General features: G+C 46.0%; 1 protein-coding gene across 1 annotated transcript; it reads right to left on the bottom strand.

The window, feature by feature from the left end:
• Positions 1–25,189: 25,189 nt before the first annotated feature.
• LOC103182880 (Krueppel-like factor 7) lies at positions 25,190–52,892 on the bottom strand. Its single transcript, XM_007900052.2, has 4 exons — positions 52,765–52,892; positions 32,231–32,771; positions 27,499–27,622; positions 25,190–25,966 (listed from the first exon to the last, which is right to left on the bottom strand). The coding sequence occupies exons 1-4, from the start codon at positions 52,864–52,866 to the stop codon at positions 25,915–25,917; spliced, it is 819 nt and encodes a 272-aa protein (XP_007898243.1). The 5' UTR covers positions 52,867–52,892; the 3' UTR covers positions 25,190–25,914.
• Positions 52,893–72,089: the final 19,197 nt, after the last annotated feature.

The raw sequence follows: 72,089 nt of genomic DNA, 5'->3' as shown, positions 1-72,089 counted from the left end.
ACCCTATATTGATCACTGCTGAATTCAGTCAGTCTCCCCACTGCTTTCATTAAACTGATCTATTTCTCTAACACTGATTGACCTTATCTGTTCATGCCTTGAAGCCTCACATCTCTCCTGCTGACTTCCATAAGGCAGCTTTAGTTCCTGGCAGATATAAATGGTTGAATTAACCATTGGTTGATATAAATGGCTGCAAGACAAGTGGCTCCTGTATCTCCCCGGTGGAGTGGAGCGAACTTTCCTGATCAGGGGGCAACTCACCCACAAATACACAATCTCTCCATAGTAAAGCCTGTAAAGCGCTTTGGGACATCCTCCCAATGTGAATGACGCTATACCAAATGCAAGGATTATTATTATTTATTATTTTTATCACGAGCTCCGAGATATTACCTAGCATGAAGGGCGCTATACAAACTAAAGTTGTTGTTGTTGCTGTAGGATCTGGACAAGTGAGAACTCATGGAGTCAATATGTTGATGGATCTCGCTTAGCAGTTCCTTAATTTCCAAACGCAGATTGAACTTTGTGTCATTCAATTAAGCAAATGACTACAAAAACGTCAACCAGATCTTGTGACGAGTGACAGCACAGCAAGACACCCACATCCAGGACATTAAAACCTTAGCAACTTTGTAACTTGGTCTGGCTTTGTTCCTCTTGTGTTCTTGTTTCACCCGCAAAATATACAGTTAGTTACCTTTACAGTATATTCTGTGAAGCACTATGAGATGTCTCGAAGACATGATATATCAAACGCGAGGAATATTGTTATGATTCGTTCTTTGCTTTATAACTCTCTCTCTTTGTCTGTCTGGTTCTCACTTGTCTCAGAACAGCTTTAGCTCTTTATTTATTTCACTTTGCGTGTCAGTTCTCTCCCTCTTTCATTCTGGTTTTAGTCATGTTTTCATTTCTCTCTCTCTCTTCTCTCTTTCTCACCTCTTCCTTTTGCTCAGTACTCTTTCTCTTTCCCTGACTCAGCCAATGAGATAACTCTGTAAAATGGCCCGCAGCCCGCCTAGTGGGAAGGTTGAGTCAGCCTTGAGTGATGCTCTGTTTGACGAGCCATGTTACTAGCCCTATCAACATGCTCTAAGTGCCAGCTCTTTACAAACCTCTACACGTGAAATGATGCCAAATTAGGCCTTATTCTAACTATAAAACAAGTCAGTTTTATATTTCATCCGAAAATCTATGCACAGAGTCACTGGATTGCCAGCAATTCAGATGGCTCGGTTGAGAGACGCTGATTGCAGAATACTTGCTCTGTTGGTAACGTTCTTGCCCCTAAATCAGAAGGTTTTGGGTTCAAGCCTCCCATCAGGACTTTGAGCTCATGTCAATGCAGTGCTGGGAAGAGAGTCGCATTGTTGAAGATGCCGTCCTTTGGATGAGACATTAAACTGAGTCCTGTCTACCTATTTGGGTGGACGTTAAAGACCCCATTTCACCATTTCAAAAGACAAGGGAGTTTCTTCTGGTGTCCTGGTCAATAATCCCCTACATAAAATTGGTCATTCACTTCGAGGTTGTTTATGGGACATTGTTGTGTGCAAATTGGCTGCCGCATTCGCCATCAAAACACACAATTACTACATGTGTACTTAGACAGAAATCTGTGTGAAGCACATTTTGGCGAAATAGGTGTTATATCAAATGCAAATTCTGGAATTATTATTTTATTCTGAATAAGTAGAAGAATTAGTGAATAAATGGAAGAGCTTAATTAGCTTTGCAATATACCGTAGTTATTTCTAGTTCATTCGGGGGTTGGGGGTCAGGGGTGTGGGAGTAAATTTCAATTATGTATCATTTCCTTCAATCAGCTGTAATATCCAGTGTGGTTAGTCTACTGATGTCTTGGGAATGGATATTTGCTGATAAATCATAGAACTCTTTGGCGATGGCATTAAAGTGATTGCTAATGGATCCCAACAGTTCAGTAATTCAAGCACTTTCATGTGTGGCTGACAGATTTCTGACTGAGCGTTGGTCTACCAGAGAGGGAGGTGCTGGAAGCCCTTTCTCCTTCTCCCTGTTCAACTTCAGTTCCCAGTACCTGCAGGCACTGTCAGGGCAAGAGAACATAAATAATAATAATAATAACCCTTGCATTTGAAATAGCGTCTTATCACGTCTTCGAAATGTCTCAAAGCGCTTCACAGGATATACTGTAAGTCGGTTGACTGTGTATTTTGTGGACGAAATATCATCTGTGGCACTCATCTTGTTTCCCCTCAAGACAACAAAGTCTAAAGGGAAGGTGGCGAGAGATGCAGCGAATCCTGGTTACAGGTGACGCAAATAACAGCGTTTACAATTGGAATTAACAGGAGAAGCAGATAAAAATCAATGTTTAACATCATCTTTGGCACAGCGTCTTTCAGGAGGATATTTCAAAGTGCTCCATAGGATTTATTCTGAAGTAAGTGACTCCAAATTTTGACAGTGGCCAATTGGCGCACAGCAATGTCCCACAAACAGCCATGAAGTGAGTGATCAATTTTTATCTGGGGCATCATTGGCCAAGAAGCCAGGAGAAACTCCCTTGTTCCTCCTTCAAGGCCGGTCTCAAGACCTTTCTCTTTGACTGTGCCTTCAGCTCCCCTCTCGACTCTCTACCCCCTCCTCGCTCCCTCCCTTCCCTCCCCTCACCCTGACCATTTCCCCCTTGCTCGGGTCCTGACGCAACTGTACAGCGCCTTGGGACGTCCTCCCGATGTGAAAGGCGCTCTATAAATGGAATCTTGTTGTTGTTCTCTTTTTGAATAGTGCCTCGATATCCTTAACACCCATCTGCGCAAGTAGAAAGATGACACCTCAGACATTGCTGTGCTTCCCCCGCGCCCCCCTCCCCCCAGCTCTGACATGGATAATGCTCGCAGGAACGTTGGTTAAAAGGCGAGCTAGTGTTTGAGTGAAAGCCACAAAATTGAAGATGGTAGAAAGTCACATGAGCCCAGAGCTTGTCTCTCAGCCTTGTCACGTACAACCTAAGAGAACTGCCATTATTTGCAAAATACAGAATTTGCCCTGTGTGCCAAAATGTAGATTTGCTGCCAAATGTGACATCCAGAATTATCTGCTTGTTTTACATGAAAGGTAAAGTGACATCCTGAGACAGGAAGTTTAGCTGTCCTATGACCATATTATCCTAGAGGATTGTCACCTATCGAGCCCTGCGTTAGGCTGACAATCCAGTGCAGTGCTGGGGGAACGCTGCAATGTCGGAGGTGCCATATTTCAGATGAAACTTGTAAATCCCTGTCCATTCTGCCCCTTCAGGTGGACATTAGAGATCCCACAGCAATGCATGCTAGCACTGTATCCTGTGACGAGCTTTGAGATGTCTCAGCAACATGAGAAAGCGACATCAGGTGCAAGGATTATTATATTATTATTACAGAGATCTCTGTGAATCGCTTTGCGATGGTTCGACGTGATATGCACTGTATCGAATGCAATTAATTTTTTTCCAGAGCTCTTTACTGGAAATGGAAGGGTTTGGTTTCAGTGGCTTACAATCCTCCTGTGTAATAAAGCTTGTAATCCGCTAGGGAATGATGCTCACTTGGTTTCGAGAGATCATATCACCCTGAGATCATGAGACTAGAGTTACAATCTCTCGAGCATCTCCAGCAGCACCTCACTTGGGGACAGGTCAGTGCTGGTGCATCTCACGGAGAGTTGAGGCCACTTTATCACAAAGCTTTTTGGTTTATTTCACCAAACCCGGACTCGCTAGTGAAGGTACCGCACAGAACAGGGCAAATAAGACCATGTCTATCGAAGGCTCCTAATAAACTTACCGAGCAGAATATTCTGTCTAATATGGCAGAGTGTCTGTAAAGTGAGACGACTGTTGACATTGGTTTTGTTTCACAGAGTGTAAGGCTGTCTCAGAGAAAGCAAGGAACAGCACAAGGTGTGTGACTTCCATAAAACACATGAGGCCTGGTCTGGTGGAAATGGAAAATGCTGACGTCTCTCAATACAGGGTGGGTCTACAGTCTACAGACTTGCACTCTAAGAGGATTCTTGTTCACTTCTTTGGGTCAGGCGGATGTCTGCCATATGCGGAAACCCATTACCATGCTTAAGAGTTATCCAAACCGGACAGAGAGTTCCATGTATCCCATGGAAATATCCATGCTTACCCAAAGTGCGTTCCAACACAAATTGCTCTGCAATACAAAGCTGATACAAATAATAAGCCTCGTGTTTGACTCTTTCGACTCTTATCTCCCGCCCCGCTTGGGCTCACATTCGTTAAACCAATTACCCACGTGAAGAGTGAATGCAAGTTGTTCAATAATAAAAAACAATAATAAATTGGTCATTTTCAATCTACGACTGTTTGTGGGACATTGCTGTGCGCAATTGGCTGCCGCGTTCGCCCACAAATATACAGTCAATTCACTTTACAGTGTGTTCTGTAAAGCGCTTTGGGACGTCCTCCCGACGTGAAAAGCGCTATATCAAATGCAAGGATTATTATTATTATTATTATTATTGTTGCCTTCTGTGTAGCACCTAGAACGTTGAAATGTCCCAGAGAGCTACACAGGGAATTGCTGTCAAGTGTACTTACTTTGTGTGTGTAGGCAGACCAACAGCTATTTTGCACACAGCCAAGTCCCACAAACAGCATGAATGGTTTACTCTCAATCTCTGAAAGGCTACAAGGGGATACACAGAGAATTATTATTCCCGTTGGCTGGAAAATCAGTAACGGGGGGAGGCATAAGATTGTGCAGTTCAGTGTTGGGGATGAGCTACATTGTTGAAGGTTCCGTCCATCAGATGGGACGTTAAACCAACAACCAAGAACCCACTGCAACAACAATCACAATTACATTTATATAGCCCCATTCACGTCAGGAGACCATCCCAATCGGCTGGACAATCGAGGGTTTGCATCCAAGCTGGGGATTGGGTTTGAGAGTGGTCGTAGCCAAGTGGGGGATGGTGAATGGGGGGTGGTGGGGTGGGGGGATGAGAAGATAACTGAAGGCATGGTCAAAGAGGAAGGTCTTGAGACGGAGGCGAGGGAATGAGTGAGATGAAGAGAATCCGGAATGGAAAGTGGGGGCAGAAAATGCCAAAGGTTTGAACGCCGATGGTGGGGCACTATTCAAAAAAGAGAAGGGAGTTGACTTGGCTAACAGTTCTCCGAATAAAATTGTTCATTCATCTCATGGCTGTCTGTGGGACACTGTGTGCAATTTGCTGCAGTGTTTGTCTACAAAATATACAGTCATTACACTTCACAGTAAAACTCTGTGAAGTGCTTTGAAACCTCTTAACGATATGATAAGACTATATCAAATGCAAGGATTATTATTAGTATTGATCAAAAAATAATAATCTTTGGATGTGATAAAGTGCCTTATCACAGAATATATTGTATTGACTGTGTATTTTGTTATATATAATACTAATATTAATATATATATTATATATAATGCTATAGGATTTGGGGAAAAGTGCAAGGGAAAGGATTAGAATAGATAGTTCTTGTGAGCTATAAGGCAAGTACCAGAATAGACACAATGGGCTAAATCTTGTTTCCCTGTGCACTAAACATGCTATGATTCTGTGCCAGGGGAGAATTAATATACCAAATGTAACACATTTTTTAGGGTGTTTTTTTCTCATTTGCTGTCGATCCTCTGCCTGAGGCTGCACAGGTCTAATATAATCGCCCTTCCTCTGGTTCAAATGAACCTTCGAAGTAGCGGAGAGGCTAACCAGACTTTTCCGATCAATTATTAGCTCCTCTGGCTCTAGTTGCCAGGGCGACTGCAAGTGGAACGTGCCCCTGTGTTCTTGTGGGAAATTGCAACCCAATTTTCACATTAGCAGGTGTTTTCACACTGAGCGCTAGGCAGCCAGCTTCACAATCAGTCTATCCACCTATCTGTGTGTGTGTGTGTGTGTGTGTGCGCGTGCGTGTGTGAGTACATGCGTGTGCAAGCGTTCCGAGACGCTGTCCGGCCTGAAGTGCGCTATATAAATGCAAGTTGTTATTGTTGTTAATAATAATAATAATAATCCTTGCATTTGATATAGCGCCTTTCACGTCGGGAGGACATCCCAAAGCGCTTCACAGAACACACTGTAAAGTGAATTGACTGTATATTTGTGGGCGAACGCGGCAGCCAATTGCGCACAGCAGTGTCCCACAAACAGTCGTAGATTGAAAATGACCAATTTATTATTGTTTTTGGTTTTGGAGGGACTATTATTAGACGTGTGGAGTAAGGAAACTTGCCCAAGGTTTCGCCCTGACCTGCCGGGAATTGAACTCAGGTCTCTCACTTGCAAAGCGAGTGCTCTAACCACTGAGCTACAGGACTCCAGTGTTTAATACAGAGATCTTATCAAAATCCATTGCACACAAATTACCGCTCTTCTCCCCTCCCACCCCCCCACCCCCCAATACAGAGAAACAAATCCAGCCTGGGATATATCTCCAGACTACATTGTCTACTCACTTGGAGCTGAAACCCAACGTTCATAAACAAGAAGTTCTGCAAAAACAGACCTGCGGAAATCAATTTCCAAATTCAAACTAAATTTAAGAATTTTGCAATATTCTTAGAACACACATATGCTCACACGCTCACACACATGCTCACGCACGCCGACACACGCTCACGCACATGCTCGCGCACACCGACACACGCTCACGCACATGCTCACACACATGCTCACACGCTCACGCACATGCTCACGCACGCCGACACACGTTCACGCACATGCTCGCGCACACCGACACACGCTCAAGCACATGCTCGCGCACACCGACACATGCTCACACACATGCTCACTCACACCGACACACGCTCACACACATGCTCACGCACACCGACACACGCTCACGCACGTGCTCGCGCACACCGACACACGCTCAAGCACATGCTCGTGCACACCGACACACGCTCAAGCACATGCTCGCGCACACCGACACACGCTCACACACACCGACACACGCACACCGACACGTTCACTCACATGCTCATGCACACCGACACACGCTCACACACATGCTCGCGCACACCGACACACGCTCACACACATGCTCGCGCACACCGACACACGCTCACGCACACCGACACACGCTCACTCACATGCTCACGCACACCGACACATGCTCACGCACACTGACACACGCTCACACACACGCTCACGCACACCGACACATGCTCACGCACATGCTCACGCACACCGACACACGCTCACACACATGCTCACGCACGCTGACACACGCTCACGCACACACTCACATACATGCTCACGCTCACCGACACATGCTCACGCACATGCTCATGCACACCAACACACGCTCACACACATGCTCACGCACGCCGACACACGCTCACGCACACCGACACACGCTTACACACATGCACATGCACAGATGCTCTCTCACACACCTTCATGCACTCCCACAGATACTCCCATACACACAGTGCTCTGAGATGCTATGCCTCATGAAGGGTGTGATATAAATCCAAGTTGTTGTCCTGAAGCCAAAACCAGGTAAGATTTCAGGCCTGGTTCCTGCTCTGAGTCTCGAGGTGTTCTAGATGCTAAAGAGAATCTCATTGGAAAATTGTTGACTAAAAGACATGATTACAATAACAATAATCCCTACATTTGATTATAGAGTCTTTCGTGTCAGGACAGCTCAAAATGCTTCATAGGATTTACTGTCAAGTGTAGTAACTGTGTGTATTGTAGGTGAACACAGCACCCAATTTGCACACAGCGACGTCCCACAAATAACCATTAAGTGAATGAACAATTTTACCTGTCAGTTGGGGGAGAGGGGCAGTTGTTGGCCAGGACACTGGGAGAAACTCCCTTCTCTTTTTGAACAGTTAGTATGCATAACCTACAACCTCCCAGTATTTATCCAGCTCCGACTCTGTCTGATGTTACTGAGTGACCGGATCAGCCATTAAGCATTTCATTCGTTTGTTAAAAGCAGCATAAAAAAAACATGAACCCCCTTCCTCCCTCCCACACACACACACACACTTTGGTCGCCTACAGCTGTCTCGCCAAAGCCTGCCTTATTCCCAGTGCGGGGCTCTGCTCTTTGTTAAATGTAATCTCTTTCAACGCTTGCTCACCATGATTCATTTTCAAATCTAGGTTAGTGGAATTTTTAAAAGAATTGCATTGCTTCCGACTCTGTGACCTTGTAGCACTGAGCGTGTAGCTTCTCAATGAAGCAATGGCTGTGGAGCCTTATAGCTTGTGTCTGTCGCTCTGTTTCCAACAAGTGACATGAATGAAATATACTGATGAAATCCGCAATCTTTGGTCACAGAAACTTGCAGTGTTATCATTAAATATAAGCAATCCTTACATTTGATATAGCCCCTTCTCAAGATAAAACGGCTCAAAGTTATTGCTCTAAAGTCCAGAGATAGCGTATTTTGAAGGCAAATGCATCAGTCAATTTTATATATAACAATCTCTCACAAACAGCTTGGACATCAATTATGAATTTATCTAAAGGATTGTTGTCCAGGATACTGGGAGAAACTCCCTTCCCTTTTCAAGAAGTGTCACGGGATTTCTAACGTCCACCTGAACAGATAGGTGGGCCCACTGTTTAACATCCTTCATCCAAAGGATGGCACTATGATAATCTTGGCACACCCTCAACACTGCACTGGAGTGTCAGCCTGGACTATGATGTCTAAATCCCCAACGCAGGATTTCAACCACACGACCTTTTGATCCAGAGGCAAGACTCTTACCAACTGGGCCAAGCTGTTACAGCCCAGAAACAGACTGTCTGCCCTTGAGATGTAAACCAGTGTTTTTCTCCACATGAATCACTTAATCTAATCCCACTCTCCTGCTTGCTCCCCATATCCTTTAATGTATCGTCTCTTCAAGCATTTATCTAATAGTTAAATTCGAAAAGAAAAGGAAATTTCTCCCAATGTCCTGGCCAAAAATGCTCCAGATGAAATTGGTTGGCCATACACAATCATTACCTTATAAATCTTTATTATTAATAATCTGTACATCACACACAAGGTTGTTGGTGGGACATTAATATAAGAAAATGGGTATTGTGTTTGTCTACGAATACACAACCACAAATTAATTGATGGCCAATTTTCTGTTGGCTGGGACACCAGGAGAAACAACAACAACAAGATTACATTTGTATAGTGCCTTTCACGTCAGGAGGACGTCCCAAGGCGCTGGACAGAGTACAGTATTTCAGACCCGAGCTGGGGTTCGGGGAGTAAGGGAGGGGAGTGGAAAGGGGATGGCCGACGGCATGGTCAAAGAGGAGGGTCTTGAGGCAGGACTTGAAGGAGGCTAAGGAGGGTGCGAGGCGGTGTGACTTGGGGATGGAATTCCAGAGGTTGGGGGCAGAGTGGCTGAATGCTCTCCCACCAATGGTGGGGCGGGTGGGTCGGGGGACGTGGGAACGGGCCAGAGCCGGCTGAGCGGAGGGAGTGGGCGGGTTGGTAGGGGGTTAGGAGGTCGCAGAGGTAGGGTGGGGCGAGGCCATGGAGGACTTTGCATGTGAGGACCAGGATCTTGAACTGGATCCTCTGAAGGATAGGGAGCCAGTGGAGTCGGGCGAGAGTGGGAGAGATGGGGTCACGGAGTTTGGTCTGGGAGAGGACACAGAAACTCCCTTCTCTTTTTGAATTGTACAATCGGATCTTTAAGATCCAACTGATGTGACTACGGTTAATGTCTCATCCAAAGGATGATACCTCTGACATCACAGTGTTAGCCTAGATCCGTACCATGAGCTTAAAGTCCCAACATGGGGATTCAACCCCAAACCGTCTGATTCCGAGGCAGTGAGGGGAAGTGAGGAGAAGAAGCAGAATCTCCCCAATGCTTATCATAAGTGGCAACCTAAATCCCAGTTGGCACAGGCAAAGCTGCCCCTGAATTGGTAATTGCACACAGACAAGCTTATGTGTTGGACATGAAAAATGACTGAAGAGAGAGGGGTTCAAGAGGCTCCGTGGAGCCAGAGTAGACAGTAGAGGGAGCTCTAGAATGTCGCTGTCTGTGCTGTGCTTGATGTGGACACTGGGTCCTTTGGAAAGCTCCAAATACCTTTAGGATGTACTAGGGCAGTGGAACAAGAGGACACAGGTTCAGAGTTGCAGAGGGGCATTTCACAGCAGACACCAGGAAGTTTCTCTTTTACCCAGTAAGTAATTAACAACTGTAACAGGTTGCCAGGAAGGGTGGTTGCCAGGAGAATGGACTCACTTAACAGGCAGCTTGGAGGTGTGATGGGAGGATGGTAAGGTGGGGTCTTCTGGAGAGGTGAAATCAGATGGGCCAAAGGGCCTTCTTCATCCAAACCAAATCTTATGATGTTGTGAATGGAGTTGTGATCTTCATGAGCGCTGTATAAAAGGCACCCTGATGGGGTTGGCCTCGATCAAGCCTTAACCTGCGCTGAAGCAAACGCAACGTGACGATTATCTGAGCGAGGGCACACCTGGCCCTTTGTTGCCTGCTCCCAGAAGGAGCAGACAGACCGCAGACAACGAATAATTCTGACAAGACGCAGGTTGCCCAGTGATTGATGGAGCTTTTCCACGCTGAGCTCTCCACTTCCCGAACGAGATCTTCACTTGGTTGTAAAACTGCCCAGTGCTGACTCAGAGCTGCCCAGACTGGCAATGATTCATTCAGGTTACATATTCATGCCTTTCTTCAGGGGAAGCATTGGTTAACACTTTGCTGCCGAATGAGATCAGGATGTGATTGTTCAGCAGAGTAGACCTTCTTCCCCCCATCCCCCAACACACATATATGTGTGTGTATATTTCTGTGCTTGCACATATACATACATGTAATATACACACAGAGATATACACAAACATACATATATACACACACATATACATGTACACCACGCATACAATGCACACATATATAAACACACATACACACACACAAACGAAAACACACACACAAGCACATATCTCTTACTGATGTCCTCTTACAGACTTCCTTTAATATCCACCACAGCCTCCAGTCGACTCCGCTACTTCCCCAGAGGCTGAGAAAGGAACCATAGTAACCAGAGTTTAAACTCTGTTTGCTGAGAAAGAGGGAGCCTGAGCCTGAACACCACAACTGTTTAAAGAGGAAGTTTTATCACCAGAAAGAGAAACCTTTGATATTTCTGTCACTTTTCCCACTTTGCACTATCCCCTGTGAAGGCCGCTATATAAATTCAAGTTGTTATTGTTGTTGTTGAAACAGCTCAAAGCTAATTCCTGTCGAGTGCAGCAACTGTCTTGTGGGCTGCCATTATCCCTCGCAAAGTCTCACAAACAGCCACGAGGTGAACAATCAGTTTAACTGGGGGATTGTTGAGCAGGAGAAACTCCTTTCGAATAATACCACTTGAATAGGCAGATGGAGCAACAGATTAACATCTCATTGGGAAGATTGGCACCTCCGACAAAGCAACACTCCCCCAGCTCCGCACTGGAGTGTCAGCCTGGACTATAATCCTTGCATTTGATATAGCGCTTTATCACGAGTTAAAGTCATGATGTGTGTGTGGGGGGGGGGGGGGGGGGTGAGTAGGGTGGGGGGTGGTAGGAGGACTCTGAGACATGAGTGGTACAAACTGAGCAAAACTGACATTCGGGTTTGGGGGAAGGGGAGAGAATGACATCAAACATTTACAAAGAATTATCATGAACATTAGCATTCCTTTGTCTCTCTCTGTAGCTGGTTTTCTTCTGAAGGAGCTGAGCTAATGAAATGAGGTGCCTTCTGCGTTTCCTACTGATGTTCACTGAGTTCCATCACACTGTCAGCTCTCACCACTCAACACCAGGGCTCAAAGGCAATCTCCAACAGGAATAGACACCGAACACAAAGAGAAAGTCTCCAAATATGTTCTTTGTAGTTATTTGATCTTTCGTTTTTTTAAAAAAAACTAGTTGTGATGGCAACGCTCAACTATCACCGTTTTTCCATATAGCTGTGTTAGTATTTTAAAGACAAAATCTGGTGTGTGTGTGTGAGAGAGAGAGAGAGTGAGTGTACGTGTGTGTGGGAGTATGTGTGTATGAGGGAGGGAGGATAATATATAATCCTTATAATAAACCTTATATCTTTTAATATAAGAAATCTACCCGGCTTTCACACATGGTGACTAACCTCATTCTGCCAGTAAAGTGACCTTGCTCACTCAAGAGAGGGTAATAGTCATATATTTTTTATTACGTTTGTCAGGGTTTAAATGCCCTGATTCTTCCCCCCGCCTCAACCCCCCTGGCATGCCTGGATGCAAGAGACACTGGGTTTAACTTGTTCAAAGCACTAATCCATTCCTGCAATGAGGCCACATGATCACAGATGTGCCCTGCCCAGAGAGAGCGATATCTCAGCGTGAAAACCTTCCCCAAGTGGCGTTCCCAAAGGCTTCATGCACTTTTGCCCAGTCGCTTCCTTCAAAACCCTCATCTTCAACTCCACAGCCCTCCATTAAAACTCTTAAGTGCTGCCTTCACAAGGGAGGAATGCATTGGAATATGCACTTGGAGAATACAAATGGCAGAAGGGTGTACAGGAGGTCTGGGAATACACATGGTTATACTGAACCACCAGGAGCTACTGGTTAGATAGAGGGTGATTCCTCTCTGCTAGCGGAATCCAAAATGAGGGGATGTGGAGATGGTGGATGTGTGCTGTCGCACTTAAAAGCAACCCACATACACAAACACACAGATACATAAATACACAGGAACACAGATACATAAATACATACGTACACACCCACACCCACATACACACGTACATACATGCATACATACATAAATATGCACACATCTAGACACACATGCACACGCATACAAACACACGCACATACTTTCATGAATACATATGCACACCCAAAAATATACATACACATTGAAGATCCTACGTCACTATTCAACAACAACAACTTGCACTTATACATGCAGGGAAGTGTCTCAGAGCGCTTAACAGTGGCGGAGCTGACTCCAAGCTGGGGGGAGTGGGAAGGTGGCTATCAGCACGGTCGAAGAAGAAAGTATTCAGGTGGGACTTGAAAGAGGGGAGTGAAGGGGCAAGGCGGAGGGAATGAGGGAGAGTGTTCCAGAGTTTTGGGGGGTAGTGGCTGAAAGCACGACCTCCGATGGTGGGGCTGGGGGTGCGAGGGACGAGCAGGAGGCCGGTGCCAGTCAAGCGGAGGGGTCGGGTGGTGGACTGGGGAATGAGGAGATCAGAGGGGAAGGGAGGTGCCCTAGGGAGTGAATGAATTTTAACACGAGTGTGAGGATCTGAAGTCGATCCGTTCGGCGATGGGGAGGCAGTAGAGCCTGGCCAGAACTGGTATTCAAAAAGTGAAGGGAGTTTTTCTTGCTGTCATGTCTAATATGGTATATTTCCACATGTACGCGGACGACACCTAATTCTATTTTTCCACCTCTCTTTGCGACCCCCAGTCCCCTGATGTTCTGACAGCCTGCCTGTCAGATCTCAGGGGCTGGATGGGCGCAAATTTCCTTCAGCTGAACGTTGACAAGACGGAAGCCATACTCTTTGGATCTCGTCAACATCTAAAATCTCACGGCTCTCACCTCCTCCACCTACCCGACCACCCCTAAAGCTCTCCGAACCCATACGAAACTTAGGCGTCAGGTTCGACCCCCAATTATCCTTCCTCCCCCACATCTGGTCCCTCACCAGCACCGCCTTCTTCCACCTCCGACGCATCACCGTCTCCGCCAATACCTCTCTCCGAAAGCCGCTGAAACCCTAGTCCATGCATCCGTTACTGTGAAGCGCTCTGAGACGCCGACTGGCGTGGAGGGCGCTATATAAATCTAAGTTGATGTTATTGTTAATAAGCCCCAGATAAAATTGTTCATTCACTTCATGACTGTTTGTGGGATATTGCTGTGCACAAATGGGATATTGCTTTGCCTACAAATACACAGTCATTACATGGGCATTTATACGGAAATCTGTGTGAAGCACATTTTGGCAGTAAATTTTTACAGTAAAATTCTGTGAAGCACTTTGAGCCATCCTCTCAATGTGAAAGGTGCTACATCAAATGCAAGAATTATTTTATTCTTTTATTATTGTTATTATTATTGTGATTTTGTTATTAAACGTGCTGCTTGCAGAACTGTGTATTTGTGTATGTGAGTGCAAATCCTTGATCGTCCAGGGACTTGCGACTTCCTTCTGATATGAAATACGCTACATAAATGCAATGTGTTGTTGCTGCTGTTAATTTTTGGTGTTAATATTATTGTATTCATCATATATATACGCACATACATAAATGTACGTACATACACACATACTCGTATAAAAATATATGCACATAAACACATGCATAAATACACACTTCCGCAAGCAGCACTTTTGATAACAAAAGCACAAGGTATATTTTGGGTTAACTGGCAATGTCCCTGCCTGATCCCTTTCCCTGAACATAACTTCCTGCTATTCTGTGATGAAGGTCAGGAAAAGAGTGGAGGGAAATCTCATCCTTGGGGTCATTCTCATATGGATGGAAAAGGTTGATTAGATGAGCCACATCACATTTCCTTCCCTCTGACCCTCACAGTCTGTTGCCTGCACTGCTTGGCAACCAGAAGGAAAAGGTTTCATTGGCTGGCAATGTGCAGATCACATCTGGAGGATAAAACCCCAGTCAGCATCTCCATTTTTTAAAAAAATATATTTTAATATCTGCCTAGCCGCTATGTCCAGAGGTCAATTGGAGTGGTTTGTTACTTCCTGACACATAGTAATCCTTTTCAACTTATCAGCGCTTTTTGCTACCATTATACATCATATTATATTATATATTATATTTTACGTCAGCCTGGCTCAGTTGATAGCACTCTCACCTCTGAGTCAGCAAAGCTGGTGGATTCAAGCCCTGCTTTGGGAATTGAAACCCATGTAGTCTAGGCTGATGCTCTAATGCAGTGCTAGGCGGATGAGACGTTAACCGAGGTCCCGTCTACCTGTTCAGGTGGATGTTAAAGATTCCATGACACTACTCAAAAAGAATGGAGTTTCTCCTGATGCCATCAAAAGAGTTGCAAAGAAGTAAAACCTTGGTTTTGAGTGAGATAGGGTCTTAGAGGAGAGCTACAGTTTGAAATAGGAACCTGGACCTCAGTTCTTTGGCCTGTGGTGAAGTAGGATTGCAGAATGTGTGGTGCATTTTGAGACAATAGAACATAAGGTAGTTGGCTTGAATAAATATATAATCCTTTAATTTGATGTAGCACCTGTAACGCCTCAATATTTTGTAAAGTGTAGTGACTGTATTTTGCGCATGACCATCAAACATGAATTGACCAATTTTATCTGGGGGATTGTCAGCCAGGAGCCTGGGAAAAACTCCCTTGTCTTCAAATCGTGCTGTGGGATCTCTAATGTCCACCTGAACAAGGAGACATGGACCTCATTTTCATCTCTAATCTGAAGGACAGCACCTCTAACATTGATTCGTTCCCCCAGCACTTTATGAAGTGTCATCTTAGACTTTGAGCTTAGAGTCCTGATGTGGTTCTTGAACTCCCAATTTTCTGACACAAAGGCGAGAGTCAGAGCGAGGCTAAGATAGTTTACCAGGTTAGTCACGAGCGGACGCAGTGATGTTATTCACATGCCTTACCAAATCTACCACCAGTGTCTTGAAACCTTTGATCTCAACATTGCAAAGAACACAACACTGGGAGCCGTGGTGCATTTGGTTCATGTCACACTGTCCCCCAGTGTTTCAGCAGAGACTTGCCATGTGTACTGCTCCAAGAGCTGTGGCTTCCTCAAAGCCGACCGCATGATCCAACAGCACCTCTTCTGTACACATACATTGGACAATTAGAGCTCATGGGGATGGAGAAAGCCTGGCAAAGAGATCAGGGAAGTTATAGCATTTTGCCCATTGAGCTTCGCACCCCTTCCCACACGCACATACGTGCTATATTCTTACTCTTCAAATCCTGATGTCAATTCAGCCATGGCTACCACCTTCTAATAGGGATATGCAGGCCAAAAGAGCACAAGATTTAGTTCAGATGCAGAGGGCCTTTTAGACCATCTGATCTCACTCTTCCAGAACACCCACCCTATCATCCTCACATCACAGCATTGAGCTGCTGTTTTAAAAACACCCAGCATCCTGGCCTCAACCAATCTCCCTAGCAACCTCTTCCACTCATTAATTACTCTATGGGTAAATATATACTTCTTAGTGTCTGTCCTGAAATTGCCCTCTTATTCTACTGTATTGGTGCATCCTAAAGGATTTATCTGGGTTTTCCTTATCAATCGTATTTAAAATGATATCTGGAGCAGGACACAGTGCAAATCTCTGCTGAAACATTGCCATGCGCTACCCTGGGGGAAAAGTCCTACGTGTAGTAATTGCGTTTCATTTTGAATGGGATTGATAAATGCGTCTCACCAGGGCAGTGAAGCTCCCCAGCATATTGTTAAGAGTGCAGTCTGTTCCCATCCCTGAGCTGCCCTTCTCTTTGCAATGTTCCTGAGCACTGAAAGGTTCAGAGGAAACTCCATTTCCCATTGCCTTGTCTGCTTGCCTGTGGAGCTTCTGGCAGGATGCAAGTCTGGGAGGAAGTGTAAGGGGGAGGGGAGAAAACCCAATTACACACAATGCTAAACGCTGATCTTAAGCCTCAATAGGTCTTGACTAAGTGACCTTCTGGGATGCAGAGCATCTGCTGAGCCATAAATAGATTGGGATGTAACACCAGCCTCCCATTGTACAGGGGGTCAGTGGAGACAATATACCCAGTAGACTGGAATCAAACACCATTAAAAATATATAAAACTTACACCACGCTTAGAAGCGACTGAAAGTAATAAAACATTTAGAGGGTAAAAAACATTTGTTCAGCAATTAATAAAATCTCTTGGACCTCATTAGCTCTTCTCCCAGTTGGCTCTCGCCTGGTAAAATAAATTTACATATTCATAACTCCTTACAATTTCTCCTCGGCATTGTGAAGGGAAATACAGCATGTGTATTTAAGAATATTTTAGTACTGCTATAGAATTTTTCAGATTTTAATCATTTTATTTGCACTACTAGACTTTCAAATGAATAAACTCTCGAATGAAACCGGACTGTTGCCATTCACAGACATGCACCAGTGTGTAGTCAGTCACTAGGCCAGTGTGTAGTCAGTCACTAGGCCAGTGTGTAGTCAGTCACTGGGCCAGAATCGCACAGCACGGGGCTGGGGTTTGTAGATCTCTCCCAAAGCTTTCCTTTACTGCAGATCACCTATGCTGAGTGCTGCCTGTAAAAGTCTCGTAGTTGTTAAAATAGATGATAAAATACCTGAGAAATACATTTGCAAGATGATATAAAGAGCTGACATTTATGTCTTTCATAACAATAGTTATCACAAGAACACACTAAGACATAGCTTACATTTCACCTCCATAGAGTCAATGTGAGAGAGTGATTTAGATTTCCTGATTTAGTGACTTGTTGTCCACTCTCAGCTCATGTTATACCCCGCTGGACTTGAACAGAAAGCAGTGTATTTCATTGTGAAGAAATAGCCTTAGAGAATCGAGGCTTTTCTGGGCAGATGCTTCAGCGCAGATGTTCTTCGGGCTAGTGCAGGTGCAGGAGCCCTAGGCTCTAAACACAGAAGAAATCAGCACCAATTGTAAATTCTCCCACTGGGTTGTGGAGCAGTTGTTTCAGCAGCAAAGAGAAACCTCTTTGAATTAGCCAGGCAGGCTGTTGTGTACTGGACAGTTACCTACAGGTGCCTTACTACAGCCCTAATAGAGCTGTCTGCTCTGAGATTGAGATACCAGGGAGCTAGTGGAACTAGAGAAAATAATTTACAGCGAAAGCACTCCCCACACTAGCCAAACTATTTATTCCCTTTAATAAAAACACATTTTTTTTGTAAAAGATGTAACGAAACTGATGTTGTCCATGAGATTCTTCTTTACAAATACACTCAACATAGAAATTCCTTCCCTCTCATCATTACTGTACATAGCCTCATTTTTCAATGCTATAAACAACCCTCTACTGTGCTAATACAGTGCTTGCTCTTCATAGCTGATTTCAAACTTGTTTAATATATCAATGTATAGTATAATACATACAACATTAATAAACGTACTGTACCTTTGCTATATCAAATGCAAAAATTATTATAAATAGAAATTTTATTATTATAAATAGAAACTTTCACAAAGGAAGCTCATGGGGTCTATGTCAGTGGTAACATCATAAAGGAACCATTTCCTCACATCCATTTCTCTCCTCTTTCCCCCGTCCTCTTTGCTCTTGAAATGTCCAATTCCTTTTTAAAAGGCCTATTTGTGAGCTTCAATGAGTACCATAAAATACAATACACATTTACATAGCACCTTTCAAGTTGGGAGGATGTCCCAAGGTGCAGAGCCAAGGGGAGTTGCAATGATACCATTCACTTAAAAGCAGAAATCATTGCAGCTTTCAACCTCCTTTTAAATTTCTGGTAATAATCAAGAGTTCCAGGACTTCATCCTCATCCTTCAGCCTCTAATTTTTGAACACTTTATTTCTTCATTGTGTTTATGCAAGCAACACTTCAGAAATGATTGTCTCATGAGTCGCATCTAAAGATTATTAGATAAATATCTAATAATAATTATATTTGATATAGTGTCTTTCCCATCTGGGAACGTGTCAAACGTGCTTTGTAGGATTTATTGTAAAATGTAGTGACTGTATTTTGAAGGTGAAAGTGGCAGTCAATTTGCCCACAGAAACACCTCACAAACAGCCATGAAATGGGTGACCAACTTCACCTGGAGGATTGTCTGCCAGGACCGTAAATAACTACCTTTGTTGGATCTTTAATGTCCATTTGAACAGGTCTTGGTTTGAACATTTCATCTGAAGGATGGTACCTCTGATAATGCAGCGCTACCCCCAGCACTACACGGGAGTGTATGAGCTCAAAGCCACGACGTGTGGTTTGAACCCACAACCCTCTGACTCGGAGGCGAGACAGCTACCAACTGAGCTATGCTCACAGGACTGATGGACTGAACGAAATAAAGAACACCAGCCCTTTTGACAAGAAATTGTAGCTTTTTTTTTAATTACGTGTTCATCAATTGCACACATCAAAATAAAAAATAAGGACACAAGCCACTTATTCCTGGCCGAGCATGTCTAACCATATCTCTACACATATTACATTCTTAAATAAAATTGCTCCACATAAGTTTTGCATAGATATCTTACAATACCAATTTAAAAAAGAATTAGGAAACAGACCAGTAACAAAAATAAATTTTCCTTTGTTAATAATTTTGTAACATTAACGTACTACCATCATATAATACAAAGAATATTTTTTTCCTTAAGACTCTTTGTACAGTAAAACTGACAAACAGCAGAACAGAAAGAAAAAAACAAAAAATGGGGGGGGGGGGGGGGGAAAGAAACACAAAAAAAAATAAAACGAGACGTAAAGTTAGGGCAGCCATGTGGAATTTTAGGAAGGCCTCAAAGTTGGCGTCTTCTCTATTTCCAGTGTCCAGTCATTTGCACTTTGGGTCTGGAGGACTGTTTGCGAGCCAAATATGGTGTCCCTAAAGATTTTACTCCTTCCCCCCCATCACCCTCCCTCTGTTCCCCCCTCCCTCCCTCCCACCCCCAACCCAACAACAAATACATCATTGTGTCTGAGAATACCACTTGGGGTACAATACACCACTTTCACACTTGCCCCTTTGTGATTTACAACCTCGCGGTGGTCCACAGGTACATAAAATGATGTCCCTCCCTCCCCCCTCAATAAGAGTGAAAAAAAGACCCAGAACACAGGAGGCTCGGGCGGTTGTTTGGTCAACAGTTTGAATTTCAGTAATGCAATTGAGCAAGTCCAGTGGTGATTTTTATACAAATATAAGCTTGTGGTTTATGATCCCCAGCTCCTACAGAGTGCGGGGAGGAGGAGGCGACAAGTGGAAGGGAAACAGAGGAGAGCAACAATGGGAGCCAAGGGTAGAACAGTGTTGGGAACCACCTCCATCTCCTACATTGCAAGGTACTGCTGCTCAGTTACTCAACTGCCAGGAGTCATTGGACATGGAGCAGACGTGAGCGGGTGTCTCTCAGTCAATTACAGAGCAACAATTGGGGAGGGAGGCTTTACGCACATCGTGAACTGCAAGTGAAGCGGCATCTCTATTCCCCAAAAGTGGCGATCACTCTCTGTCGTTCTGACTGTCTCTCGGCTGGCAGCATATTCCTGTTGCCAAAAAGAACCTTCACATCATGAAGTGCTCGGGGTAGCTCTGACGTTGGAGCAAGGACTTGGTGCATTACCAGGTTATCTAAGCAACAGATTACAGGATAACTTGCAGCCTTGGTTAGCATCACCACACGTGATGATAAAATATACTAGGGTTAAAACCTTTCCAGGCAGGGTGGATTGTTGTGCAGCATGTATAACGTGTCTTGTACCTACGACAGACAAGTGGTGCTTCACCACTCATCCGTTGCAGGTTGGGGGCGTTGTAAGTCATCCCTCAGCGAGGAGGTCAGCCCTACACCAAGTGGGTCCCTGGCTATGATTGTGATGGTGCTAATAGCCGAGGAAGACACAGCAAAATACAGAAACATCTTTCACCAGATACCATGCATGCAGGACTCATTGTCTACAGATCCCTTTGCTTGTCCTTCCCAGTTCTAAACTGAATTGCACCCTTGCACAGAAAGCATGGCAGCGCAACTCAGCTATTTGAGCATACGAGTGAAAGCCACCAGCTCTGCTCCACACTGGAGAAGTCTCACCACCAGCAACCAAGCTGAGAATTCCCCACCCCTCCTTCCCACTGCACTATACAATCCAGCCAAGAAATAAACAAGACAGAGAAAGGCAGCAAGCACAAGTCAAACAAAAAGGAATGAGAGGAGGGTGCTGCACTCTTCCTAAAACTCTTCTCTCCCCAACATAGACGCTCCAAATACACCCATAAACATTTATACACACACACGCGCACATACCCAAAATACAAATACAAGCACACAAGTATACACACGCATGCACACGCACACATCCATTCTGACATAGACTGCCACCAGTCCCCCAATCAATCACTGGCTGTAGTCTGCATTGGGGAAGGTCTAACAGTTTACAGAGGTTTGATGGGGCCAGCTATCGGGATATTCTGACCAGCTCTGGTCACATACACCAAGCCAGTGATAACCGTGGGGTTAAATATCAGGCTCTCTGGCCTGCAATGCTGCCATGGCCTCACCTTCAGAGAGACATGCCGATCTCTGCTTTGGAACTAAATAATATTCTTAGTGCAGTCTTCATGCCTTTACTGATACCCATTGCTTGTGTTTAACCAGCTGTTTGCAACTTTATAACGGAAAGCCATGAGAGGGGGACAATTTCACTTGAATTTCTCCCCCAACTCCACCTCACAGGGAAAGTACCCAGCTTCCCTTGCTAATTACCATCTCACCATTGAAGTGAGAGCGTTTCCATATTGGGAAGTGTCTCTGTGCACTACATGGAAAAGTGCCAAACCGACATGCACATCAAACCCAATGCTCGAACCAACACACACAAACCCGATCTTTATCATTCACAGTCTAGGCAAGCACCAAATTCAGCGTGATGTTACCGGCAGCACCATGCACTCTGCAACTCTCTCCCCAGCCAATGCCATCCTATGGCACTTGGTGTGATACAGTGCAAGTCTGTAAGGTGGGGCACGACATTGCTGAAAATTGTATTTTGAAGTCATGGTCATGAAGTCAGCAGCCATTATGCTCATCAGGTCTCAATCACCAAGCAGAAGAAGTGGGCGCCCAGCCATGCCAATAACTGGGCACCCTGGCACAATGTGAGTCACCACAGACAGCACCATTGGTTAAACAGGTGCACAAACTGTGTTGTCTCCTGTGCCAACCCTGAACACCATGATCTCCTCATCACTGTCTTATAATGAGGGAATCCCATTACTAGCGAGGAGCGAAACAATCACTAGTTTTTTTTGGGGGGGAGGCAAGAGAGGAAGGTTTGTTGCTGAATTTAAAAGAGACATCCATATTCACCTTGCACAGTTCTCTAGGCGTGTCTCAATGCCCCGCATACAGAGATTTCCTGGTTCCAAGCCAGAATCTGCAAATAAGCCCTACTATAGCCATATCATCAAATCCCAGCTTCTGTTCATATACAGACAGACAGACCTGGTGCTCACCAAACTGACTAGTCTAATAAAGTCATTTGTGGTATCAAACAAATTGAAAAATGTTAAAAAGGTGGTAAGAAAGGAGAGAGGAAGTGATGCTAACTACAGTCAGCAACACGTTAACTGGCGGGCATGGCAACCAAAGTCCAATCGGTTGTTTAGCTACGTTTCAGAGCCCGATCAAACAAAATGGGCAGATTTGGTTCCCGTGGCGCTGGGAGCGCTTGTGAAATGTCACAGCCACAAGGGTGGACAGTCATTTAAAGCAAGGTCAAGACTCGAGAAGTTAAGACCTTGAATGATTAGAGAGAAGGAGCATGACGTGAATAACCAAAGTTAACCAGCCCTGCAACAGCATCGAAAGGCTGCCTCCGGCCCCAGTCCTTTAGGATGTTACGTTGCTCTGAACTGATCTAGAACCAGAGGTCGTTCCCACTTTCTTACATCTTGTGCAACTTTTTTTGCAGAGTGTTTAGGGGGGAGTGGGGGTTGGAAGCATGTAGAGAAGAGCAGGATGGTGAGACAGAGAGAGAGAGAAAAAAAAGAAAAGACCCTACAGAGAGAGATACAGACAAAAATATATGGAGACTGGTGGAGAGATAGAGATGTATACACACACTGAGACAGAAGGGAAAGAGTGAGAGAGGAAAAAAAGACACATGTAGGCAGACACAAAGAGAGACAAATATACAGAGAGAGTAATAAATATTCAAACTTTACAGTATAATAAGTGTCAAAGTTCTGTTTCTCAGGGCACCGAAAACGTGAATGAAGCAGTTTCACGCATTGCTTGTGTATGAAGCAATATCACCATTTAAAAAAAAAACTCCCACGTACAGCTTCTGTACACGCACCTAGTCAACTAGCGGAGTGGAGTGCAAATAAAACTCACATTAAGTCTTTCTCAGTTTGGAAAATAATAGCCGATAAAAAAAACTGCAAAAACAGACTCCTTAAGCTACAGATTGGCAATGATACAACAGGGAATGAATTGAACCGGGACTGTTCCCAACAAGGAACCAAACCTTTGAACAGCGGACGCTGAGCAGCGAGAGTGCTTCAGATACATGGGGAGAAAAGTAACAAGCGCGATCGATGATGCCTTGTAGGTCAATGCTTCCAGAAATGAGGAGGCGACAGCCATGATGTTAATGCATGGACAGCATCTACTTAAGGCACAATTCTCAACCAGCCAGGCTTGTTCACCAGTTCCACAGATGCCTACAGTACCGGTTGTTGGGCATCAATAGTTTCCTCTCCCAACTCTCTCCACCCCACCCTCACACCTCTGCCTTGGTTAAACTGTGTAAAAGAACATCCCGCTCAGTCACACTGGAAGTCATCAGCAAATTTGTTCGGACAACAGGGACAAACCATTAATCCACAATGATTTATCACATCTCGAGCCTGTACCAAGCAGCCAACCCACTGTACATAAACAATGTGTTGCCTTAACATCAGACATAGTGCCTCCTGGCAGACAGTGGTGCAAGTGTACATGGGCAGATCAGCAATCAGCTCAGTCATGTTTGCCTCCCACATGAGTGCGTTGTATCCTCTCCCCAGCAAAATCCAGATGTTCCCTCTGCTTCTCACCCATTCTGATCAGGTACCCGACCCAATATAAAGGAATGCGCCGGGCAATCTGGAGTGACGGGTGGGTTGGGACGGAAACTTGATACCTCCCTGTCAGAGACTGGTCAAGCCTACTGCCAGCTCCTTATCTTTAGTAAGTACACACACACACACAACCGAGAAGCTCTTCACTCTTCCTCACCCTCCCAACCTCCCTCCCCCTACCCCAATATTCACATAGAATACTCTCAACGCCACTCAATATAGGGTTCAGCCATTGCAAGGACCTGGGTAGTGGTCGGTAGCCAAAGTGGATATTTTGATAGTCAAGGCCATGGTCTAGTGAGATCAGGAGGGACTCGTGTATGTAGGCCTTTCATATCAATGGAGACTGGAAAGAGAAATCATATCAATGGCTCATCATTCAGTCACCAAAATATGGAACAGACCCAAATATTTACACCAATGGTTTAAGTGAGTGAAGCTTATTTCGAAGTTAAGAGAATTAGCAGTGGGGTGGGTGTTTTTGCTGTTAACATGTCTATCTTACTCTTTGGTTTGTCTCATCGGTCCCGAGAACGGGTGAAATGGTCAGAGGTTGGCAGCTTGGGTTGCCTCGGCAAACACCAAAACTGATAAAGAGGCTCTTACTTCGAAAGGAGAAGGAATGTTTAGTTCCTCTGTTACCCTCCCACCCACCCATCCGTCCACCAATCATTCAATCGAGACCTCAGCCAAAAGTAACTCGCAATGATCCACTGGGACTGGTGTGGTTTTTGGCTGGGGAGGAGGCGGGGGTGGGGAAAGAAGTAGATGAGAGTTTAAACCAAGTTGTCCAATTATCTTTCAAACTACGTGTTCCAATTCCAGGCTCGATTGTGGTCAGCAGAGAGTCAAGAGAGGAAACTGGGTCACAGCTATTAGTTATCAAATTGGTCAGATGAGGAGGACCCTTGAGCTAATCTAGTGAAACATTGTCCCATCCCGTTCTCCCATTTCTCCCCACCTCCCTACACCACCCTCCCCCCACCCCCGCCTCCCCAAAGTGTGTTCCACTGGGGCTGAGAAGAAAAAGAAAAGGCTCTTTGCAAAGTGTGCGTCACAGTGAGCCTACGTGAGTTTGGCTCAGTAGAGAGAAGTCTAGAGTCCAGGCTTCCGGAGGTCCGTGTCTTAAAGAGGTGCCCTTGACAAGTTGTTCGCCCAGCTTTCTGCGTCTCTGTTTGGCTCTGAAGCAGTTATCACATGCTGCCAGGAGCCCCTGAGCCTGTGCACCAGGCGGGCTTTGAGGTGCTCACGATGCAAGTGGTATTTAGGGGGGGGGGGGGGGGAGGAGAAAGAGAGAGGGAGAGGCAGGATATGCTGTAGACTTTCTGAAGTTCAGAAAGTCGGAGAGAGCGACTCATGCCGGTTCTATACAGTCCAACGCCATTAAAAAAAAATAGGCAACAACACATAACCCTCACCAACAGGATCAATAGTGGACACTGAATGATAGTCACGGTGGAGGCATCACATCAACACAGCACCCTGCCACCACAACACCTCCATTGCTTCCTCCTTAACACAAGAAATCCTTCCTCTTGCTCCCTTGGAAGAGTGAGATTGCGGAAACTATTCCCAGGTGAGAGAAGCAATCCCGAGATTGTCTGATTCAGAGGACGAGTTATTTACTGAAGAGGCCGACTGTTCTCGTGGTGGGGGGAGGGGGGGGGGCTGGGGAGAGAGAGGGAAGATGGTGTGGTCTCAGTCTGTAATCCCCTTTGGCTTCCATGGCAACAGAAATCCAAGTGCGATTTAAATCAGCAATCATGTGGCAGTGTCTAACTGACCGATCGACTGGGTAAGGCATGACCAAGAGACAAGTGTGTATGGGGGAGAGGGAGGGGAGGGGGGGTGGTGTTGATCCTAATACAGCGAACATATAAAGTGCCACACACCCCACGGTGACGAGCCAGCCATGTTATCCGTGCTTCCAGAGGCGAGTCCGCTATTGCTTCCCCCTCTTAACAGTCGAGCCACGTGCCGTGTGATGCGGTCACTTCTCTAAAGGTGTCTCTTCATGTGCAGAGCCAGGTGGTCGGATCGTGAAAAACACCTGGAAGTAAATGGAGAGAGTGTTAGAACAGTGTTAAAACCAATGCATCACATCATCTGGTCTTCACCAACACCCACCCCTGCCACCCCACATCCTCCGACTCCCATTATTCCAGCAAACCAGCACATAAGAGCCTTTCCAGGACTATCTCGATTGCAATCCTGCTCCCAGCCATGAAGTGAATGAGCGATTTTATCCAGGCAGACGGGGGGTGGTGAGTTTAACATCTCATCCTATAAACGGCATCTCGAGCAGTGCGGAACTCCCTCCCCCCCTCCCCTCCCCACGCACACGGCAATGCATTGGAGGGTCAGCCTAGACGAAGTGCTCATAATTTCTGATGCGAGGCTTTCACGGTGGCAGGGGTGGGAGGGGGGGAAGATATGACGAAAGAGAGTGAGAAAGAGGAAAGGAGAGAAACAAAGAGGAAGGGAGAGAGAGAGAGAGAGAGAGAGAGAGGAATAGCGGGGAAGAGGGAGAAAGAGGAACAAAGGGGGAGAGAGAGAGAGAGGAATGGAATGAACCGCAGAGAGAAAAGAGTGTGGGGCAAAATAGCGCGAGAGAGAGAGAGCGACGTAGAACGGTCAAAACTCCAGGCCTTACTCAGCTGTAGAAAGCCAAATGCTGCCACAAACCATATCTGTGAGCTCAGCAAGCAAGCAGCCGTTGCCAGGCAAGGCAGCAAGTGTCCCTTAAGGGATATTTTGAAGTCACGATATTGTTATAAAAGATTTCAGTTTGCTTGGAATTTTCTCATGCAAATCTAAATGTGGGGCGAGGGGGATGGGAAAGAGAAGGGGAAAACAAACGGGTGAATTTTCGCTCTGCAAATTGAACAGCGGATGACATGGTGTGAGTGGGTGAGAGTGGCAGGTGGCACGGTCTGGCAAGCAGATGGCATGGGAGCAGGTGCCTGGTCTCGCTTCAACTGTAATCAAACAGGCAGTAGGACATCTAATAAGACCCTCACCCCCCCAAGCCTCCGCTCGGTGTACCCGCCCCCCCACCACCCCCCACACCAGCCTCGGTTGCCACATCAACACCCGATTAACTTATTAGACAGGATTAATGACAGGCTGCCGAGCACTCAGCGGGACACAGCGCCACACAATACTGCTGCCAGCTCGCCCCTCGCTTCCTACCCCTTCATTAAGTCAACAGAGCAAACGAGAAAGAAATGACAGCACAAGCCGGGAAGAACGCAAGTAAATCACTTTCAACCTCAGAGTGGTCTGCTGGAGACAACGTTAGAGGCAGCCTGGCACGCCGTGACTGATGGGAGTGCTCTAGTAATATTCCGGGGAAGGGGAGGGGGGAACGGAGAGAGACACACATACATATCTCCAGAGACAGACACAGAGAAACAACCCCCCCGACCCCCCCATCACAGCACACTGACACCCACCCCCCACCCCCCAAATCATAGTACTCTGACATACACCAGAATGGGAAGATCGGGTTCACTGTTGGGATACATTGCCCCCCTCCCCTCGTTGCTTGATCTCCGTGTCCTGGGCGTGAGCCTGGCTTACCTGTCGCAGTGGTTACATTTGAATGGCTTGGCTCCCGTGTGTTTCCTGTAATGTCGGGTCAGCTCGTCGCTTCGTGCAAAACGCCATTCACATCCTTCCCACGAGCACTTGTACGGCTTCTCACCTGTAGAAAGGCATTAAACCCAAGAGAGACAGTGAGGGAGAGATTAAGATCAACATAACCGCGTGTCAGTGCAGTGGTACCCCTCTTGCCTCCGAGTCAGAAGGTTATGAGTTCAAGCCCCACATAGTCTAAATTGATGCTCCAATGCAGTGCTGGGGGTGTTTTGCATTATCGGAGATGACATACTTCGGATGAGACGTTAAAAATTATTTTTGGCCAGGACACAAGCAGAAACTCCCTTTTCTTTTTGAATCATGTCATGTGATCTTTTAACATCCACCTGAACACACAGACAAAGATACCATAGCATTATTCAAAACAAGAAGGGAGTGTCTCCCAGTAGGCAAAATCCCCCAAACCCAATTGATTACTCACTCAAACTGGCTGCTGCACAGTAAATTCTGTGAAGTGCTTTGGAATGTCCTTCGACATGAAAGGCATTATATCAAATGCAAGGATTATTATTATAATACAGAATAGAGCCAGAAAGAGTAACCCCACCATGTCATGCTTGCACAGTGCTGACAGATCAGATGCCTCTGGATGAGCCATCTATCGTGCCTACTGTCAGTCAAACAAATATGAATTATTTTCTTTCCCCTGCGCAGAAAACCAGACACAATGAGTCTGGCCCTTCTGAACCACCACAAGGTCAGAGAGCATGAGTGAGCGCAAGTGAGCTAGAGAAAGAGATAGAGAGAGAGAAAGAGACAATGACCAAACAGTTAACAATCTGCAGATTCTCTCAGACACCATAGTGCACTGATAACCTGTTGAGCAAAGGACACTGGGGCACAGGCAAGTAGGTTCAAAATCCCAGTTTGCACAGAGTTAGGTGATTTCATCCAGGATGTCAATGAACCTCAGCGTCTCCCCGGACTGGGGAAAGAAATTGTCAGCACAGATTCATCAGGACCCCGAGTGCTTCTGAGAAGTGCGAGGCCGTCAGGGGAGGTCAGACTAGGTTCGGCTGTGATGCTTTCAACCCCCCTTTAACCTCCCACCACCCCTTAATCACAGCTACCAACCCTCAGTGCTAGGGATTGTGAGTGAAGGCTGACTGACCAACTGACCGACCACTTGGGTGAGCTACTTGAGGTGCTTGTGAAAATTGAAGGAAAAAAATTGGCAACGTAAAAAAAATTATTCCAAACGTATTAAAAGGGGCCGCTCTGCTGTCTGAGATTTGGAGCTATCTGCAGTTATCCTCTCTTATATTGCTCCCAACCCACTCATCAACCAAATTTCTCCCTCACCACCAATTCAAATTCATTCACTGCTCATCTTGTTACTTGCCTCATACGGTCTAAGCTGATACTCCAATTCAGAGACGGGTTCAAGTCTCACGTCAAGACTTGAACTCACATAGTCTAAGCTGACACGGCAATGCAGCGTTGGGGGGGGGGGGGATTCCATTATCAGAGGTGTCAGCTTCGGATGAGACAATAAACCGAGGTCCCATCTGCCTGTTCAGGTGGACAGATCACGTGGCACTATTCAAAACATTTCTCCCAGTGTCCTGGCCAACAATCCCAATGGTAAGATGGGTCACTCACTTCATGGTTGTTTGTGGGACATTGCTGTGCGCAAATTGGCTGTCACATTCGCCTACAAATACAGTCACTTTACGGTATATCCTGTGAAGTACTCTGAGTCACTCTCCTAAAGTGAGAGACTCTATATCAAATGCAAGAATTATTTATTATTATTAATAGGACACGGTGGTGCAGACTAGTTGCCAATTAGGTATAACAAGGTAACACTTTAATTTCTGATCAATTATATTTCGTGAAGCGCTTGGAGCAATTTCTTTTTTTTTTAGCCTGGAAGGCGTCATATAAATGTTATTATTATTAGCTTAAAAAATATCTTTCCAAAGCCTGGAGAGAGATTTTCCTTTGCATGATTATAGCTGTTGCACATCGTTACGCGCAATTGGGAAAGAAAAAAAAAATCCAAGTTTTTTTTTTAATGTCTTTTAAAGTAAAATAGGAGCAAGCACAGGTGCCAGCCAGACAGTCTCTACTGCTGCCACTCTCACCCGTGGCTCCATTAATTGGGACTTGTCCCCAGAGGAGGAACAGCAGTGGAGCAGGCAGGCTGAGGCACGCAGCAAGGTTGAAGCCAGTTATCGCTCTATACATGGTACTGATGCAGTCGCCTAGCAACCAGTCTCTCTTACCCCTCCATCCTCCACCCCCCTTCATCCTCCACCCACACGTCTACTGCTGCGATACCTCATTATACCGCAGTCAGCTGCTGTCACCAGGTCTGACCTTTCTCTGGGAGTTTGTGAGGAGGGCGCGAGGTAAGAGGAAGGGAGAAAGAAAGGTGCGGGGAAGGTGAAAAAAAATCATTTTTCTCCTAATTCTCCTATGTCCTCGGCAAAACGAAAAGGCAAACTGTTTCCGTGCCTCCTACTCGGGCATCACAAAGATAAATGTTAATCGCAGCAAGGCTCGGCTATTCCATCAGTCGCGAGGTGAGCCGGCGGAGGTTAGTCAACAACAGCATCACCCCAACAAAGGTAGTCTGGCCAAATAATCACGTGACGGAATACATTGTCTTGTCTCCCGAGTCTCTCTGTTACTCTCTCCCCGCACCCCCAGCGCGAACCCAAAACCCCAGAACCCTAACTTCACAGCGCCCCCCCACCCCCCACCGCCCCCAACCCGCGGCAGAGAGAGAAGGGCCGGTACAGACCTCGGCCTTCCCAGCGCAGTCTCTGCACAGCAGCACCACTGAGATTAAGAACTGGTGTAAAAAGGAGAGTAACTCAGTCACTCCTCACCAACACTACATCAAACTCAGACACTCCTCACCGATATTCCGCAAACAGTAAATCTCCCTCTATTGTGTCCATCCAGCACTCCCAGGTCAGCTACAGGATACAATGCAATTCTCCAGTCCCAATAATGTATCTTAAACCCAATCTGAGAAGGGTGTTTGAACTTCCCATCTCTCTCCAGTAATGTGCAATCCACTGACTGCAGAATTGCTTTATCTTACAAAGAACAAGATAGAAACCGCTGCTGAGAATCCCTTTGCACAGCGCCTCTGCCAGACCGCGAGACAGTGGGTCATGGAGAAGAAGCCTGATCCTCGCAAAGATGCACTCTGCCAGCGCGAGGAGAGATCTGGCTGCTTGCCACAGTTCACCCGCCTGAGTCACATTTTCCCCACATGATTTTATTCCCATGTCACATATCCCGGGGTGATGTGGCATAAGAAGAGGAGGTTGGGGGTGGGGGGGGGTGGGGTGCGGAGTATAAAAGAAAAACAGTCCATACGCTGAGAGTTTTGGAAAACGGATTCATACACATGATCTTCCCATCTTCCAGAGAGCCCAGTCCTCCTCTAGCATAGCACCCTCAGATCACACCTATTGTGCTATATGCCCTGCCACCCCACCACCATCAAACCGAGCCGAGAAAAATCGTCAAATCTTAGCTTTACCAACAACATTTGTACAGCCCCTTTCACGGCAGGAGGACGTCCCAAAGCACTGAGTGACGTGAAAGCGGGAAGATGGCGCCATATCTATTTATCGATTTACGGAGTGAACGCTTTGCTTTGCGGCTGAGAGTCACACCAGAGAGGCTAGCAGTGAGGGAGGGAGGGGTGGCGGGGGGAGGCAGTGAGCGAGGGGGTGGCGGGGGGGGGGGGAGGCAGTGAGCGAGGGGGGGGGGAGGCAGTGAGCGGGGGGGGGGGGAGGCAGTGAGCGAGGGGGGGGGGAGGCAGTGAGCGAGGGGGGGGAGGCAGTGAGCGAGGGGGGGGGAGGCAGTGAGCGAGGGGGGGGGAGGCAGTGAGCGAGGGGGGGGAGGCAGTGAGCGAGGGGGGGGGAGGCAGTGAGCGAGGGGGGGGGAGGCAGTGAGCGAGGGGGGGGAGGCAGTGAGCGAGGGGGGGGAGGCAGTGAGCGAGGGGGGGGAGGCAGTGAGCGAGGGGGGGAGACAGTGAGCGAGGGGGGGGAGACAGTGAGCGAGGGGGGGGGGAGACAGTGAGCGAGGGGGGGGGGAGACAGTGAGCGAGGGGGGGGGGAGACAGTGAGCGAGGGGGGGGGGGAGACAGTGAGCGAGGGGGGGGGGAGACAGTGAGCGAGGGGGGGGGGGGGGGGAGACAGTGAGCGAGGGGGGGGGGAGACAGTGAGCGGGGGGGGGGGAGACAGTGAGCGAGGGGGGGGGGAGACAGTGAGCGAGGGGGGGGAGACAGTGAGCGAGGGGGGGGAGACAGTGAGCGAGGGGGGGAGACAGTGAGCGAGGGGGGGGAGACAGTGAGCGAGGGGGGGGGGAGACAGTGAGCGAGGGGGGGGAGACAGTGAGCGAGGGGGGGGAGACAGTGAGCGAGGGGGGGGAGACAGTGAGTGAGGGGGAGACAGTGAGCGAGGGAGGGGGTAGGCAGTGAGCGAGGGAGGGGGTAGGCAGTGCGCGGGGGGGGGGGCGGGGGGGGGGGGGGCGGGGGGAGGCAGTGAGCGAGATGGGTGGGGAGGCAGTGAGCGAGGGGGTTGGGGGAGGCAGTGAGCAAAGGGGGGTGGGGGAGGCAGTGAGCGAGGGGGGGGGAGGAGGCAGTGAGCGAGAGGGGTGGGGGATTAAGTGGTCTGGCCTGACTAACCTGTGTGCGTCCTCTGGTGAGCCTTCAGGTGTGAGCTCTTGGTGTAAACCTTCCGGCAGCCATTAAACTGACAGCGGTGTACTCTCTTCTTGCTGTCCGCCGAGCCCTCCTGGTCGCCCTTGCCAGCCCCCCTGGGCTGGCCGAGACCCCCTTTCCTGGGCCCGGTTTTGCCCGTGGGCGAGTCCTCCGCGGCACCCAGGACGTGCAAGGGTTTGATCAAGTGCCTCCCGAGCTCCGGCGAGGAGGGTGGGGTGAGCGAGGTCACAGCGTTGAGCTGAGCGGGGTTGACGGCAGCGTATGTCTCGGCGAGCTGCTCAGTGCTGCGGTGTAAGGCGAGGGGCACTGCCAGCAGCAGCTTGTGCGGGGTGGTAGGGGTGCAGGGCAGCTCTGCCATGTCCTCGGGGGGCTCCGGGGAATCCGCCAGCTCCCCCTCGCCGCTCTCTGCCGACGAGGTGCTCAGCGCACACTCCAACTCCTCCCAGAACGGCTCCGACAGTCTCTTTGGCTCCGTCTGAAGGTAACGCTCCAACTCAAGGCGGGTCTGGAGAAAGAGAAGGACAAACAGAGCATCACTGGGGAGAAATATCCTGCTGGTGTTACTTACTACAACAACAACTTGCATTTATATAGTGCCCTTCATGGTGGGTAGAGTCTCAGAGCGCTTAACAATGGTGGAGCCTGACCCTGAGCTGGAGGGAGGATGGAGATGACCTTAGGTAAGGTTGAAGGGGGAAGGTCTTCAGGCATGATCTGAAAATGGGGAAGGAGGAAGCAAAGCGGAAGGATTGAGGGAGAGAGTTCCAAAGTTTCGGGGCGCAGTGGCTGAAAGCACTTACAGCAAACAACTTGTATTTCGGCCACAAAACGCACACTGTCACACTGTTTTACCATTTACCCTTAAACAGCACTTTTCCTAATAGAGAGGACGTCCCAAATCGCTTGACAATGTCTGGCTACAGGAGCTGAGCGGATTAAGGAGAGGAAAGAAGACCAAAAGAAGTACATTTTGAGATGCAGGTGAGCGTTCAGAGAGCGGGAAACAGTCCGGCCGAAAGCCCATCTGACAATGGTGTGGTGGAGTAGGCCGGTGTTGGCTGTGTAGTGTGTCCTGTGGAGCGTTTTGAAATGTCGCAACATAGTAAGGCGTTGTATCAAATGCAAGGATTAATACTATTGTTATTCACGTAGGGTAACGTCATGGAGAGCTTAAAAATCAATCGTCTTCAGCAGAAGCCCGGTTGGCTTCAAAAAGATCCCAAGACCCATGACTGATTAGCACGAGACTCAAGATAACAGGAACTCTACAATCTGATCTTTTAGGCCCACTCATTGCTCCGTTTAGCCTCCTTGCACTGGGTACCCAGCGGGATCCAAGACGAACGACTAAAATTAAGGTTCAGCGAGCACTGAAGCTCAGGGTCCCATATACCTCCCAATTCAAACTCACGGAGCTCAGCGCCACCTATCCCATAGCAGCTACCACAGTACATGGTGACCAAGTGCTGAGCACACACCAAATATAGAGACCATCCTGACCACAGAACATGAACATGAACAATTTAGTTTAACCCCACTCTCCTTCTCGCTACCTGTTTTCCTTGGAGTCCTGTAGCTCAGGGGTTAGAGCACTCGCTTTGCAAGTGAGAGACCTGAGTTCAATTCCAGGCAGAGGGCGAAACCTTGGGCAAGTTTCCTTACTCCACACAGAGCCTAATAATAATCCCTCCAAAGAAAACCAAAACAATAATAAATTGGTCATTTTCAATCCACGACTGTTTGTGGGACATTGCTGTGCGCAATTGGCTGCCGCGTTCGCCCACAAATATACAGTCAATTCACTTTACAGTGTGTTCTGTGAAGCGCTTTGGGACGTCCTCCCGACGTGAAAAGCGCTATATCATATGCAAGGATTATTATTATTAAGATCCCTCTTCTTCAAACACCTATTGATTCCCTTTTGAAAGAACCTACAGATTGCTTCAACTATAGAAATCGACAAACGCAACTTTTATTTGCATAGATGGGACTTGGACAGCAGCAGTCAGAGCACCTTGCACCATTCGCCTACAACAACAACAACAGAATTACATTTATAGAGCGCCTTTCACGTCGGGAGGTCTTCCCAAGGCACTGTCGTGAAAGGCACTATATCAGATGTAAGGATTATATTATTATAATTACTATTTATTCGCACAGAAAAATTAGGCATCCATTGAGACCACTAGACAGCGCTGAGTGGGAATCTTTAGCATTTTATTTAGCAATTTTTAAATATATATATAAATTGTTATACTGTAAAGTGGTTTACTGCATCTTTTGTGGGTGAAATACAGCAGCCATTGCCCCACAAACAACCATGACGTGAGTGACCAATTTTATTAGGGGATTGTCGGGCAAGCCACAAGGAGAATCTCCCTTCTCTTTTCGAATAGTGCCATGGGATCTTTATCGTTCGTCCGCCTGAACAGGCAGATAGGAGTTTGGTTTTAACATCTCATCCGAAGGATGGCACCTCCCCAGCACTGTGCTGGAGTATCACCTTAGACTATGAAATTCCAAATCTCAAAGTGAGGTTTGAACCCACAACCTTCCGACTCAGAACAAGAATGCTACCACTGAGTCATATATTTTTACTTTACATTTACTGTAAAGGGCAGCGATAGTGTGTTTTGTACATGATCAACTCTTTAATAAATAAGAATAGGAATAATGGAATCCCGTAGCATATTGGTTAGAGCACTTGCTCTGCTACTCAGGTTCGATTCCCAGGCAGGGCAAAAACTTAGGCAAGTTTCCTTACTCAACACACTTCTATTTGCCTAGCAGTGAATAGGAACCCTGTTGTCAGTCAATTGGTGGCTTGCTTTCCCAGGGTAATAATTCCCATCATTAATGAATAAATAATAATAACTTGGTCACTCGATCCACGGTTGTTTGTGGGACATTGCTGTACGCAATTGGCTGCCGCATTTCACTCACAAAAATATATACAGTCAATTTACTATTCTGTGAAGCGCTTTGAGACGTCTCGACGACATGATTAGGCGCTATATCAAATGCAAGGATGATTTTTAATATTACCCTGTGCTGCTATCACCAGTAACAGCTCCTTCATTCCCAGCTCCTGCACCTGGGAGCTCTGGCTGCCAGCTGCAAATGCACTTGACAGAAATGCACGCGAGTGAGCCTGTGAAACACCTCCCAGCAGGAAAATTACACGGCAATTAGTGGGAAACCCATTCAAAACTAACACGTCTTGAAGGCCGCCAAGGCAGCTAATGAAATGGGACTCATGTCATTACAGCCTGCTAATAAAAGGGGAAATTAAATAGATTTTAATTACATTGCAGATCTGGAACAAAGACGGGTTTTCTCTCTCTTTCTCTCTCCCTCTCTTCCTGCTTTTTGGATCTTCCCAGAGGGGATTAGAGATAAACCTCATCCCTCTTCCCGTTCTGCACTTATCTGCCTTTCAGTAGCAACTTCCTGCAAACATCCTGCTTCCCAAGCAGATCTGGGCTCCCATTGTGTTGCTATTCTCCCTGCCTCTTATGCTGAGCGCTAATAACATCTTTTCTTCTTTTATGAAGCTGCAGGGAAAAAGGCGGCTCATTTCAACGACCCTCTTCCCTCCTCGCTCTCCCTCACCAGGTCACAGGCCCGTCCAGCTGCTCCTGGGAGATATGGCAACATAATATAAGCCACCAGTTCCCTCCCTCTAGTTTAGGTTTATCCAATGTGTGAAATAAAGAATGTGGCTTTTAATAATCATAATGTGTTCCTTGCATTAGTTAACATCACAAATTTTATCCCTGTGGTCCACCTGCTTCTGGTGCAACCTTTCTCCAAACCCACCACAGCCACACTGAGCCTGTCCTAATCCACCACATAGTCACACCATCATCTTTAACCCCCACCTTAACAGGCAGTTTAGGACTTAATTTAACATCTCACATGAAGGATGGCACCTCTGACAATGCAGCGCTCCCCAAGCACTGTACTGGAGTGGCACGAGAGACTGAAATCAAACAAAGGACCATCTTCATTTGAATCTCTCATAATACTCCTTGCATTTGATATAACACCTTATTATGTCGTCGACACGTCTCAAAGCGCTTTGCAGGATTTTACCGTGAAGTGTAATGACTGAGTATTTGCAGACAAACACGGCAGACAATTACCGCACAGCAATGTCCCACAAACGATCCTGAAGTGCGTGACCAATTTTATTTGGGGGATTGTTGGCCAGGACACCAGGAGAAAATACACAGCTATTACACTTTACAGTATATCCTGCATTCGAAATGCTTCGATAAAGTGATAATGCGCTGTAAGGATTACTATATCAATAGCAAAGGTTATTATATCAAATGCAGGGATTACGAGGTGACACATGGTTTGAACTACACCCGCAGGGATAGCACCCCGAGCCGGGCATCCCATCATTGCACTGGGGAGCACCAGCCACACTGATGGGAGGGGAGGAGCTCTGAGGAGCTTCATCCAATTTGCATTGAGATCGAGCGAGCAATGAATTACACACAGCGCTGGCTTTGTTTCCACCGCGTGTCGGGGGCCGTGAATTCTCATTGTGATCCTAATGTAAAAGGACCCTGCAGAAGAATGCCTGAGTCGGTGGAGCACCAAAGGCCGGGGGTTTATTGTAAAATTAATAAAAAAAAGTGATCTCGCTTGGTGGCTGTAATGTATTCATCGCCAGACACATTAATTCCGATCTCTGTGCGATGCAGTCAGCCAGACGCTATCAATCAGGAGCAGCTGACTGCTAATAGGATTAGACTGGGAGGCTTGTGGTGTGTGCACGGCTGCAACACCAGCCAGTGAAACACTGCAAAGCGCCCAATCTCACCCAATCCCGACCCCTTTTATTTCATTAAATTCTTCCACAGGGATTATTTCTGTTCAAATAGGATTGCTGGTTGTTTAAATTTTAATGGGGGGCGGGGAGTGGGGGGGAAGCAGATCCTGGTTAATCAGATTAACATACAAGGATAGGACAGCAAGGAAAATCCCATTTATGATTCCTCCCAGCTCCCCCCCACCACCACACGCAAACGTACAAACACACACACACGCGCACACACACCTTAAGATCACCCGCATGTGATTAGTTCAGTCAACATACATGTCACATCTCTCCTCTTCTCTCATTTCTTTCTCCCACCCCCACCACCACCAACAATAAACAACAGTGAGAATAACTTGCAATTTTTGCACAGCAATGTCCCACAACCAACCAGCCATGAAGTGAGCCACCAATTCTATTGGAGGATTGTTGGCCAGGACAGAGAGAGAAACCTCCCTCTCTTTTTGAATAGTGCCATGGGATCCTTAACATCCTCCAGAACAGGCAATCAGGACCTCGACTTAACATCTCATCCAAAGACGGCACTTCTGACAAATCAGTGCTCCGCCAGCATTGCACTGGAGTGTCAGCCTAAACTGTGACAGCAACTGGTCTCCCAACTTTAAAATTGGGTCAGGCTACACCAGGTGTTGGGGAGTGGGGAGGGAAGGAAAGATAAAAAAACATACATCCACCCTCTCCAAATATATGGCCATTTCTGGCTCATTCAATGTGATGAACAGTCAGCTACTAAACAGTCACTACATTTTACAGTATATCCCGTGAAGCACTCTGAGACATCCTCCCGACATGAAAACCGTTGTATCAAATGTAAGGATTATTATTTTTTAATAACTTGTGGGTGAACACTGCAGTCAATTTCAGCTCAGCATTGTGCCACAATTTTCACATATGCATATGCACGCACGCACACACACACATATTCCCCACTCCCCTTCCAAACAGAGCTCGGTCAAGACTAGACCATTCAGAAACCTTACAACAACTGACCAGTGGAGACATCATTCCAAGTCACAGTAAGATCCAGGCACAGATGAAAGGTCAATCTTCTAGGACAACTGCACCGTCCTTATTTTTAACACTGCCATTAAAACTGTCACAGAATTCCTCCATTCAGTGTAACTCTGGGCCAAAAGACATTTGAGCCCCTGTAAAACCGCACACAGCTATCAAGCCCACCTCCTGGAGTACAGTGGGGACAATGCTGGGGCAGGAACCCTCACTGCTACCCACCCACAAGCTAAGTATTTTGTGCCTTGTTTATATTAAGAACCAAGGCGCACATCATTACTTTGAGATCACGGTCCAGGTTGACACACCAGCATAGTACTGGAGGGTCATTAAATCATAATAGGTGCCGTCCTTCAGATGAGACATTAAACCGAAGTTCCGTGTGCCATTCAGGTGGATGTTAAAGATCTCATCGCACTATTCAAAACGAGAAGGGAATTTCTCTCTTGCACTGTCCTAACTAATAATCCCCTCAAAATTGATTATTCACGACTTAGCTGTTCGCTGAGTGCAAATTGGCTGGTACATTCACCTACAAAACACACAGTCACTACAGTTTACAGGAAATCCTGTGAAGCACTATGAGACGTTCTCCCGACATGAAAGGCTCTATATCAAATGTAAACGTTATTATTTTTATTATTACAATATTGGAGAGTGCTGGCTAGGCACTTACAATTTCCCTTAGGAGGGAGCCACGAGTGCTGCCTTACAGTCGGGGTCACGAGGCCTGACAAATAGAGTTATAGATAATAAAATGATTTAAACTGACAAACAATCCTGGTGAAAATACAGCCGAGAGAGAGGGAGAGCACGCGCGAGAGATCAAGTGAGCGAGAGAGAGAGAGAGCATCAAAGCGTCTCTGATGATCTGCTTTGAACACGTTACTCTGTAAAAGTGGAATAAAATGAGACCATTGTTCCCGTCACATCTAATATGAAGCAGTGAATGTTCTGCAATAAACACCAGCACTGCAGGGCACAGTCAACTGAAGAGCAGTCCCAGCAACCGTTTAAAGGCACTTCCACTCCGACACAGAGCAACATAACCTTTAGCAATCAGTCAGGAGCTGAGACCTGGGTCTCACACACACATAGTCTGGCTGCAGGGAGCTGTGCTCAGGAGGTGACGGGCCACAGCACAGCAGTGATTTTAAACCCCTCCCTACCAATGATTTGTCTATCATTCCTTCCCCACCCTCCACTCACCTCAACAATCCCTACAGCGCGTTAAAACCATTTAAAACCAACCCTAGCACAACGCAATCGAAGCTTCTTTTCTAGAGTCTGTGTAGATAGGAATCCCCCCCTTTTTGATCAATTCTTCCTCTGCAAAAATGTCTGACTCGCATGCCGACAAACCCCTCATTCCCCCTTCCCCCATCCCCCCACCCCAGGACCTCACCCAGGTGACTATTCTCCAGGTGTGAGACTCGACTGAGAGCTTTGGATGGGTTATAATAATAATAATCCTTACATTTGATATAGCGCTTTTCACGTCGGGAGGACGTCCCAAAACGCTTCACAGAACACACTGCAAAGTGAATTGACTGTATATTTGTGGGCAAACGCGGCAGCCAATTGCGCACAGCAATGTCCCACAAACAGTCGTAGATTGAAAATGACCAATTTATTATTGTTTTTGGTTTTTGGAGGGATTATTATTAGGCTCTGTGTGGAGTAAGGAAACTTGCCCAAGATTTCGCCCTCTGCCTGGGATTGAACTCGGGTCTCTCGCTTGCAAAGCGAGGTTGTGGTGTAGGAGTGGAAGACAAGTGAATTCCAAAGGTAATGCATTGTTCAGTGATCAGGGCATTTATTCTGCACCCCTCTCACCACCCTAGAACTTGCTGAAGACAATTACACTGTCAAACAGTTTCTCTTTGCCTTCTTTAACTGTGGTGGACTTCGATCATCCTAATGCTGACTCCACAGATTGGAACGTGCACTCACCACAAGAGGCCACGTCCATCATAAAGAAGCAGCGACTTTGCCAACACACATATTAATAATCTCTGCATTTGATATGGCGCCTTATCGCGTCGTCAAGAAGTTGCAAAATGCTTCACAGAATATGCTGTAAAGTGAATTTTGTGGGAGACAAGCAGCAGCCAATTAACTGTGCACAGCAGTATCCCACAAACAGTTGTGGATTGAATGACCAAATTATTTTTTTATATTGAAGGATTACCCCCAGAAAAGCGATCTACCAATCGACTAACAACCGGGTTCCTATTTACTGCCAGGTGAACAGAGGCGTGTAACTTGGAGGAAGGAAACTTGCCCCACGTTTCGCCCTGCAGGGAATTGAACCCAGGTCCTCTCGCTTGTGAGGCAAATGTTCTAACCACTAAACTACAGGACTACATTGCAAACTTAAACATTGTTCACTTAGACCAACACTTTGCTTCTAAATTTTTCTTGGACCAGCGACAAGCTATTCCCTATTCCAAAATGATTTCAGCACCTGCCCACAAATTTGCCTGGCGGAAAAGAACAAGACTCCTGCAGCAAGGACAAGGCTGAATGGAGGCTCAAATCAATCCTTGCTTCACACTATTATCTGCAAATGGATTTCCTTTAGTCATTATCCCTTTGTCACTGAAACAAGACTTTAGAAAAAGGGCTTCCCACTGAGGAGAAGGTGTTCATCTTGGCTCGGTTGGTAACACCATCACCACAGAGTCAGAAGGTTGGGGGTTCAAGCCCCAAGTTAGGACTTTGAGCTCACGTATTCCAAGCTGGGGGAGCTCTGCATCGTCAGAGGTGCTGAACCTTCGGATGAGATGTTAAACCTCGATCACATCTGCCTGTTCAGTTGGACGTGAAAGATTGCACAGAGTAATTCGAAAGGAGAAGGGAGTTTCTCCCGGTATCCTGGTCAACAATCACCCCCAGATTAAAAAAAAGGGCATTCATTTCATATCTATTTATGGGACACTGCTGTGCGCAAATTGGCTGCCGCGTTGGCCTACAAAATACACAGTAAATCCTGCGAAGTGTTTCAAGGTGTTTTATCAATATTATTTATGAGGAAGTCAAGCCAAGCTGCTTGGCACAAAGAACTTTTTTTTTTTAAAATCACAAATGCACTGAAGTGTCCTCCTGGGGAAGGCAGCAGGGAGGCAAAGAGAGACAAGAGGCAGGTCTCAGGCACCACGAGAGGGAGAAACAGTAACTCAGGTAGACGTTCAATCTCTCACCAGTTTGTACTTTGTCCAGGGACACCAGACTTTGCAACATAAATGAACCAAGATATCAGCCAATCTTTCTACAAACCCCTCCCTACCTACGATAATCTGGTGATATTTTTATTTCCAGTCCATGCCATTCTGTCGTCTCTCATCTCTACCCAATATTGCCCAGACAAGATCGTGGATATGAAGCTAAGCAGGGAGTGGCTGTATGAGAGTAACATAGTGGTTGCCCTTCATATCCGAAGATAAACGTTCACACAATGTGAACACCTGGGTGCGTGAATCTGTTTATAGTGTAGAAGTTGCTGCCCGAACAACAACCACACTCTTAGGTAGCAACCAGTGTAACCTGCTGTCAAGGAATACCCAAGAAGAACAGACCACTTTCTAATTGCACAAGTAGAAAATATTAGTGATCCGTCAATCGACTAACAACTTACTGCTAGGTAAACGGGGGCGTGTGGAGTAAGGAAACTTACCTAAGGTTTTGCCTTGCCTGGGAACTGAACCCGGGACCTCTTGCTTGCGAGGCGAGGGCACCAATCACTACGTTATAGGACTGCTCAACGAGAGCAGTGGTGAGTGAGTGGATGAGTGGGTGGGTGGGGGCGGCAATGGGATGGAAAAAAGAGGGGACCAGGCTGAAGTCTTTCTTCCTGATAGTGAGGTGTCTAGCTGGATTTGTCACATCTCCTGCACAACACACACACTGTGCGCTTCATCAAATGCCTGAAATCCCACCTGGAAATTCCACAACATCTGCCTTTCGAGGAGGATTGTGGAACATGTTTCAGTTCAGTCTCAATTTGGAAGCCTGTTCTTTTTTTGGTTGAGGTGAGAAGGGGAGGAAAAAGCTTTCAAATTGAGCCTGAACAAAATAATTTTCCACAATATAAATTTTTTGTACAAAAAGGCTTAAGGCTCGGTGGAATTTCAGGCCTCAACAGAGGCACATGGGCAGTCGATGAAGGTAAAATACAGGCACTCCACTTTACGGCATTTGTGGAGTCCTGTAGCTCAGAGGTTAGAGCACTCGCTTTGCAAGCGAGAGACCAGAGTTCAATTCCAGGCAGGGCGAAACCTTGGGCAAGTTTCCTTACTCCACACACCTAATAATAATCCCTCCAAAAAAACAAAACAATAATAAATTGGTCATTTTCAATCTACGACTGTTTGTGGGACACTGCTGTGCGCAATTGGCTGCCGCGTTCGCCCACAAATATACAGTCAATTCACTTTACAGTATACACTGTGAAGCGCTTTGGGACGTCTAGAAGACGTGAAAAGCACTATATCAAATGCAAGTATTATTATTATCCTGGGAAACACTTTAAGAGTCCTCCGGGCACCAAAGGTCTGTATCAAATGTAAGGATAAATGATCAAAATAATCCTTATAATTGATACATTTCATGTTGTCGAGACGTATCAAAGCGATTTTACTGTAATTGTGGGTTCAAGCCCTACATCAGGATATTGACCTCACATAGACCAGACTGACAATGCAGTGGTGTGTTTCTTTTGCATTGTCCGAGGTCTCGTCTGCCTGTTCAGATGGACGTTAAAGATCTTAAGGCACTATTCGAGAAGAGAACCCCGGGGTCCTGGCCAACAAATCTCCCAAAATTAAATTGATTGTTCACTTCATTGCTCTTTGTGGAACATCACAAAATATACAGTCAAGTCACTTTACAATATATTCCATGAAGCGCTTTGGGACGTCTCGAAGACATGATAAGGCTCTATAACAAATGTAAGGATTATTATTATTATTACTCTGCCAAATTGGCTGCCACATTTGCCTACAAAACAGAATCACTACCCTTTACAAAAAATCCTGGGAAGTGTTTTGAAACGTCCTCCAAAGTGAAAGGCACAATATCAGGCGTAAGGACTGTTTTAATCGAGTTTTATGACCTGATGTCCTGTCTGCTGGTTTAGCTTCCTTTCAATCGGAGGAGAGAGTGTGCGGTGAGGGCATCACCAGGGGAAGGGGTTGGTGTGTCCAACTGCAAGAGCGTCCCGCAAGGTTCACAAAGGGTTAAGGAGCGACTCTTTCTCACTGACGTCAATCTGTTCCCAGTAACCGTTCCCGGCCAACTCTTCTCACAAACCCCTCCCCTCCCTCCTCCTCTCTTGGCCATCAGGCTACCATGACTCACCGTTGAAAACAAAAGTAAACATAAAAAAGTTGAAGTCATCCGGAACAGCTCTCAACTTGAGTTGTAAACGTGCCCCAGAAACCACCACGCTACACACCAAACACAATTGCAGATTTTTAAAAAAAACACAGCGAACAATAGGAAATAGCATCAATGTACAGAAGAGAAAAGTTGATGCATATGTGAAGTTGAAAGGAATAGAGCTATAGGTATAGGAGAGGGGGAAAGTGAGCTTGCGTGGAGTATAAACGCAAGCACAGACTGGTTGGCTGCATCATTCTGCGGAACTCGCTGCTAAACTTTTCAAACAGAAGTTAAAGCGTCACTTCGGAGCCAGTGAGAAGGAAAATATTTCCCCCGTCGCCAAGTGGAGAGGCTCCTCCCATCAATAGCTCAGCCACCCGTGCTCACTCAACTGCAGGTTTAAATTTTCAAAAGAAAACCACATCCACCCAATTAGATAAAAGCAGAACTCGGCTCACCTCTGAGCTGCTCACCTCTAGAGAATCACCAGCCTTTGTTGCAAAGCAACTCCCTCCTTCTTCATTTCAAAGAAACGTAGAACGAACCTCCTCGTTCATCTTGGCTTTACATTCTATAAATAACAATCTTTATGGCTGATAAAGTGCCTTTCACGTCAAGGAGGACGTCTCAAAGCGCTTCACAGGATTTTACTGCAAAGTGTAGTGACTTTTATTTCGTACGCGAAAGCGGCAGCCAATTTGCACACCGCGATGTCCCACAAATGGCCATGAAGCGAATGATCGGTTTTATCTGTTAGCCAGGACACCAGAAGAAATGTCTCTTTTTGAATAATAATAATCCTTGCATTTAATATAGTGCTTTTCACGTCTTCTAGACGTCTCAAAGCGCTTCACAGAACAGACTGTAAAGTGAATTGACTGTATATTTGTGGGCGAAATGTGGCAGGCAATTGCGCACAACCGTGTGAATAGGGTTATTGCGATCTTTAAACCCCACCTCAACAGGACAGTTTAACTTTTCGAAGGACAGCGAATCCGATGATGCCCCACACCACACAAGAGTTTCAGCCGAGACTGGGAGTTCAAAGTCCAGATGGGCTCCATCTACTCCCAAATTCAAATGAATTGGCTGCTCATCTCACTGTTGTCTATGGGATGTTTCGGCTTAGATTAACTCCTGTGTTTCTCTCTTTAACATTTACTTTTGTTTCTAATGGTATTGTTCAGAAGTTATTGTTATTTTAACGTGTCAGCCCGGCACAGTGGTCGTACCCTTGCTTCTGAATCAGAAGGTTGTGGGCGCAAGCCCCACGTCAGGACTTGGAATCATATAGTCTGGTCTGACACTCCATTGCGGTGCTGGGGGGGGAGGTTTGCATTGTTGCAGGTGCCGTCCTTAGGATGAGACATTAAACCGAGGCTCCGTCTGTCTGTCTGTTAAAGATCTCACAGCACAATTCGAAAAGAGAAGTGACTTTCTTCCGGCGTCCTGGCTAACAATCACCCAAATAAAATTGGTCCCTCACTCCAAGACTGTTTGTGGGACATTGCTATATTCAACCGGCTGCCGCATTTCACTCACAAAATACACAGTCAATCCACTTTACAATACCTCCCGTGAAGCTCTTTGAGACTCTCAACAACGCAATAAAAAAGATGCTAGATGCAAGGATTATTATTTTACTTAAAAAGGCACATGCTGTCAGAGGAAGGGTTGACGTCATTGCTTTGCTGATTGGATATGACACTGCACAATAAAACTACTGTTATCTTATCTTCCCACCTACTCTAGCTGTGTGCCGCACTAACCAAAAAGTTACCAGTTTAAACCTTGTTCTGTGCTCAGTTAGGGCGACAATTGACCTCAGCTCCACTAGGCTAGGAAACAAAACCTGATCGATATCCAGAAATAACCTCCTCTCCTCCATTGAAAAGTATAACTGTATAAAAGTATAACTCCCCAACTGCCCGCCCCCCGCCCCAGCACGTCCCCCATCCCGCGCCCCCCACTTCAGGAATCGATTTGTGCAAAGGTAAAGATTAGCCTTGGCCTTCGGTCCTACTGCCTTCAGCGATCAACCCAAACAGTCACTACATCTGGCATAAATTACTGGTGGAGTGCTTCCAAGATGGTATAATGTTCGAGGCTGGATTCACTTTTTATTGATAATTAATTAATAATCATTATTAATATTATTATTATTATTATTAATAATTCAACAACCTTCACAGAACAATGTTCAGGAGTGGTTTGAGAATGTAAGTGCTCTCGGAAGCTTCTCAGCTTGTTTGTTTCCCCAACATCACTTGCCACTTGGATCAGCCTCCGTCAAACTCTCAGTACCTCCCACCCCCAACCTCCTCCCCATCCGCTCTGAGGGGATCCTTGGCAGAGATAACTATCCAAGGCAGACTCTGAGGTGGAGACCATTCCATCCTTAGCCCTGAGAGTCAAAGCCTACCCAGATCTTGCACGCCTAGCTGGACAGGTATATATCACTGCTAGACTGCGGAAGAGGGCATCTACTTACATCAAATCATATCCAACACTTCATAGGTAATTGCAGTCAAGTATAGCGACTGTCTAATTTGTAGGCAAACACATCAGATGATTTCCACACATCAGTGCTCCCCAAACAATAGGGTACAGGATCAGGGCTGTGGAGGGCAATCTCAAGAACAGACACCAGGAAGTATTTCTTTACACAGAGAATAATCAATGAGTGGATCGAGTTATCGCTTTGACTCTCAGGGCTAAGGATGGAATGGTCTCCACCTCTGAGTCTGCCTTGGATAGTTATCTCTGCCAAGGATCCCCTCAGAGCAGATGGGGGGGAGGTTGGGGGTGGGGGGTACTGAGAGTTTGACGGAGTCCGATCAAAGTGGCAAGTGATGTTGGGGAAACAAACAATCAGGATCAGGATGCTGGGCACAGCTACGAAACAGCTTGATGCTGTGATGGGAGGATGGTAGAGAGGGTGTTTTGGAGGGATGACAACAAATGGGCCGAAAGGCCTTCTTCATCTGAACTGTTCTTGTGATTGCAACCAGAACAAATGATGCAAGGCTCATATTAGCCAATGCAAATGATAAGAGCCAAGATGGTCAGCAACTCAGTCACTTGGTAATGGACTCTCTGATAATCAAACCAAGTGCTTCACAGCAATAGGAAGGAATGAACAAGTGGGAATGGGTGACAGAGGTCTGGTGGAGGGGAGAGGGGGTTGCTTACTCCAGTGAGAGAGAAATAAACTGCAGTTTATTCACAAGGATTGAGTGAATTAGAAAGGAATGATCGGCCTTGCAAAGCTATTGTAAACAGCAAACACCTTCTTCCCCCGGTCTAATACACACAGATTTTGAATTCCTAACTCCTGACAGTAAATCAGCTATAGATCTACAACCCTCCAGGCACCTGGACCATTGTGGCCCAGTCTGGTGCAGAGTCTCTACATATTTTAAGTAATGCTCATTTCACAAACTCATTATCTTGCAAATCATCAAATGGTTGCCGCATTTCTCTCACAAAATACACAGTCAATTCACTTTATAATATATTCTGTGAAGCGCTTTGAGATGTCTCAACAATGTGTTAAGGCGCTATATCAAATGGAAGGATTATTATTATAATAAATTATTATAGCTTAAGCGTTTTTTTAAGTCCAATCGTTCCCAATGATCAAGTCATTAAAATGGAAAATGGTGATTGTAAAAACTAAAAGGGTCCGTGAATAGGGGGTGGGGATGGCAGAAGTCAGCAATGGCAGAATTCCCATGGGAACGTCCAGGCAGAGTGGACCTGGAGGCGATCAATCCAGGGAACAAAAATCGATTAAAACATCCGAGAAGCATTGGGCAAATCAGGGCTTGGAAACGTCACAGGAAAGGTTACACCTCACAGCAGCTAGTATTCTTCAGAGGAAAGCAGTACACACAAGGCTCATTTATAATTATCAATAATAATCTTTTTATTTCATAGTACTTATTTAGGTCGAAGCATCTCAAAACACGTCAAAGGGAACTGCTGTAGCGACTGTGTATTTTGTAGAAAAAAAACACGGCAGTTGATTTGCACCGTCAGTCCCACAAACAGCCTTGGTGGGAATGATCCTGGAATCTGGACGATTGTTGGCCAGGATGTTTTGTTGGCATAAAACACCCTGTCTGCCTGTCCCGGGTCTTTTCTGCCTGGACAGGCAGACAAGAGCTCAGTTTACAATCGGACAAGAAGGATAGCACCTCCGAAAATGCAGCTCTATAACTGGAGTGTCAGCTTGGATTAATCATTTTGAAATCCTTCAATCCTCAATCGGTAGTCTCAATTCTCAAGCTGGATATTCATTTATTTTTTTTAAAAAATAGACTTGTCCTGTGGGAAACGTGACTCCCACATCATGCCGTTCACAAGTGGGATCGCATTCCCAAGTTGGCATTAACTTGACTTGTACACATACAGTCGTTGCACACGTACACACTTCCAAGCACACGAGTGTGGTGTCACAGTGCAAAACATCTCACTAGCTTCATAAACAGAGCGAGCCCACAGTATCCAACCTCTGACCACCTCTGGTGTCACAGGCTACAGTATTTTTGCCCAGCACTAGCTTGCCTCTCACATGCTGGTGCTGTACTACAACTGTACTAACACAGTGGTACAGTTGTGATTGTGATGATGTTGGAAGACTCCATGGTGTAGACTCTAGAGAATTGTGTGTGGCACAAGCTTGGGACCGCAGCGGGTCTTTCAAGAGCTGGTTGCTCTGCTCCACTGAGCCGATCCTTAACGTTAGGGAGCCTGGCTCCTTCAGAGCCTCTCCACCCTACCTACACGTGTACAACCACCACACATACAATATACATTATATAAACACACATACATACACAAATGTAAATTGGATAGTATTAATAATAAATTATAATTGTTACATTTAATATTGTGCCATTTACGTCTGGAGGATGTCTCAAAGCGCTTCACAGGATATACTGTAAAGTGAAGCAACTGTACAGATTGTGGATGGACTCAGCGGCCAATTTCAGCTCAGCAACGTCCCACAATTTTTACATATCAGAAACACTCACGGTGTAAGAATTTACAACACTCTCTGAGTCAGAGAAATAAGAGCTATAGGTGGTCTAACGCACCAGAGAGTCCATACCCCACCAGATCAACAACAACTTGCAAGATCAGTAGCTTGTCCTACACCACTGAGTTCCTCATCTCAGCAGTGCTGCACGGGGAGATGGATAAACAAAGGTCACGCATGTGTGGGCTCTGTGACAGCTCAGAGACACTGCAGATTCTGAGACAATTCAGATCACTGACTGTACCCAGTCATGCTTTCTCTCTGAACTAGTTTGTCCTCTAGATTGACAAAAAAAAACACATTGGTCATTTAATCGTATGCTGTGCTGGGTAAATTTAACAGCGCTCTATGTCTGGCTGCTCACCGCAGGAGCAGATTTCACGTGAAGCATGGTGACAAGCGGGAAACTGTTGACTGGTGGGTTTTTTTGCAAGAGGAGTAAAGAGTTTATATCTAGAACACAGTTGCCATCAAGCAGAGTATTCACAATTTAATGTGGTATATGGATAGGGAGAGGTGATCACTCAAGACATTGTCAGGCTACAGCACAGGCCAGGCCAACAATCCCTCAAATAAAATAGTCGGTCACTCACTTCATGGTCATTTGTGGAACATTGCTGTGCGCAAGTTGTCTGCCATCTTGACCTACAAAATAGAGTGACCACACTTCACAGTAAAATCCTATGAATGCTTTGAGACTTCTTAACCAGATAACAAAACAGTATATCAAAGCGTTGATATTATTATTCTAATAATAATACCATAAAGTGCTCCTTAAACCAGCCGATTGCGGTAAAATGCCGAGACAATGGAATCGTTCCAGCCAGACAACACGTGGTGGGTGCTTTAAGCAAATATCACAGACGTTAACACGATGAACCAAATAGCCTTCTTCTCTTCTGTACATTTCTACATTGTTTAGTCCTGTGGCACTAACTGGATAACTAATGTACAGGTTGCTATCCACATTAACTGAATTTCAATATTCAGTACGAGACAATTAATTTACATCACTCGAGAGTCAGCATTTAACCGGATAATAAGTGGCTCACTGGCACTCTCTCCCAAAATCTGTTCACCTTGTCTTCTGTCTCCTAGACATCAAAACACCTCTCTTCAACCAGGGCTTGGTCAACATACTGACCCACCCCCACGTCGGGTATCTGTGAAGTACTTTGAGAGGTTATGCTATGTGAAAGGCATTCATTAGAACTCCTTTTTTAACTGCAAACATTATCCGAGATTCAGCATTGAGCTAGAAAACTGCTGTATAGAACTGAGATTCAGCATTTAATAACTACCCCATGTTCAGTGCTTAACTGGATAACTAGCATGCCTCATCAGAGATTCAAAATTTAAACAGATCACTGATATGCATTAACTAAGATTCAGCATCTATCTGGATAACTAGTGCATGTTACTTAGGTTTCAGGGTTTAACTCAATATCTATTGTATGTTAGCCGAGATTTTCCATTTTACAGATAACTAATGCACGCTGCCCGAGACTCACCATTCAACTCAATAACCAGTACACGTCACCTGAGATTTATTATTCAACTCAATAACTAGTGCACTTTACCCGAGATTTTCCATTCAACTGGATAACTAGTGTACGTTATCCAGGAAGTGTGAACAAAACAATTTGTATGTGTGTGGTGGTTGGGGAGAAGGAGGAATTCACTGAGCATCAGTGATGCCAACTGTTACAGTGAGAGGCTCACTACGCACATTTATAACAAAGACAACCCGTCTACATCGTGGTTCAATGGATCGGAGAACAGTCCGTTAACCCTTAGCGGCACTCATCAGCTCGGATTCATTCCTCTTTCGAAAAGGAGCGCAGCCATGTCTGAGACTGTAACGTTCGAGACAGCCACAAAAAAAATTAAGAGGAAACTAGTAGTCTCTTCCCTCAACCCCGTACCACCAATTAGGTCAAGTCACTTAATTGATTCATTAAGTCAATGTGTGAATGATCTGATCACAACTGATGCAGCCTTTCCGGGTTGGGGGGGGGGGGGGGGGGGTAGAGAAGAGGAATAAGGAGTCTTCTTAAATCTCAGTACCTTCCTCATCGAGATCAGGAATTTACTGAGTGAATAAGTGTCGTCCAGATCACCCCCTCCCCCTCCCCCTACACACACACACATCTACCTTTACCAGCATCTCGCACACCTGGTGACACTTTGCAATTCAACCAAAATAACGACCAGCACTGATCTGACACAGGTTGTGGCCACTCGCCAGTACCACATCACAGGGAGCGATTGGGAATGGATGCAGTCGGATGTCGGAAAGCATCCGAATCAAAACAGAGAGGGCAATGGGCGAGATAAGCCAACAACAGGTACCCCCCCCCACACACACACACACACACCCAAAAAAAAATAAGCCCCCAGACAAAATCTGTCTCCCAGAGAGAGAGAGAGAGACAAACACACCATGACCTCTCAGCATTAACTCAGTGAATGGAAACTCTTTCAGTGGAGTATAAAATCATCAGATAGGCAAATGCAAAGCGAAAACAGATCTCTCCCTCTCTCTGTGAGTGGAAAGGCAGTGTCTGCGATCTCCAGCGATAACACTCGCCATCCAAGTGATGCTCCAGACAAATGGCTACAGTAACGAGCACTGGTTTAATTTAACTGATCCCATTAATCGCGGCTGTTACTGCGTTTTAAGTCCCATTTGCCTTCACTTTGACAGCTATTTGTTACTGGGATACAGACACCACACCACAAGGTCTGAATTTCTGAACATTGGTCAATTGCACAGAGAGAGAGAGATAGAGAGAGAGAGTGAATGAATGAATGTGAAAGAGACAGACAGAGAGAGAGAGTGAATGTGAAAGAGACAGACAGAGAGAGAGAGAGAGAGAGAGAGAACCCTTCGGGCGTCTAAAACTCACAACAGATTGGAATCAATGCTACGATCGGACACCGAGAGAAATAAGTCTTAAGTCTGGTTCTGCACCAAAGATCCGCAGATCACATTAAACAGCGATGAAACTGACTGGAGAGAGGGGGAGAGAGAGAAGGAGAGGGAGAGAGAGGGGGGGGGGAGAGAGAGAAGGAGAGGGGGGGAGAGAGAGGGAGAGGGGGGGAGAGGGGGGGGGAGAGAGAGGAGAGGGGGAGAGAGAGAAGGAGAGAGGAGAGAGGAGGAGAGGAGAGGAGAGGGGGAGAGAGAAGAGGAGAGGGAGAGGGGGAGAGAGAGAAGGAGAGGGGGAGAGAGAGGGGGAAGGAGGGAGAGAGTTTAAAAAAAAGGTGATGTGCTTTCAGGGAGAGAAAGGCATTGCAATAGTGGGAGTCATATTTGGCAATAATTACAACGTTCGCCACCGGACGCTCCGCTCAACTCTCTCTCTCTCTCTCTCTCTAAGTCGTTGTCAGAGATCGGGCGCAGAGTCATCATCATCGGCCCTTCAGATCGTTACACACAGGAATTCTTAAGCTCTCAAATCAGAGAACCGTCAACGTTACATCTGCAATGATTTTCCCCTCTTATCGAAACCGGACAAAGTGTGTGGGTGTGTGTGTGGGGGGGGGTGTGTGTGTGGGGGGGTTGTGGGTGTGGGGGGGGGTGTGGGGGGTGGGGGGGTGTGGTGGGGGGGGGTGTGTGTGGGGGGGTTGTGTGTGTGGGGGGGGTGTGTGTGTGGGGGGGGGTGTGTGGGGGTGGGGGGGTGTGGGGGGTGTGTGTGTGGGGGGGGTGTTGTGTGTGGGGGGGGGGGGGTGTGTGGGGGGGGGGGGGGGTGTGGAGGTGTGTGTGTGGAGGTGTGTGTGTGGGGGTGTGGAGGTGTGTGTGGGGGTGGGGGGGTTGTGGGGGTAAAGTTACCGACCGAGATCGACTGCATTTCAAAGAAGGAAAACTTTGCTTTTATTTCAATTTCTTTACACTGTGTGTGTATATATATATATATATATATATCTGCATATAAGTTACTTTGAGCACTTTTTGCTGTTGCTGTCGTTTATCCTTTCCCAGTGAAGAGCTCTCACCGGGAGACGAGGGGGTGACACACTGAACCGGTTTAAGACTCTGGTCTGAATGAGCGATCGTTTTGCCCTCTTTTGCTCCCACATCACCTTCAGGACTGACCAGATCCAGATGTCACCCCTCACCCCCTCTCTCTCTCTCTCTCTCTTTACCCCCCTCTCCCCCCCCACCCCACCCCCCCATCTCACTCCAGCCCATCACACCAGTGTATTCACCTGCTGCCAGTTCTCCTCCAGGGAAGGTTGGGACGAGAAGTAACCCGTGTCGTGGACCAGCTGTAGCTCCTGAAAGATACTGTAATTCGCCAACACGTCCATTGCGACGGGGGAAGAGGTCCGAGGGAAAGGTGATGGGTGGGGGTGGGGGGATAGGGGGGGAAAGGAGGGGGAGGGGGTGGGGATGGGTGGGAGAGAGGAAGAGGAGGGGGGGGTGGAAAGAAGGGGATTGCAGATGCTAATGAAGACAAACTCCGATCCCTCTGCGACTTGCACCCCAGCACCAGCAGCACCAGCACCAGCAGCACCAGCAGCACCAGGTCTCGCCCACTCGCGGACGGGGCAAACCCGGGACAACCCGGTTGTGAAGCGGGCAGCTCGGGTTCCCAAAGCTCCTGCAGCCTCCGACCCCACAAGATCCTCGGGCAAGAATTGGCTCAAGTCTCACAGGCATGTGATGTCCATCTATTTCCGCATTGGCGATGCTCTGACTCTCTCACTCACTTACACACTCTCACACTCACTCTCACACTCTCACACTCTCTCTCTCTCTCTGTGTGTGTGTGTGTGCTATCCTTGCTTTAATTTTTTTTCCCCCTTTTTCCTTCCTCTCTCTCTCGCTCTCTCCCTCCCCCGTCCATCCATCCATCCACCCACCCACCCCTTCCTCCTCCTCCTCCTCCTCTTTCTCACACACTCTCTCTCTCTCTCTTTGCTTTTTTTTTAAGCAGAGAGCACCACTCAGCTCCAGATACGATGAGTGGAGAGAGAGAGTGTGTGGTGGTTGTGGAGTGGATGGGGGTGGGGGAGGGGAGAGGAGAGAGAGAGAGAGAGATACAGAGAGAGAGAGAGAGAGAGATGGGAGTGCAGGGAGAACCTGTCAATCAAAGCTCCTGCCCGCTCCATGTAAGGGCAGAGGGACCTGATGTCACTGACGACCAATCGCAGGCACCGAGACGGAACGAGTCGGCCCTCTCGCTCAGCGGCCCGATGAGCTGCAGCCCCCGATAGGCTGCTGGTGGGTCTCCCCCGGCTGCCTAATATGGCGTTGGAACGGGAGCTATTTTTAGAGCTGTATATAAGGGCTGGAGCTCAGCACAGACCAGCCAGAGCCCAGAGAGAGTGCGAGCTCTCTGATTGTGCTGTTGCAAGGGAAGGTGGCAAAGGTGGTGCGACTAACGCGCAATGTCGCTTGCATCTCCCTCTCCCTCCCTCTCCCTCTCTCTGCAGCTGACCATTGCTGTACTGTCACCGTCTTAACTCGCCAGCGACCGGGCTGCTTCCCGCACTTGCCAGCGGGCGCTGGCAAAGTGACGGCAAACTTTGCAGCAAACGTTTCCTCTCCGCACCAGCCGGTGTTCGTTGTACGTTTCGAGGCTAATTCTTGCCTGGGATTCAGATGCTTTGTCATGTTACCAATAACAGTCCTTGCATTTGATGCGGCACCTATAAGATCAAAATCTCACCAAGCGCCTTAACAGGGAATTGCTATGGAATGCAGTGACTGGGTGAACACGGCAGTCGGTTTGTACAGAGCAAAGCCCCACAAGCAACTGACCTACGTTACTGAACATGCTTTCGGTCAACCTTCCTCTCCCTCCTTCCCTCACTCAGCTCCCACCCCCAGCTCAGGTGCTCAGACAGTACTGTTAAGCACTTTGTGTTCTCCTGATATGAAAGGTGCTATATAAATGTAAGTTTGCAATTGTGCATATTGAAAAGTCAATACAAAATAGCTCATAACATTATCTGGCACTTGAACAGTCCTTGACAATGTTGCTCACTCAGATATCCATTAACTTTTATCTCTATACGTGGAAAAAAAAGACTTATTGGGATAAAAGCCTTGCTTAGAGTCTACCCCATCACCGTGGAGCACTCTGAGATGCTGTCTTGCGGGAAGGGTGCTAATAAATTCAAGTTGTTAAAAATGGGACATTTGACCAGCGTCTTGGGACGTCCTCCTGTTGTTATTGTTGTTGCTTACTTGAACTGGTAAATAGTGACTCCTACTGGGGACCTGATGTGGGCCACACAGACCCATGGAAACTTCCAATCCAATACACATTGATATAATAATAAAACCTTAATCCTTGCACTTGATGTAGCGTCTTAACACGTCATCGAGAAGTTTAAAGCATTTCACAGGATATAATATTAACTGGAGTAACTGTGTTTTGTGTGTGATCGTGGCAACCAATTTGCATAGAGCAATGTCTCAAAAATACCCAAGGAGTGAGTGACTAATTTTTATTAGGGAGATTGTTGGCGAGGACACCAGGAGAAACTTCCTTCTCTTTTTGAGTAGTGCCACGGGATCTTGAATGTTCACCTGGATAAGCAGACGGTCCTCGGTTTAATGTCTCATCAGAAGGATGTCTGGCATGTCTGACAAATCAGCACTTCTCACATCTGGGAGGACACCTCAAAGCACTTCATATATAATCCACTCGGGAAATGGATCGAATCACAGCAGTATTTACACTTGCCAGAGCGACGCACTGTTTCATCTTCTCAACCCTACGGTGAGTTGCACTGAGCCGCAGGATATTACCAGTAATAAACAGAATCATCTCAGATTGGGTAGGGCATGAAGACACCGACATCATCCAACATAGTTAAGGGAACAATTCCAGCGTGACCTGACATCCAATGACTACAATTACATAAATAAAGAGTCAAATGGGCCAACGGGTCTCTGAGAGATTTGAAGTCAATGCAGTATTTCTGATGTTTAAAAGATGTCTAAACTGCTTTAATATATGATTCAGGGATAAACCTTCTTGATAAATGTATTTTCCGTACAGCATTCCTTCAGAGTGAATGCAAATCCACACTTTCATCGCAGAAATCCCTCAGTCAAGCTTTTCCAATTTTTATAATAATAATCCTTGTGTTTAACACAGCACCTTTTCACGTCGTTGAGATGTCTCAAAGCACTTCACAAGATTTACGGTGAAGTGTAGTGACTGTCTATTTGTAGACAAATGCAGCAGCCAATTTTGCACTCAGCAATGCCCCACAATTGTTTTCCCCTTTCTCTCCTCCTTTCCTAAAGGCTTCATAGCTGCTTGGTGGCCTTCTGCTGCTTTGCTTAAGTGGCTGTTTTTCCTTTATGAACCTGGAAGCTATGGAAGGATATACAGCTGAACTATGCTCTAGTTCTCAGTTGACGTCTTCACAGGCGCACCCTTCAGTGGTGATCAAACAGACCGAGATCATGAAGCCCTGGTTGATTTCTCCCTCTCCTCTCTCCCCAGCCAGGGACAAGGATCACAGCCATAGGTATCAGACATGGAACTTTCCTATTGTGTGGCTCAGCACTGCAGAATGCAAGTCATTTACGTCTTAGTCATCTGGGAGTCCTCACACTTTACAACATCATTGCAACCCCAGATTTAATTACTGCCTTGTACATCCAGTCATTGTTTATTTTTTTGAAGTATGCTCCCTAGTATTAAAATATTACATGAATGATGCTATAATTATATAATATGCAGTCTGTGTCTATACTTTACAGCAAAATATATCATGTGATATAAACTGTAATACTGGAATCTTACCAAGTTGAAATGTCTCAAAACATGTCACACAGTTATTTAGAATGAGAAGTTCTTTGCTTTAAGAGATGTCCAGGCCAACATTCCTCCATTTAGATTGGTCGTTCACTTCATTGCTTTTTGTAGGACTTTGCTGTGTGCACATTGGCTGCTGTATTTGCCTCCAAATACACAGGCACTGCACTTGACAGTAATTCCCTGTGATACACTTTGAGATGTTTCCATGTTGTATCAAACACAACGATTATGTCAGCTCAGCTCAGATGGTGACAATCTAGGTCAGAAGGTTGCGAGTTCAAATCCCATTTTGGGGACTTTGAGCTCAAGGTCTAGGTTGACACTGCAATACACTGCTAGGAGAGCGCGGCATTGTCACAGGCGCTATCCTTCGGCTGAGATGTTAAACTGAGGTCCCGTCTGCCTGTTCAGGTGGATGTTAAAGATCCCATGACACTATTTGAAAACACAAGTGAGTTTCTTCCGGTGTTTCGGCCAACAATCCTCCAAAACCAATCATTCACTCTATGGCTGTTTGTGGGACATCGCCATGCGCAAATTAACTACTGCATTAGTCTACAAAATACATAGTCACTACACTTGAAAGTAAATATTGTAAGATGTTCTGAGACATTTCAATGTGATAATGAGCTATTATTCAAATGGAAGGAAATTATTATGTGAATTAAGAGTCTGAATGTGTAATCTGGTCAAAGAACTATCCCCTGAGCAGGGCTAATAAGTTAAAATGAGTCTGCTAACAGCAATAAATGCAACAGGTGAAGAGAGAAAATGGTTTGGGGATGTACCATATCTCTACATTCAATGAAAGTATTGACCAACTATTTGTTTCAGTGACATTTTATGTGCAGGTGTATATATACCTGTTTATGTATTAATACAATATGATAACTGATGGTTGAGATTGGCGTTATAAGGCAGCAATTCGGTGCAATTATACTCACCCACTCTGACACATTTTACGACTGTCGACAGAAGCATTATATTTACTGACCAGCCCAAAGCAAATCTCTTCAGTTATTATTTATGATATATAGTGTATGTGCTTTATAAAAGATATACTCTACAACCATAAGTCATGCATGGTACATTATGTTTGGATGTTATAGAATGTGCATTAATATACATAAATTGTAATGCATGCTCTCCAATAAATATGTCACCTGCTAAATATATACACCACAGTTTGCTATCTATCACCATCTTGGGTATCGGATGCTTGTGTACCTCCTCCGCTTGCAAAATCATTTCTTGCAAAAGCACTAGGGTGATATTCCACTGGGTCTAGATTTACTCTGGTCATGTAGCATTTCATAAAGTGTGGAATTTGGCAAATTCTAAACTATAGCTTTAATTTTGCAGCCAGTTTTCTCTAAGTACTTTGAAGAAATTTAGCAATTTGCCAAATTCTACTTTGAAATAATAATAAAATAGAAATCCTTGGATTTGATATTGTGCCTTATCAAGCAGCTCAAAGCACTCCACGGAATTTTACTGTGACGTGGTAGTGGCTGTGTATTTGTAGGCAAATGTGGCAGCCAATTTGCCCACAGCAATGTCCTACCATTTTTTTGTCTGGGGGATTGTTAGCCAGGGCACCAGGAGAAACTTCTTTCTCTTTTCAAGTAGTGCTACGGGATCTTTAACGTCCACTGGAACAGGCAGACAGGATCTCGGTTTAACATCTCATCAAGGGGTGCAATACCACATAAAGTAAATCTTGACTCAGATGGAATTTCTTCCCACTTATTTGCTCCTGGACCATGTTTAAAGGGACAATATGTTTTATTTCAATAGTGAAAATGCATACCTGTATAGACAATAGCAGGTGAGGATAGATTTGGACATCCAGTCAATAATACATCACAGATCGTTCTCTAGGTTCATATGTGAAAAGTGGTCACAAGGACGCGAAGGGCGCTATGTAAATGCAAGTTGCTATTGTTGAAAATGAGCGGCTGCGTTAGCAATTGTATTGGGAAAGTGAGCTGAAAGTGAAATTTCAGACACATGTATGAATTGGCTGGGAGATTTACTGTGTAGGTTAAATAACCTGATTTTCATCCACCTGGTTAAGGCTCAAACCTGTGCTTATCAAATGTCAAATGACCAACGAGTGACTATCCTCCTCGGGAGAGTTGGTAAGTGGGTTCTCCTTGGAGCTTAGCTGGCTCGAAGGTGACATGCTTGGCAACAGAATATCCGAATCGAGCCAGCCCTCTGTGGCGGTTCCTGAGCCAGGCTGGTCTGCAGTACTCCAGGGCACTGCTGATGACAGACCAGCCAGCATGGCTCATTGGCAGGACTTGGAGGGGCAGACCAGTTACTGGAAAGAAAGATTCGTCTCACTCAGCTCGTTTTAATGGCACCCCCTGCTGGAAGGTGGGGCTCTGTAGTTGTGTGTGTGTGGGGGAGGAGGGGCGGGGGGAACATTTGGTGGGGCAGCATTGAGCTCAAATATGATACCCATCCACCCCATCCCACCCTTCCCTTGCACAGTCAAATAACAGAACCGAAGAGGAAAATAAATTCTTTATTTACCTAGAAGGACATGGACTGCAACATTTGAATAAGATCAAGAAGAACCTAAAGGTTAAGCCAAATTATTTAAGACACAAGGAAAGTAAAACGCAGGCAAAGTGGAGGCACAGAATTCAACTGAGGATAATTAAAATGTATATTGAAAGGAGGGCAGATTATAGATAACAGTAAATGGGTCGCAAAGAAAAAATGCAGTGATTTAAATAACAGATGGGGTGTTAAAGGCCAAATAGTCCCTTCAGGGTTACGTTGAGTGGAAATATTACAGAGGAGCACGGAACGGCAGATGTGTTGAATTAATTCTTAACGTTATTCTTTGGCATCGAAGAGTGTGGACAAATTCCAGGTCCCAGCTATTCTGGCTCATATTTTGAGGTCAGCAGAAAGCATGTGGTGCAAAGACACTCAATGAATTGAATTGTCCACAGGGCACCTGACGCAAATGGCATTCATTTTCGAACCAACCCGGAAAGATGGGAGGATCCAGGGAATACTTTCAGGAGTTGCGTAAACACTACCGGTCTGCAGGACTGGAAATGTTATTCCAATACTAAAAAAAAGGAGGATTGTGTCTCGCAAATATAGAGCAGTTCGCCTTGTGCAACTTGTGACTTGTTAAGTGCTCCCAAGATGCAACCCACGTGAAAAGTGCTATATAAATGCAAGTTGTTGTTGTGTGTGTGTATGTTGGGTGGTGGGGGGATGAGGGGGGATATTTAAGAGCATTATACAGGGTGCAATCAGCGTTGATCTAAAGAGCACACTGGCTATTAGTGTTGTCAATGCCGATTTCGAAACACGCCTCACAAATGTACCAAGCGTCTCAGTGAAGGTAGTTCAATCAGTAAAGGTAATTTATTTGCATTATCAAAAGGTGTTTTGATAATGTTCTGCATGTGAGGCTTTTAAAGACGATTTCTAGCTTATAGAACGAATGTCAAACTAGCTAACTGGATTCCAAACATGGGCATAGTAACAGAAAGCAGAATTTAGTGATAGATGTGATAAGAGGAAACTTAGCAGGATGAGGTCTGAGTCATGGAAGGTCATCTTGGGTTCTTCCAGATGTTAAACTATCAGTTTACATTTCAATGACTGGCTCAAATTACCGTCAGGGTTCTTGCCACCAGCAGTAGAGCTTTAGGAAGCATTAAACCTCAATCTCAAGGTGTCAGCCTGGTTCAGCACTCTCATCTCTAAGAAGGTTGTGGGTCGAGGCCCCACATTGAGACTTTGAACTTGCACAATCTAGGCTGATGCCCCATAACAGTGCTGGGGAGAGAGGTGCTGCCCTTTGGATGAGACATTAAATTGAGGTCCTGTTTACCTGTTCAGGCGGACTTTAAAGATCCCACGGCACTACTCGAAAAGAGAAGGGAGTTTCTCCCGGTGTCCTGGCCAGAATCTAATGAGTAGAAATGAAAGTGAACGTTGCCATATAGGCAACACAAGAGAATATGAAGAATCCAGAGGAAATAATTATTATTAACAATATTAAAATTATTATTAATAATAATTATCCTCATGTTTGATACAGGACCTTATCATGTTCGAAACCTCTCAAAGAACTTCCTCGAGTTTTTCTGTAAAGTTAGTGATTCTTGTATTTGTATTTTGTAGGCGAAGACAGCAGCCAACTTGTGCACAGCAACGTCCCCAACATTAGAAATGAAATGAATGAACAATTTTGCATGAATCATTTGCATGAAATGTATGGATCAGGCACTTTACTTTTGTACAAAATGCACTTCTGTACATGTGTGGACACCTGAGGGATAAACTCAAACTCGGCAGCCTTGTCCTGCCAATACTCCCTGAGTACATATCCCATGCATTCAAGAGAGGAGGATAAGCTTGGCTAAGTTGGTAGAAGCCTTGCCTCTGAGTCAGAAGGTTGTGGATTCAAGTAGCACATTGGGAGTATGAAGTCACAGCCTGGGCTTATGCTTCAGGGCATTGCTTGGGATGTGCTGCATTATCAGAGGTCACGTCCTTCATCTGTGGATGTTAAAGGTCCCATGGCACTGTTCGAAAAGAGAAGGAAATTTCTCTCAGTGTTCTGGCCATTAGATAAAATTGATCATTCACTTCATACCAGTTTGTGGGACACTGCTGAGTGCGAATTGGCTGCTGCATTCGCCCACAACAACAACACAACAGCAAGTTGCATTTATGTAGCGCCCAGTGCATCCTGCAAAGTTTTTGAGATGTCTTCCCGATGTTAAAGGCAATGTACCAAATGTAAAAATTATTATTAATTAATATAGGAGGTAAAACTCAAGGTACTGTGCAGACCAGAATGGTAACGTGCTGATCAGTAAAGAATGTATTCAGTGAGTGAACACAGGCAGAAGGAAGGAAGAGAAATGGTTTGGATTTTGAAATGCTAACCACAGAGCAGCACGACTCATATTTGTTGAGCTACACAATGTCTGTTACTCAATAGACTCCAGAATATTCTGTAGCTACGTAGACACGTAGAAGAACACACAGACATTTGGAGTATTGAGTGAATACACAGATAGTAACATATACTCTGGGAGTGAACACTGTACTCAGAGAATAACATATATCTGAGGAGTGAACATACAGAGTAACTTATACCTGGGAACTGAATGCACAGAGAGTAACGTATACCTGACGAGTGAATACACAGTGTAACATACAGTATATCTGGCTGTGAATACAGAGAGTAATGTATTCCTGGGGATGGGGATATCCAGGGAATATAAAATGTAAAAGACTGAGAGACCCACATAGGCATGGAAATTTCCCTGTGTCTGGAATGGAATGTGCACTCTCTCCCTGCAGGCACTCACCCTGCTTATTTAATCCCAAGAAGCATTAGGACACCAGGAGAAATCCTTTCCCTTTTCAACAACAACAACAACAAGATTCCATTTATAGAGCACCTTTCACGTCGGGAGGACGTCCCAAGGCGTTGTACAGTTGGGTCAGGACCCGAGCAGGGGGGAAATGGTCAGGTGAGGGGAGGGAAGGGAGGGAGCGAGGAGGGGGTAGAGAGTTGAGAGGGGAGCTGAAGGCACGGTCAAAGAGAAAGGTCTTGAGACCGGCCTTGAAGGAGGAAAGGGAGGAAGCGGCGAAGGCACTGGGGGATAGAGTTCCAGAGCCTAGGGGCTGAGAGGCTGAAGGCCCGGCCACCGATGGTAGGGCGGTTGGGGCGGGAGATGTGGAACAGACCGGAGCCAGTGGAACGGAGGGTACGGGCAGGTAGTTAGGGGGATAGTAGGTCGGAGAGGTAGGAGGGAGCAAGGCCGTGAATGGCCTTGTAGGTGAGGATGAGGATCGTGAAATCGATCCTCTGGGGGATGGGGAGCCAGTGGAGGCGAGCGAGGGTGGGAGTGATGTGGTCCCGAAGCCTGGTGCGGGACAGTACACGAGCTGCAGAGTTCTGAATGACCTGCAGCTTGTGGAGGGAGGTGCCGGGAAGGCCGGCGAGGAGAGAGTTCCCATAGTCCAGCCTTGAGGGGATAAAGGTGTAGACCAGAGTTTCAGCAGCGTGAGGGGTGAGGTAGTGCCATAGTCTGGTGACATTCCGGAGGTGATGGAAGGCGGTGCTAGTTGTGGCGCAGATATGGGGGAGAAAAGACAGCTCAGGGTCGAACAGAACACCGAGGTTTCTGACTGGCTTTGAGAGGTGGAGAGTGCAGCCTTGGATGCTGATGCTGTCAGCACCTGAGGAGTGCTATGGAGTGCTAGGAGTAGTGCTATGGCATCTTCAACGTCCACCTGAACAGACAGAGGAGACCTTGGATAAACACCTCATCCAAATTATGGCACCTCCAGCAAAGAAGCACATCCCCAGTGCTGTATCAGGGCGTCAGCCTGGACTATGTGAGTTCAAAGTCCATGAAATTGGACTTGAACTGATCCTGACTCAGATGCGAGAATGCTGCCAACTAGCCAGACTGGCACCTGTTCTTATTTTATTCCACCTTAGGTTACTATTGACAATGAAAATAGAACACATCCACCGGACTGGTTTGTTGGCTTCTGTAACTAAGCCAGAGGCAAACCTGGCTCTTTCTAAAGATTACAAAATAACATATGGAGCAGGATTTCCGTTGTACCATTCTAAACAAGATTGCCAAGGTACAATTAAAATACAGAGCAGAGATGGCATCTGATTTAACGATATGAATTATGCTGCAACGTAAAGCTTGATTATATATCAGATAGTGCAGAAGGTATTGTTCATTTTACATTAAACGCCAGTTTATTATTTATCTCCAGATCATTTTGTCTGCTTTCATTCCGGTCCTATCTGCCTTGTGATTCAGTTGAACATTGAGAGACCCACCTCCTGCTTCGCTATTACAAAAAAACTCAAAGTCTTTCTCCTGGTTCATCTTGACTTATATTTACCTGCTCAAGTGAAGCGTCTGCTCGTCTCATTGTTGTGCGTGAGACATTGCTGGCGCAGATTGGCTGTCATTGTGTTTGCGTCCCTAACATTTGCATTGTTTCCAATTATTCATTCTGCAAAGCGCTTGGAGACGTTTGTTCTTATATAAAAGGCGAACACAGCAGCCAATCTGCACAGAGCAACATCCCCCAAACAGCCATGAAGTGAGTAACCAATTTTACTTGGAGTATCATTGGCCCAGATACTTTAACGTCCACATGAACCGTTACAGACAGTGCAAGTTTAACTTCTAATCCAAAGGACAGCATTTCTGGCAATGCAGGACTCCTCCAGCACTGCACTGGAGTGGCAGCCTAGATGATGAGCTCAAAATCCCGATATGATGCTTGAACCTACAAACTTCTGACTCAGACGCGAGAGTGCTACCCACTGAGCCAGGCTGACACCTATTACAAAAAGAACTTTGAAGCAGAGTCTCCATCCAATCAATCACCTCTTAGTGGCACTCTCACGCATGATCAACAACAACAATGTTATGTGATCACTCGGGGCCTCACCGTCTCAGACCTCACCATCATTGACAAAGTGATCTCGGACAATCACTTCATCTCCCTTAACTCTTCAATCCCTCTCCCCACCGCCACTCAACCCACTTCCATCTCCTACCGCTCCTGGAAAAAAAATCTCCTCCTTTTGATTCCCTTGCTCCCCTCTCTTCCCGAACCGTCTCCTATTCATGTAAGTCACCATGGTACACCAGCACTTCCGTTCCCTTAAAGCACAGTTACCGCTGAACGCACCTGACTTAAATCAAACTTAATGATCCAACACATCTGGTTGGACCTTATCAAATCTTACCGCACCGCTCTCGCCTCCGCTAAATCATTGTTTTACTCCAAGACAATCTTAGAGGTCAAGGACAACCCCAGGCTCCTCTTCACCATCGCCAACCGGCTCCTAGTTCACTGGTACTGTTCCCACCCCATTAAAAATCGCCATCATCACTCCTATCCTTAAAAAAATCCTCCTTGGACCCATCTCTACTCTCAAACTGCTGCCCATCTCCAATCTCCCTTTCCTCTCTAAGGTTTTAGAACGAGTTGTTGATTCCCAACTTTGCTCCTTCCTCTACCGCCACTCCCTTCATGAACCCTCCAATTAGGTTTCAGTGCTGCCCACAACACAGAAATAGCCCTGGTCAAAGTGACAAATGACAGTTCATCTGCGACCAGGGCTCTCTCTGCCTCCTCGTCCTCCTTGTCCTTTTCTGCTGCCTTCGACACCATCGATCATTCTATCTTCATACACCGCCTCTCCTTTCACCTCAACCTTCCTCGTTCTGTCCTTGATTGGTTCAGATTGTACCTCTCACACCACTTCCACTTAATATCCACAAATGGTTTCTCCTCTAGCCTCGTTCCTCAGTGCTCTATCCTTGGTCCCTCCTCTTCCGTATATATGTATATGCTCCCTCTTGGTGACATCATCTGCAGACATAGGGTCAACTTTCATATGAATGCGGATGACACCCAACTGTATCTTTCTGCCTCCACCCTTGACTACAAGACCACTGCTGTCCTGACAGAATGTTTGTCAGACACCAAGTCCTGGATGAGAGGTAAGTTTCTTCAGTTGAAAGTCAACAAGACAGAGGCCCTCCTGATTGGCTCCCGTCAGCGCCGCTGACAGCATCACCATCCATGGTTGCACACTCCACCTTACTAAAACAGTCCGGAACCTTGGCATCTTGTTTGACCCTCAACTAACCTTTCTCCCCCACATCTGTGCCATGATTCGCTCTTCCTTCCCCCACCTCCGCAATATCCCCGGCTCCAACACTGTCTCACACCGCAGGCCACTGAAACCCTCATACACTCTTTCATTACATTGAGGCTTGACTATGCAAACTCCTTGCTTGTAGGCCTCCCCAACTCCTCCCTCCATAGGCTGTAGATCATCCAGAACTCTGCAGCCGTGTCCTCTCCCGCACGAGGCATCACCCTATCACTGATAGGCATGACTCTATCATCCCCATCCTCGCCCAACTCCACTGGCTTCCCATCACACAGAGGATACAATTCAAGATCCTGGTCCTCACCTTCAAAGCCCTCCATGGTCTTGCTCCCCCCTACCTCTGTGACCTCCTAATATCTTACCATCCTGCTTGCTTCTTCCACTCAGCGGACTCTGGCCTGCTTCTTGCTCACCCCACTATTGACGAGTGGGCCTTCTGGCCCCACCCTCTGGAACTCCATCCTGCATTCCCTCCGCCTCACCCCCCCGCCCCCCCTTGCCTCCTTCAAGACCTATCTCAAAACCCTCCTCTTTGACCGTGCTTTCGATTACCATCCTACACCCCCTGCTTGGGTCCGAAACTCTGTTTGTCCAGTGTCTTGGTACATCTTTCCAACGTGAAAGGAGGTATACAAATGTAATTTTGTTGTTGTTGTATTTTTATGCTCTGATTTGATACCCAGGCTGTTTCTATCATATACAACCGAGCCGGTCACAATTTGTGCTGATAGCAGGCTCCATGCTGAACCTGAAAGTAAATACAATGAGAAAGGTCACCTTCTGCAGTATGTGGGGAATGTGGCTGGGTATGCCCTGGGAGCCAGCATGTCACAATGTGTGATAAGAGGTGTGATATAAAGCAGCCACTCCGTCATGACGGAGGAATGATTGGGCGGCATGGGACAACGGGGTTTTGCTCTGCGTTCCAGAGGCGGAATGTGAAATCAAGCATGCGTGTGCGGAACTCGACTGGTTTTGGAGAGAATGAGACACGAGCACAGTCACTCTGTGAGTGGCCACCGCAGACAGTCAAACTGTGCTGTGTTAATCGGGCTGACTTAACGCAGTGCAAGATAATAATAATAATAATTCTTGCATTTGATATAGCACTTTTCACGTCTTCTCGACGTCTCAAAGCGCTTCACAGAATAGACTGTAAAGTGAATTGACCGTATAATTGTGGGCGAAACGCGGCAGCCAGTTGCGCACAGCAGTGTCCCACAAACAGTCGTGGATTGAAAATGACCAATTTATTATTGTTTTGTTTTTTTGGAGGGATTATTATTAGGGGTGTGGAGTAAGGAAACTTGCCCAAGGTTTCACCCTGCCTGGAATTGAACCCAGGTGTCTCGCTTGCAAGGCGAATGCTCTAACCACTGAGCTACAGGACTCTACAAGACATATAGCAAACATAGATCTCAGTTTGAGCAAAAGCCTATGAATTGAGGAGCAGATGAGGACACTAACCACTCTGAACCCCTCAGGCTGTTATTGGTACTAAGATTGCGGGCGCATGCATAGTTTTAGAACTAGCAGTTTTTACTACATTTTGTTTTGGTTGGAGTGATGTTGCAAGTGGGAATTGCACACATTTTTGATGAAAGGGAGGTGAGAGATGGCATGTGAGATAAGCAGAGATGGTATTTGGAATGCATCTTTTGTGGTGCTGCACATTCCTATGTTCTTGCACGTGGGAAGATAGAAAGGTTTGGATGTCAGCTCAAGACTGGGGGGAGGGTGCATGTGGCTGGAAGGAGATATAGAGATGGATAGTGTAGGGAGTTGGTCTAAGCAACTACTCGGTTTTGTTTGGTGCACAATCCTAGCTCCTTCACACTGGTATCTCCAAGGCAACGTCCCCAGCGTTCAACTTTAAAATAAAGACATTCAACATAAGCGTCTCAGTAGGATTGGTAGCCGATATAGTTGGTTAGCACCACCAAGTCGCTATTTCCAACACATGTGTTCACCTCACTTTCTTTATTCTCTTGAGGGCGGTGAGTAACCTCACTCAAAAATATCAGGAGTAAAATTCCTGTTCCATGGGGCTCTGATAATGAGCCAACAGGATCCTGATGTGAGACCCGGTGTATAAGGGACCTGATGATGAGACTCCCTGTATAATGGATGCTGCGATTTTCTTCCCAATGTCCCTAGAGATTGCCAACGTATGAGAGCATGACAGGAAGTGGTGTGAATCTCTTAGGGAGAATCTCAGTATCTGTTTCTCCACCAGTGGGAGGGGATAGAATTCTCACAGACTGAAGGTTCCCCTCTGAAGCCAGACTGTTTTGAAGTCACCATCTGTTTTCAGTGTATCTGCTTTGCAAACTCTGATGCAGCTCAATGCTCTGAGCCTTGCTGTATTTGGTCCGTCAAACACATCTTCAGCCTGTGGACAGATGTCCTGATGGAAATGCCTAGGATGCTGTTACCTGGAATCTCATCGTGAAATCCCTTCTCTTTCCCAACACCCCCACCCAAAATGTCTCATGTAATACGTATAGTTGGGATATGAAACTGTTGTGTAAACAATCCATGCAGCTCCCTATATAGTATCAGGTGGATATGGCCAGGACATTGGAATCATTTAACAAACAACTGGGTTCTATCATGGATGGAAATATCCTTGTATTTTGATAAAGAGATCACAGTATCCCATGCAACAGAATGGCTCTATATCAAATGTAAGAATTTTTATTAATACTATTATTATTACTATTATTCATTATTATAATATCTCAGAGATAAGTACAGTAGAGTGTACTGACTGTGTATTTGCAGCTAGCCAATTTGCACCCAGCAATATCCCACAAACAGTTATGATGATCAATTTTATCTGGAGTATTGTTGGTCAGGACACTAGGAGTAACTCCCTTCTCTTTATTTGAACAATTCTATGGGATCTTCGACATCCACCTGACCAGGCAGATGGAACCTTGGTTTAACGTCTCATCCGAAGGTTGACACCTCCTACAATGCAACACAGTGTCAGCTGAGAGTTGGGCTGAAGTAGGGCTTGAACACAATAGGACTTGCCTGACACGGAGGCAAGAGTTCCACCAAGTGAGCCTGATTGATACCTGGGCATTGTAGAAGGATGAAGTTAAATAGACTGAATAACCTCTTTCATCTGATCTCTCTGGCGATCTTGTGATGACAGTTTCAATGCCAACTCTCCTTTATGATAGAGGAGAATTCTGGACTTTTTTGACTTGTAAATCGGAGACCCAAAACGAGGCAGGTATTCAAGTGACAGAACCTACAAGGTGACCTTTTATTGTTGCTGAGCACAGTCCCACACCTGCCCTATAAACACACGCAGCCTTGTTGTCGAGAGGTCCTGATGTGTTTCCTTGTCAAGAAGTTGAATTATACAGGTACAGAGCTTAACACAGAACAGACAGGAATAGCCAACATTTACTGTGTGTACAGGGTGTTCACAAAATTCTATTACCACCATGTTTTTTTTCTACAGTGCAACAACTGAAACACGTGGAAGAATGATAATAATTGTATTTAGAAGTACTTAATTGTAGTCAGTGTAAGTGCTTAACTATATTTAGATGTCCAGAAGATTGGTGTGAGCAGATAATGATCCATCGCCATGTTTGGTGCGACATCTTCTGTAACTTGGATGGAGTGACGAGGAAGTTACTGATATCAGACCTTGTTACACTCATTTTATGTAACAATACAACAGAAAATCAAAACTTCATTGTAAGAGAAAAACAGGGGGCATTTGTGAACACCCTGTACAGTGTGCAGGTACAGAGCTTGACACAGAACTGCGTACGAGTGTTTTTCCCAATGTGTAGTGTACCATGGATGTTTTACCACTGTTCTGCAGACCAGAAAAATGGTCTAATTCATCAGATATGGTAGTTACTGTACACTGGTCCCCGACAGATCCTTGAGACAGGCATGAAATGGTTTGATGTGGTTTTACGGCCGACTGGTCTCTCGGCAGCTGCTATACTGAAGCAGTCAGTGAAGTAGACAAGGGTCCAGCCTGCCTCGCTAGCCTTGCTGCAAACACTAACAGTGCCTCAGCGCTGGGGATGGACATGACTTGATTTGTGATAATATTGGTAGCCAGGGGCAAAGGTCGCAACTCCAGAGAAATTAAACACAGAAACAGTGGTGGAGCGGGGGGAATGGGGGTTGCTAGCCTGTGAGCGATGGCAGGTCTGAATCCCTCTGCACCTTTCAGGCAACAGATTCAGAATGCCCTGGTCTAAGCTTGATGGATTGCTGTCCAGGAAAGTGGGGCTTACGGTTACAAATCTAACATTTGTTTAGCGTCTCTAGTAATAATAATGTTGATATTCCATCCATGAAAGAACCCAGGTGTTTGTTAAATGACTCAAGTGTCCTGGCCAGATCCACCTGATACTGTATAGGGATAGGGAGCTGGCGTGGACTGTTTACATGGCAGCTTCATATCACAACTAAATGCATGGAATAATAATAATATATAATACTTGCGTTTGATATAGCGCCTTATCACGTCATCAAGACGTCTCAAATAGCTTCACAGGATATACTGTAAAGTGTAGTGACTGTATTTATTGGCAAAATGTGGCAGCCAGTTGCGTGCAGCAGTGTCCCACAAACAGTCATGGAGCGACTGACCAATTTTATTTTGGGAATTGTTGGCCAGGACACCGGGAGAAACTCTGTTCTCTTTTCAAATAGTGCAAGGGGATCTTTAATGCTTTAAACGTCCACTTGAATAGGCAGCCTTAGTTTAACATCTCACCCGAAGGACAGTACCTGCAACAATGCAATACTCTCCCAGTACTGCATTGGAGTGTCAGCTTAGACTATATGATTCCAAGTCCCACATCTGACTTAGAGGCGAGAGTACCACGACTGTGCCACGTTGTATGTACTTTCACTCCCTCCAGCGCCTGCCTATGGAGATCTGATACGGGTCAGCTGTGGGTGTCTCCAATACGCAGGGGGAGAGTGGGACCTCTTTACGTCCAACAGTCATTTCATTTTATCCACTGTGAGTTCTAGTGTACGTGCAGATCCACCACATAAGTGTAAGTAAAGCTGTATGTCTGGTTTAGAATGATGGATCCTTGGGTGTCATTATAGGAATGTAACTTAATTACAGGGTCGAGGTGGCCTAAATATGAGAATAATTGATACCCGGGAATGACAACTGGACAAATTGATGTTATTTACGATGCCCATTCATGTCAAAGTTAATTGTGTGTTATTGGTCAAGTTATGTGTGCGTTACATAACACATGTGCACAGAGGGAATTACAGGGCAATTGACAACCAGTGAATCACTTGCATATGGGTTACACAACTCGCATAATAGATCCCATATGTGTGCACTCAAGGCCATCTAATAATGCCATTCGCTCCAGGTTACCGACAGGTCATAAATAATAAAGAATCCTTGCATTGTACATTTGTAACATTGATACAAATGTCTCAAGGTGTTTCAAGTCATTGCTTTCAAGTGTGGTGGCTGTATATTTTGTAGGCGAATTTGGCAGCTAATTTGCACATAGCAATGTCCCACAAGGCTTGACATCTAATCAGAAGACAGCACCTTTGACAATCAGCGCTTCCCCACTGCTGTATTAGCTCCCCATTCCACTACCTGCTACCTCCGCTCGGCTGGCTCCGGCCACCTGCTCATCTTTCGTCCTCCCCACTCCACCATCGCGTCCCCAAAGTTTTGGAACCCTCTCCCTTAATCCCTCCCCCTTGCCCTGTCCTTCCCCTCTTTTGGATCACGACTGTAGACCTTCCTCTTTGACCGTACTCACACTCACCTCCTGCCACCCCCCGGCTCGACATCAGGCTCTCCATTGTTAAGCGTTCCGAGCCGCTGTGTAGGGCGATATATTAATGCAAGTTGTTGTTGGGGTGTTAGCCTAGACTGTGCACTCAAAGCCCTGAAGTTGGGCTTGAACCCATAACTTTCAGACTTAGAGGCAAGGGTGCTACCAGTGTACCAGGCTGACACAGGCTCCTGCACTGACTGGACATGCGAGGGTAGCTCCATGGTTCGAGCCATGGCAGAGAGCAATGGGCAAACAGTGCAGAATCCCGGAGCATTGGAGCGAGACAAGCAAGTCCAGGGACCGGGAAGGAAAACCATTAATTTGTGATAATTAGCTTTGTTTCCTGAGGTTAATCAAGGCTGACATTCAATGAATAAAAGATTAATTTGTTCGCAATAAGTGTTGAGGTGGTGATGGAAAATGGTGGTTCGGAAGCCAGATTTCTAGCCTCCAGTTTAATTTTTTTTAACACCCTCTCGACAGCTGCGCGAATTAATAAAGTAATCGGCCAAGCTGTGTGATTTACAGCAGCCGACATCTCTGCTGGGAAACTAGGCCAGGTTTTTTTTCCCAGGCAAGAATCTAGGCTCAGCAGGTGCTAGTACTGAGATGCACAGATGTGGGCTGCATTTAATAATAATAATATCCTTACTTATAATAACAATATAATAATAATATCCTTACTTTGATATAGTGCCTTATCACATTGTTGATACATCTCAAAGAGCTTCACAGAATATACTCCAAAGTGAATTGACTGTGTATTTTGTGGGTAATTGCGCACAGCAGTGCCTCACATATAGTCATGGATTGAGTTCCCAAATTATTGTTTTTATTTAAAAAAAATGTTTTGAAGGGATTATTACCCCTGGAAAGCAATCTGCCAATCGACTAACAACCTGGCTCTTACTCTCTGCTCGGTAAACAGAGGCATGTGGAATAAGGAAACTTGCCTAAGGGACTCCATGTGGGGTCCACGAGCAAGTATGTCAAGCAACTGATCTCTGCAGTGTGAGCTACGCGGTGATTACCCTTGCATCTGGTACAGCACTTTTCACATCAGGAGAATGTCTCAATGTGTTTCACAGGATGCACTATAAAGCTTAGTGTGTATTTGTAGATCAACGTGCAGCCAATTTGGACAAAGCAATGTCCCACAAACAGCCATGAAGTGAATGGCCGATTTTCATTTTGGGGGGATTGTTGACCAGG

The sequence above is a fragment of the Callorhinchus milii genome, unplaced genomic scaffold (assembly GCF_018977255.1).
Source record: "Callorhinchus milii isolate IMCB2004 unplaced genomic scaffold, IMCB_Cmil_1.0 Scaffold6, whole genome shotgun sequence".
NCBI classification, from domain to species: Eukaryota; Metazoa; Chordata; class Chondrichthyes; order Chimaeriformes; family Callorhinchidae; genus Callorhinchus; species Callorhinchus milii.
The sequence above is the reverse complement of the archived record's forward strand: the minus strand, read 5'-3'. Positions and strand labels throughout refer to the sequence as shown.

Coding starts and splice junctions, on each gene's coding strand:
- LOC103182880 (XM_007900052.2), bottom strand. CDS start 52,866: ATGGACGTGTTGGCGAATTACAGTATCTTTCAGGAGCTACAGCTGGTC. Junction 32,772..52,764: donor TGGAGGAGAACTGGCAGCAG/GTGAATACACTG, acceptor CTCTTTCTCCAG/ACCCGCCTTGAGTTGGAGCG. Junction 27,623..32,230: donor TCACCAGAGGACGCACACAG/GTTAGTCAGGCC, acceptor GCCTTTCTACAG/GTGAGAAGCCGTACAAGTGC.